The sequence below is a fragment of the Myotis daubentonii genome, chromosome 5, assembly GCF_963259705.1.
Source record: "Myotis daubentonii chromosome 5, mMyoDau2.1, whole genome shotgun sequence".
Classification (NCBI taxonomy): Eukaryota; Metazoa; Chordata; class Mammalia; order Chiroptera; family Vespertilionidae; genus Myotis; species Myotis daubentonii.
The window spans coordinates 42,254,103-42,326,191 of record NC_081844.1 but is presented as its reverse complement, the minus strand read 5'-3'; the positions used below and the strand labels follow the sequence as shown (position 1 = coordinate 42,326,191).

The window sequence follows — 72,089 nt, the reverse complement described above, 5'->3', positions numbered from 1 at the left end:
AGTCATAATGATTATTGGGTTCAGGAGTTTGGAAGTGCATATCCTGACTCATTGGCTGCTCCCTAGTCTTTCTTCTGATTTCCATTCATTTCTACACTATCTCCCACTCCATTGGGACCAATAGGCTTGATAGTTAGGGCCCATGGAAAATTAGGGACAGTCACCGAACCCACCCCAGCCAGACATCTGCTCCTGGCTTCCGGGCTTCACCCCCTCCAGATGGCGGGTTCCTCCTCATTCTGCGTAGGGGCCAGTCCCTCCTTCGTTTTCCTGTTGGGCATTTTCCTTGTTGAGATTGTTTTACTGCCTGTACCTCTTTGGATGCCATCACTCCTGGGCCTATCCTTGCTGTCTGCTCCTCCTCACAGTTCTTGCCGAAACACTTGGACCTGAAAACCTGCTCCCTCTCCGCCTCCACCTCCTACTCTTGGGGCTCCTACATAATCACTGGTTATGTAGTAAGGAAGCTGCTTGTTTTTCCATGTGTTGACCTACAGGGGGATTTTACTTGGTGACTCAGGGCCACGGGGAAAATGAACCAAGAAGGGTGTGAGTGCCTGCCTAGTCTGGTCTACCTTGTCTCCATTTGACACCTAACCTTGATTTACTTTCCTTTGTCATATTGTAGGCAACATGACCACAAAGGCTCATCTCAACCATCTTTGTATCTTTGTTCTCAGTCCTCAATACAATTTTACTTGATAAATGAATAATAGACATATATACCCACGTAATATTTAAAGTTTATTAATTTTTAAAATTCTATCTGAGAATAGTAAATTGAGTGAAAAGAAAAAATACCAGAACAGTCACATCATATATAACCTGCTGAATGGTTATGCTCCTTTGAGTAATAAAAGCAAGATCTCAGATGTGACCTTAAACCCAGTGATTTTCTTCAGCTTCAGAAATCAGGAAGTATTTTTGTGAGCCAGTCTGATGTACTTGTTTTAGCAGCCTGTAACTGCACAAAGCCAGCATGGTATTGCTAATTAAGCACAAAGTCCATTGTTCTCTCTTACTGGGTTTCCTTCCACAGTGTAGTTATAAACTCATAATTATAGGGTTACTTCCTAGAACAGAGTTTACTGTTTGTTGTTGAAAGTATGGCATTTTGGAAGGGCAGATTAACCATTTATGAATGAACATGATTTTTATAGTTCTACCAGCTCCCATTGCCTGCTGAGAGCACCCAGAGATAACTGTGGATGGACGGACTGCCTCCTTTAGGTTAAGGAGAGATGGTGAATTCATTCCAGACCTCCTGAATAGAGTGGGCCAGGGACAGAGTTGGTCCTCATTGTATACTCGAGAAACACAGTTTTACGTCATATGAATAAAAGGAAAACAAACAAACAAAAAAACCTATTAGTCCAAAACTTCAAGTAGCTCCTAATTTGGTTTTCATTGGCAGAAAGATATATATGGGTGGGAAGAATATTGGCCTATTTATTAAACGTGTTATTCATGTTTGTTCTTATTCACGTTAGAGAGTCTGGAGAATATAGACTATATGTAATATGGGGGCTGCTTGTTTTTCCATGTGTTGATCTGCAGGGGGATTTCACTTGGTGACTCATGTAGGCCCAGGGTTATTCTCCAGCATCTCTTTCCTAAGGCAGCCTCCTCTGACAGAGGGCGATGGGGCAGTGAAGGTTCTGACCTTACCTCCTTCCTGGAAAAGGACAGTCACAGATGTGAGACCCTACATTAGACTTTTTCCTGGTTCCTGGGAGACTGAAAGGGCACAATTAGGAAGGAGGATGGGGGAGGAAGGAAAGGAAATGAACACTTCTCTATAATCTCGTGACTTGCTGGAGAGAACAACGCTTCTTAAAAAGTCTGTGTCAGTATTTGGGAAATACTCCCTTCTGTATTGTCGCTTTAAGTTGAGCGTTGATGTTGGTGCTTTGGAGGTGTGTGTGCACGTGTATGGTCTAAACAATGAGCCAGTTGCAAAAATCAGGAGAGCAAATGGTGTGCCTGCAGCTCACTTGGGGCAGGAGTCCCCGCTGGAAGGAGCATGCCCTTCCTGTGCCTCCCTGTGGGACCACTCCAAAGCCCTGCTCTCCTGGACAGTTTCCCAACCTGGGACATTCCTGGGCATTGCAGCCAAGTCTCCTGTGTGTAGGGACTTCCTGAAAGTGGGTGGATATTTGCATAGGAAGGTTGGAAGAGGGACTCTCATTGTGGGAGAGATTGTGAAGACGGGTCTGGAGAGCCGGACTAGGAAAATGGAGTGAGTCCGAGAGGGAGTCTCCTTTGTGTAAATTTGATTTCACAGGGGATTTACCTTGGATTCTGGAAAGGTTTTTTCATGTACATAGCTTAAAGTTTTGTTTTTTTAGTTTATAATTTCCTCAGGAAGGAAGGAAGGAAGGCCAGACATCCACTTCATCACCATAGGATAGAAGAGGCCAAAGTTGGGTGATGCAAGTAATCAAACAGACAAACAAATCACTGGTCAGCAAGTGGGAAAACAGACACCCTAAGAAGCCAACATGATGCCCAGGAACATGGCCCACAAGGATAATCCTTTGCCCCAACACTTGACAGGGAGGCCATAGCACCCACTTTGGAACATGGCTCAGAACTGAGGGCCCCTGGTCTGGCTGGTGTTGAGTGTCGACCTATGAACCAGGAGGTCACGGTTCTATTCCTGGTCAGGGCACATGCCCGGGTTGCGGGCTCAATCCCCAGTAGGGGGTGTGCAGGAGGCAGCCAACCAATGATTCTCTCTCATCAGTGATGTTTCTCTCCCCCTTTCTCTCTGAAATCAATAAAAATAAAAAATAAAAGAACAGGGCCCCCCCGAGTCCAGGTGAGCCTCTGCACCTTCACTGCAACCTTAGCAGGAGTAACCAGAGAAACCTGCATGATGAGAAACGTCCAATGTAAATACGGGATGCAGAATTGGGATTTTCTGTGCTGGTGATTTTCAAGCCTCTCTCTTATGTGAGTAGTTATTGACTAGAATTAAGAGGATAGTAACTTCCATATTTTTTCTTTTTATCCTATGCATACACGTGACACCAAAAGTCTTGGTGTGGACATGGGGGTTCTTGCCAGGTTGGAGGCTGGGAAGAAGCCTTGGTGTGTGGCCAAGGCAGAGAGGTCGGAGGGCCAGCTGGATGCCAGGGGAGCAGGAGCCCTTTTGGGGGTTTAGGAGACTTACAGAGGCAGGAGTGATGAGAATGCCATGCTGGCCTGGCAGTAGGTGGAAGGAGCTGGTTTTCACTTGGTAAGATTTGAAGGACATTAGGAGGCTCAGAAGCGCTGTTGTCTGTGGATGTCCGGCTTCCTCCCTCGGGCCTTCCCCTCTGCTGGCTGAGGTTTGGATAGATCAGGAAGCTGCTGTCCAGAGGCCAGGTCCTGTCCTGAGAGTCCACACAGTGGGGAGCGTGAAGGCCCTGGACATCTACTAGTGAATTGTCACCATGGGAAAGGACTGAAGTGGGGACTAAAATTTACTGTTGCTTCTCCTATAATTGAAACTCTCCTTCCCCATCACAAAAAACATGGACCACAATGTGCTCACCTTCAGTATGATCTCACCTTCCCCGTCTGGCTGTAATTACAGGAACGACTGTGCTTGGTTTGTTCTCCATATGGATGAACAGTTTCTCCTCACTTATGGACCACGTGGTGGTTATAATAGAACTGCAGTTATCCGGCCGAGGGAAATCTGTTCCTTTGTTTGGATCACACCTGCTTCGCAGGCATTTATATGCTCTGCAGCTTCTCTTTAGTAGTCTTTTCAATTTAATACGGTACAGATCCTGGCACATAAAGATGCCAGTAAATTTTGTTGAGTTATGTGCTGGAGATTGGTACTAGAACTACACATTGGCGTACCTCGGAGGCAGGCATTTTAAAATCCAAATACCACTAGTCACTTGGTTTTCTGAAACGCCATTCAAACTCTGGCCCCAGTCTGCATGGTATTGATTCTGCTTTTCTTTCTGAAGAGGGTTTCAGACCTGTTACCAGCGTGTTTCTCCTTGGCTGGGTCAACTGATGAAAAAGGCAAAGCTGATAATAAATGTGGATGAGTCGGCCACATACATGAACACATTTAAAGAGCAAGGTTAAGGAACGGTGTCTATTTTTCAGTATCATGGTTCATGGGTTCTCTATTGTAATACAGCATTTCTGCTATTAATTGCAATGAACCTTCCTCTTTTGCATTAATAGGAATTTTAAAGGTGTTTTGAAATTAACCATCCCTAAAACTTGAGGAATATTTAAGAACTAAGTGGGCCAGTTTTCTTAAGCTGAATAGAAGTTACTGTTTGCTGCTCAAAGTAGGGTAAGGTGTCTCAGAAGAGCAGCTAAGAATTGCTAATAAGCATAATGACATTGGCTGTAGCAATGACAGGGAGAAAACAGAGTGCGGTATAAAAGGACTCTGCAGACCTGCCTTGATGTGATTGATTGCAGTGATTAATAATTCTCTGTGTGTGCTTTGGCCTGTAGTACTAATTACTGGAAATGGATTACACTTGAAAGGGGAATACCCAGCCTGTCTTTAGGAATCTTCTACTGTTACATGAATATTACATTTAATTACATTAAAAGTCCACTATTACCTATTACCCATAAGACACACGGTAGGTAATGAGTTCGCTTAGAGCAGAACTGCCTGTCATCTTCAGGCCTTTACCAACCTGTCATTCACCTAGCACTGGACCCCTGCTCCTGAGGGCACCAGGAATGCAGGAGAACCAAAAACAGTTTGGAAGGTGTTAGTATTCCAGAAGAGCGGCACAGTAATCATCCCTGGGAAAATCATACCCCTTTATCCTGCCTTACTCTAGATTTTCAGCTTGGCATTGTTGGCTTGTTGAAATTCCTGTGCACTTTTTTCAGTACCAGGTGCTTTGGTTCTAAAGGTCTTATTTGGTTTTCTCTCACTGTCTCTTACTTTCACTTGTATTTACTCTCATGCTATTTATTTTTCTTGAGAGTGTTAAATGCTTTCCTTTCATAATGTTAAGGAAGACTCATGAGAAGATCAATGGGGAAATGAGGAACCAAAGTCATTGCTGGAAGGATCCCAGAAGCTTGTCGGAAGCCAGGCTGTAGCCCTCAGCATTCCTGCTGGCCTGGCCTCCAGGACAGTTCTCAAATACCACGTGCTTACATGGTTGAATTGATTCATTTCTTGTAAGATTCTGACTCAGCATAGGTTTCCTTCAAATAGTAGGTATCTAACCTAAGATTTCAAAATGTGATATGACAGGCAAGTCAAAGAAGTTATGTAATTTAAGGATCGCAGGCTTTTTGACACCAGCATTTTGTATGAAAATACACTTTTTTTTTTTTGTATTTGTGAAATCTACTTACTAACGCATTTAAAATATATATGTTCATTGATTTCTGAGAGGAAGGGAGAGGGACAGAGAGATAGAAACATCAGTGATGATAGGGAATCATCAATCAGCTGCCTCCTGCACGCCCTGCTCCTGGGGATCAAGCCTGAAACCCAGGCATGTGCCTTGAACACGAATCAAACCTCCTGGTTCATAGGTTGACACTCAACCACTGAGCCACGCTGGGCTTACTAATGCATTTAATTGTAGAATCTACATTAGCAAATCAGTATTGCTAGTTTCCATGAGGCTGCTGTACTGTCAAATCCCTTCTTAAGCTTTCCTTGCCCAATCTCCCAGCTTTCCCCAATGACACCCCTGCCCCTGGGCCTGCCAGACTCTCACTTCATCTAGCAGAAGGCCATGGTCTAAGTGCACCTCTCTGCAGTCAGTGTCTGGAGGCCAAGAAGCTAAAGACCAAAGGAACAGGGTGCTGGAACCTTCTGCGTGCCCAAGGTCACCCTGGATGAGGAGTGTTCTATCATGCTTCAGGCTCCATCTGTTTCATGGCCCCTGACTATTGTCATCAGGGTTGAGGGTGATGGAAGAATGTAGTGGTCATTTGCCATTGCCCTTAACTTCCCTCCAACCTCCCAACCCTTCATGGTGGCACCAGGTTGAAGCCTGGTATTGGGGCTGAAATGACTCCCCCACTGTCCTCTTACTATCTCTGCTTCACCAAGCACCTGTTACTGACACCTGACCCAGTCATGATAAAGATACTTCGTCTCCTGGGGATCTCCTCAGAGCCCCTCAAAAGCCAGGAGGCCTCTCAGAGTTGTTCAATTTGGAGTTGCAGTTAGAGCCATGAGTTCCTTGAGAGGCTATAGGCGGAACCTCAGAGTGACAGGAAAGAGGAAGTTAAGAAGGGGGTATGTGTATCTTCACTTTCTACTCTTGTCAACTGAGTGCAACTTGAAATGCGATCAATATTTTTAATATCTATAAATGCATATCAATAGTTTTAGAGTGAGAACATTTTTCTTTTGTTGCATTTAACTGTCACCCGGTGTCATGCTAAACATTAAGATGACTGTAGATCACCAGCACTCCTGTGATATAGTAGTAAACTGGGCAATGTTACATGGGCTCCAGTACACTTGGCTCTTAATGTCATCACAAGAAATTAACCATATAATTAATGAGTTTTAGAATGAATTCGTGAAGTATTTTGGACCACTGAAACTAATATTGAAAATAAATGGAAAAATCAACTCTAATGAATACATTTTAATTTATTATAAAATAAATATTCTGGATTTGTGTAACAAATTAGGAACATTGAGTAATTTATTGTGACAGTTCATTTACAAAAGAACTAGAATGCCCTTTGTTTTTAAACGATAAAAGAACATTGGAGAATGGCTATTGTCCCTTGAGTTATTTATGTAGAAGATTAATAAAAACTTCGAGCATGATGAATGCATTTTCAGTGACAAGATTGTAGTAAGAATAAATATCAGCAACAATAAAAATATAAAATGTTACATTTTAAATCAGTCTAAAGAATTTTATGGAACAGCAAATTAAATGATTTTATTTTTATCTGGTACATTAAAATTGTCTTATGCAAAATACCTTTAACATACATTGCCTATAGTCCCAAACTAGTTAAAACCCCTTGAGGATAGAGGCCACATCCAGCCTCTGCATCCAAGGTATTACCTACACATAGTAGGTACTTGCTAAATGTCTGTTGAATAAAATATGAGCTTCATAGTGATTTATACAATTTTAAAATAAACTAGCCTATATTAGGAGAGGAAGTAAATGAAAGAAAGGCAATGACTTTAATTTGAATAGCTGTTTACTAAGTAAGTAAATAAATAAATAAATAAATAAATAAATAAATAAAAGAATGAGGATTTGGCTAGAAGAAAGTTGGTATTTGTGGCTTCTCATATAGGTTTAGGTTCTAAAATTAGTATGTAGTAAAAATTAATCTAGAATATCCCTTACGTTGACCATAAAATTTAACATACTCTTTTGAGTATATAACCTATTTCCAAAGGGAGGGATGAAATGAGAGTCTCTACAAATGTTTGGGCAGTCAGATCCATCTGTTTGAAGACATCTGTCAAGATCCCAAGTGAATGGAGGCTAGGGAGAGACACCCGAAAGTTCCTGTTGCCCACAGAGTTCACTCCATTCTGTCTTAATATTACACCTATAACTTTAATACATGTCACTGTGAGGGTTCAACTGAATAAGGATTTACATGTTCTGTAGGGTCAGATGCTGAAGTCAGAGACTCCACTGCCTCTGTCTTGTAGAGTTTTCTCATGGTGTGAAGGGAAACTGGAAGTCCATGGCAATTCAGTGATTCAGTGAAATGACTTGATAGTTGCTGGCGCTCCATGCTGTACCTATTCTGGAGCAGGGTTGGCACAGAGAGGTCTTGCTCCAGCTGGAACTGCTTGATGAAGGCCTGCTCAGTGGGTCACTACTCTCAGATCCCAACATACAACAGTGGGGCAGTAAAACCGAGACATCATTTATGTTTGGAATTTAATCTCACTTTGTTTTGGTTTTAGGGAGCCTCTGTCTAACCGTTTTTAAGATAGTCTCACATGGGAGATTTCATAAGGCGTAGAGGATTAGTGCAGCTTGTCACCATTATTAGAAAAAATGTAAAATCTGGTGTGCCAACTGAAGCTGATTATCTGTCTGAAGTTCATTATTAATAATGGTTTTGGACAGAAGACGTATTATTTCTGTTCCATTTGTGTGAGTGCACTGTATGCTTCCCAGCCTTTCCTTTAATGACATCCTTACTAATGTAAGTGTTATCCAGGGCTGTTTATAACCTACTTAAGGAACCTGGATGATCAAAACCCTTGCAAGATTTTCTCTGAAACTTCACAGTTTAGATGCCAGGAATTCTGACTTAAGTTTAGGCTCCTAATATCAGTGCCCATGCTGGCTTATTCTAGCAACCAGATTTACTTCGAGCTTCAGCTACAGAATGGTTTTCTGGGGATCACAAGAGCACTGCTACGTGCCATGTTGTTGAGTGAAAACTGAATGATGGGGAGCATGGACTCCCCGAGCTCCATAAGTTTTTGTGCTCTTCTCATTTAATAACATTTAATATCCACAACCTGGAGTGGAATATAATGAACCCCTATCTGACAGGTTTGGCATTCCATGGTGGCAGAGTAGCTGGACCTCCAGCTGCTGAATTACTCATGAGTGAGAGTAATCGTATATAATAAAAGCCTAATATGCAAATTGTCCCCTTGACGGAGAGTTCAACCAGGAGTTTGACCGGGGGTGGGGGTGGGGGGTGGCCCACCAACTGCCTGCAGCCTCTCCCCCTGGCCAGCCCTGCCCCCGATTAGCCTTACCCCCTCATTGGGGGGCAGGGCAGGCCAGCCAACCACGGGAAGGGAGGCCCTGGCCGGTGGCCGTTAGGGACCCAACCCGTGCATGAATTTCATGCACTGGGTTCTAGTTCTCTATATAGAAAAGTACTTATTCACTCAATTATTTTATTTCTCCCATTCTTTACGCTTCTTGTTTTTCTGTTATATATTTGTCCATTATCTTACTGTGAATCCTGCCAGTGCACTCTGACTGGCCTACCATGGATACTTCTCTCCTGCCACCTGCGGGTGCTCACCATTTGACTTGCTCTTCATTTACAAAACAGGCACAGTGGTCCTTTTCTCAAGTGTTTGTGGTTTTGTGTAGGAATGTCCTGACTGTATGGTGTATAAATGTTCATTTTAAAGCTTTTTACACAAATGCATATAGCATACCACCATGTTTGTGTGACACATGTAGTACTATCTTAGCAGAGGTGCAGAGTCAAAACCCATTGGTTTGAGCCCTGCTGGGTTGGTGTGCCAGCTGTGCACACATGAGTAATTTACATGGGAGAGGACCTCGTAGGGAAGGCAAACTGGGTTAGTCCTGTATCTGTGCTATGGCCTGAGCTGTGTCCTCAGAAATCCATATGTTGAAGCTCTAACCCCCAATGTGATGGTATTAGGATGGTATCAGGAGTAGTTAGGTCAGGAGGATGTAGCCCTCATGATGGGATTAATGCCCTTAGAAGAAGAGTTAAGAAAGGATCCTCTCTCTGCAGGTGAGGATCCAGTGAGAAGACAGGAAGAGGGGATCTCACCAGAACCTAACCATGCTGGCACCCTGAGCTTGGACTTTACAGCCTCCAGATCTAAGAGAAAGAAATGTCTGTTGTTTAAGCCACCCAGCCTATGGCATTTTGTTAAAGCAGCCCAAAGTGACTCAGACGGTATGGTTCCAGAAAACATTTGTCTAGTACATAGTGTTATCCTTACTCTGACTCATGTTTCCCAATACAGAGGAATTAGCTTACATCAGGACAACTAAGGAACAATTTAAGGAGGAGCCAACATTTGTGCCATGCTAATGCAGTGTGCTGCTATGACGAAGGACTGAGCTTTCCTTTTGTAAAGATGCAATTTAATGCAGCTTTCAGAATAGAGTGGGCTGTGTTGCCATGGAGTAGTTTGTACGTGGTATATATGGAACTGTGATTAGAATGCAACGGTGGCATATATATGTCTTTTGAATAAATAGTTCTGTTTGTTGTTTGTTTGGGGACACTAGGATGATTCAGAGAATCTACAGAAAAGTACTATGAGTATTTTTTTCTCATCAAAATTCTTGTTTTCCTTTAAAATTTTCTTAAAAAATGAATTTATAAAAAATTTTAAAACTTTGAAGTCACTCCTCACCCCTACCTCTTTTCTTGAATTGCATTTCTCTGTGTAAATATTTGTAAGGAGTTGTAGTGCTTGAATGTTTTTTTCTCTATTAAAAAAAGTACTTATTCCCTCAATTATTTTATTTCTCCTGTTCTTTATATTCCCTGTTTTCCTGTTATATATTTGTCCATTATCTTACTTTTTTCCTATCTCCTATTTTTTAGTTTTATCATATTTAGAGTTAGTACAAGAACGAATTAGAAACAAACAAACAAACAAAAGAAAGCACCATTTCCACAGTGAGTTTTCCTGCTTAGGGAGTTCTGTTGTATCACTGAGCCTGTTAACGGAAAATGTGCTCTGGAGATAGTAAGAATGAGAAATGAGAACATTTCCCCCCACCTTTTCTTTGCCATTTACATTGATCGGTTTACCTCTGATTATCTGCTCTATGTGATAATGTTGGCAGATAAAACCTATTATTTTAGAGTTTGAAAGCACATGTCTTCTAATAGCACAGATAGGCATACATGTTCATTAGGTATCTGAGAAAGTCTTTCAATTCTTCAAACAAAACCCCAAACAAACAGACTTTATGTGTAACTACCCTGCCTATTTCAGACCACACAGTTCATAATGTATGTGTTGGCCAGGTGTTTTTGTTTTTAAGTCACCTCAAGTCCTTCTTGGAAATAGAGAGGTCAGTAAAATAAATCACCAAACAAAGAGATGTGGACAGTGTTTCAGATTAACACAATACTGCCACCGAAGATGGAGAGTCATGGGTCAGGGTGTGGAACACTGATCGTCTTTCAGGTGAGCAGTCGGGGGACAGCCAGTCCTGGACACCTGGTGCTCCGTATGCCAGCTGATGCTCTGTGTGACCAGGAACAAGGAGAGTGACCAAGGAAAGCAGTGACTACTGAGAGTCAAGCTGATGTTTGTCCCAAATATGCTGTTGATTGGTAGAACAGCAGTGCAGCCATCCCTCCACATGATTCGAAACCCTGCAATCTGGTCCCTTTTGCTATGTTACTGGCCTCCATAGGCAGCCGCACTTCATTTTAAATTGGCAAAGGAGGATTTACCCAGCCTTTGAATGCATACAGCCTGTGCGTGAAACAATTTCCCCCTAATTTGCAATTCTAATGTGCTGACTACATTTGACTACTTACGCTGGATTTCACGGGTCTATGTTTATACATAGAAAATATTGAGAGAAAGACAATGAATTTTGGTTGAGGTGTATGATTAGTGTGCTGGGGTTATTGTAGCAGAACCACAAACTGAGTGGCTTAGCCAGAAACTTGCCTCATAGTTCCGGAGGCTAAAAATTCAAGATCAAGGTGTCAGCAGAGCCATCCTCCCTATGAAGGTGTAGGGAAGGATCTGTGCCAGCCTCTCCTGGCATCTGGTAGTTCCTTGACTTGTGGCAGCACAGCTCCAGCCTTCACGTGGCATTCCCTCTGTGGGCGTGTCCGTGTCCAAATTCCCCTTTGTAAGGACATCACTCATGCTGGGTTAGTGGCCCACCCTACCCCACTGTGACTCATCTTAACTAATTATATCTGCAACAACCTTATTTCCAAATAAGGTCACATTCTGAGGTACTTGGAGTGAAGATTTCAACTTATCCATTTGGGGAGGTAGCATAGTTCAACTATGGAAGGTTAGCACCAGTAGGATCCTGGAAGATTATTGGCTGCAACCCTCTTATTTTCCACATGGGATCATTGGGCAATAAAGGGCATATTACATATTTTAAAAATTAAATTAGGTAAAGGGTCCTCAAAATATTCCATAATAAAGTTTTTCTTCTTTTTTTTTCATGTTTCTTTCCCAATGCAAATGTGGTCCTTCTCTTTTTCTTTCTCTTTCTCAGAATCTCCTCACCATCCCTGCTCCAGCTCCCCTTCCTCACTATGGGCAATCTTCCTTAGCTATTCTCACCAGCAGACTGCCCAATGCTGCACTCTGTACCAGCAACCTTCAGCAACGTGGCCCATTCTGTCTCCTGATTTGTATCAACTGACATTTGAGATGTACCTATCACCTTATGTTTTTATCATGCCATGCATTTATAAGACTCCTGGCATTGGTAGATTGAACATTTTCTGGTTCTATTATTAAAAGGAACTCCGATAGGCACAGGAAACTTTTCTGAGATACGTGTTTTAATCACTTGAGTTTTGAGGAGTAGTTGTGTGAATGTATGGGGGTCAGGCTGTGGAGTGAGGTGGTAAGAGTAGCTGAGTTAATGAGTGGCCAGCTGACCATTCCTTACCCCAAAGTCACACTAGCTGCCATTTTCCACTTTGATGATGTAAGCCTTTTGGTGGGAATGTGTGTGTAATCATATTAGAAAGCTCCCAGGGACATCACACTCTATTGGCCTTGTCTCTGTGAGAAGGTTATGTGCTCCTTGACGGGAGGAACCATCTCTTTTCCTTCTAAGTGCCCAGCATGCTGCGGGGGTGGGGCATGATGGTTAACTTATTGTGTTGGATAGTGAAACCAGAGATTGTCTTAATATAGATAAGGTCAGTAGATGAACAATGTGTTATCTCACTGTACTAGATTCAGCAAATATTTTGAGAGTAAACATACATTTACCATGATTATCCAATGAGATTTGCCATTTTAACTTTGAACAGTATGTGAAGTGTACTTTTAAATATTTGTACAAATTGAAAGAACATATTAACCTTTAGGAAAGGTTAAAAATACATTTTAATATTCCTCTAGAATGAATGAAAGCATTTTTTAATGGATTAAATGAAACAGGAGTATGTAATATAAAATTAATACAGATCTCACATAAGGAGACAGAATGTATTAAATATCTTAATAGGAAAATCAATATTTAAACATATGCCTTTCCCCATACTATTAATTGGAATGGCTTAGACATTGTACTTTATAATCTAGTGTACAGAAATGTCTTGATGATTTATATCAATACCCAAATGTATTATCTTGTACTCCTGCAGTTAATTAAATGAACCAATTTAGTCAACATTACTCATGAATCTCCAGGTCATTAAATTATCAAATAACATTGTATTCACAATTTATGTTAAATATAAGATATATTTGGATTTTTGTAATGGTTATCATTCAGAATTAAAAATGTACTATATAATCCTTTCTGCAAGCTTTTAAAGAAGTTGTGGGGTGAGCCTGCCACCTGCTGGTTAAGATTTGTTACTTCATTTTACATTTCAAATAAAGGACATTTTCATCACAGCACAGGAATGTAATACAGTTTGAAGCAATCCTACATACAGACTTTTGAGATTTCCTAGGTTGTTACAAAGTATTGAAGCTCAATGTTCTAATAATTGTCATAACTACAAGCCTTTCATGTTTATCCTTGCCTCTTGACGACCATCAATAACAAATCTATGGCTATATATTTCTGAGTTTCTGCTGTAGAGTCTAAGCTTGATTTAGGCTTTTACTCTCAAGTAATTGTGTGCCAAGAACATATTTGTAGGCGAGAGGTGGCTCAGTGTTGCTAAACCTGAAGAATTGTTCTCCTCGGCCTCTTCTTTTTCTGACCAAACTGCACAAACATACTGGGAATGCTGCTGTGTCCCCATGTAGGACCCCAGCCTGCACTGTCCCCCACTCCTCTGGCTGGCTCCAAGCACAGCCTTGGGGTCACCCATTACTCAGGCCACCCAAGAACCTCAGTTTCCTCGTTTGTAAAATATGGGTAATAATTCTGCTTCCAGTTGTTTTGAGCATTAAATTAGGAAATGCATGAGCAGCACTTAGCTTCATTATTATTATTAGCCTTAGAAGACTTTACTCTTTTTGTCTATCATCAGTAGTTAGAAGATTCACCAAGATATGACTATGACTTTCCGCACCAAGATATGACTATGACTTTCCACCTCATTTATATTACCTAACCCATTAAAAAACATTTTTATTGATTTCAGAGAGGAAGGGAGAGGGAGAGAGAAATGGAAATATCCATGATTGGTTGCCTCCTGCACTCCCCTTACTGGGGATGGAGCCCTCAACCCAGGCATGTGCCCTGACCGGGAATCGAACTCGGGACCTCTTGGTCTATGGGACAATGCTCAATCCACAGAGCCACACCAGCCAGGTGCCTAATCCATTTTTTTATCCTTGTTTTCTTCCCTTTTGAAGATCCCCTTCCTTGCCAGACAGACTTTGAAATCCCAGGGACTAGAAACTTAGCGCATCAACACAGCATGACAGCCTCCAGAAATCATCCGGAGGCTGGAGAGCAATGCCCCCATGGGTCCTCGGAAACTTCTCTAGCTTTACTCGGCTGTAATTAGTGTGCTCTTTAGACCCAACTTTATATTTACCAGAAAGAGGGGATAATCATCATGACTTCAGTAAAGAAGAGCAAGTAAGGTAATTAGTTCAGTAAATATTAATTAAGTGCCAACCATATGCTGTTACTGGGAGAGGTGCTGGGAATACAAGATGAGGAAAAGAGCCCCTCGGTAGAAGCAGTTCTCAAAAATCTCCCAGCTATTTTCATCCCCACAAGGGGACATTCCTGGCTATTATATAATGTCACATTTGGATGTCCCCAAGGTTTTTTTTTATTTTTTTAGGTCTTACAACTTTCAAGTGCCTGAAATTTCTCATATTAGCCCTCTTTTCTCAATGGAGTTAACAGCTGGATAGGTCTCTGGCTCTCCTGAGTAAATGGTGTTCATGGTATAAATTAAGCATTTGACATGCACATTCCTGTGTGTGTGTGTGTGTGTGTGTGTGTGTGTGTTAATTTTCACTCAAGGGTATTTTTCCATTGATTTTTAGAGAGAGTGGAAGGGAGGGAGAGAGACTGAGAGAGAAACATTGATGTGAGAGAGACACATCAATTGGTTGCCTCCCACACAAGCCCCAATCAGGGCTGGGGATGGAGCCTGTAACCGAGATATGTGCCCTTGACCGGAATCCAGTCCCGGACCCTTCAGTTCATGGGCCAGTGTTCTGTTCACTGAGCCAAACCAGCTAGTGCATTCCTCTTTTTAAATGTAGTGTTTAGCAAGTTCTTGCTACATGGAAAGTGGTCCATAAACATTTGTTTTACTTATTAAAAAGAATTTTCAAGTTGTCATTTAATTTCAATATGTTCAATAATTGATGCTCAGTAATTGAAGTTGGGGAACAGCAGCCTAGATGTTCATTTGGGGTTCTTGGGAAGGCGGAACAAGGGAACAGAGACTCACACCTGAGAACTTTCTATTTTTATTTCTTAAGACCTGAACCCTTGGAACTAAAGAATCAGCCTCAGGCCAGCGCAGGCCAGTGGTTGAAGCATTAAGAGAGGGATGTTGCTAATAATTTTTACTTATTATAGAAGGATTGCATGTTCATTTCATATAATCAATAAAAAAAATACAGGAGACAAAACCTTACTTGTAACCTCACAACCCAGAGCTATTGCTTGTTCATGTTTTCATGTATACCACTGCACTTTTGGCAGTGCACACAGCTGGGGGCAATTCTTTTCCTCCCATTCTCTCTCTTTTTTTAAAAAAATGGTTTTTTCATTGATTTTAGAGAGAGAGGAAGGGAGAGAAAGAGAGGAGGGAAACATCAATGTACCCTGACCGGAAATCAAACCTTCAACCTTTTGGTACACAGAAGGACACTCAACCAACTGAGCCACACAGGCCAGGACCATCCCATTGTCTCTTAAGCCCACTCCAACCAGCGTTACAAACCCCCTCCACTTCAAACAACTTCTTTTGTCTAGGTCACCAATGACCTTCACTTTACGTGATCCAATGAGCCAATTCTTGGCCCTTGGCTAATTCACCCACCAGCAGCACTTGGCATAGTTGGTGATTCTCTCCTGAGCACTGCATTGGCCTGGCTTTCTGCCTCATTGGTTCCTCCTCAGCCGACTTGGTCTCTCCTTTCCTGTACTGGACTGTCCGTGTTTGTTTGCTCCAAGGTCAGTTCTTGAACTTCTCTCTACATTTGGTGATCATTCAAGCTCAAGGTTAAAACATCCATATTTGCTGACGACTCCAAATCTCATCTCCAGCCCTGGCCTCTTTCCCAAACTCCCAATGGACATTCCCAACTGCTGACTTCACATCTCCATTTGGATACTTTATAAATTAGGAAATCAGAAGACCCACTATGTATCTGAGTATGAAGGGTTTGGATAAAGGAATCTGGAAGTTAAAACAATGGTGAGAAGGCTGGGGGAGGGGTAGGCAAAAGAATTGTCAAAGATTCATAGACACAGACAACAGTATGGTGATTACCAGAGGGAAAGGGGAGTGGGGGCAGATAGAAGAGGGTAGAGGGGCATAAATGGTGTTGAAAGGAGACTTGACTTGGGGTGGTGAATATACAATGCCATATACAGATGCTGTATTATAGAATTGTACACCTGAAACCTGTATAATTTTATTAACCAATGTCACCCCAATAAATTCAATAAAAATTAACAAGAAAAGAATTGTCACTTCTGCTTCATCCTGCAGTAAGCACTGCAAGACCCCACCCCCCCCCCCCTCCCCCTGCAACTCTCTCAGGCAGCAGCAAAGCTGTGGAGCTGCTGGAATAACATGCACCCACCAACTATCCCTGATGTGGGCAATTTTCAAAGAGCTCATTCAGAAGCCACTTGGAACTCATTCCTGCTTTAACAACTTCCAGAGGATAGGGGCTTCAAATCTCAGGCCTCTCATCGGCTGACTTTGATGGGGAAGGGAGCTCTGGGAAATATAGTCCCATCTCTTATCAGATACATGTGAGCAGGTAAATGAAAGATTAATAAAAACAAGTTTTCCAACCTGCTATTCCAGTTCATGGTTTTGTGTGATTGGAGCCTCTCTGAGCAACTTAGGGTGCAAAGCAGGACCCACGCAGAACACCCTTCCATTGCAGGGTGCACTCCCATCCACACCCATACTCAGATGGTGACAATGAAGACATACCAGTCACTGACATGTGCAACTTGGGGATGTGGAAAGAAACCAGAGACCCTGGAGAAGATCCATGCAGACGAGGGGAGACTGTGCAAACTCCACAGACTGTGGCCTCAGGCCAGCAGGAATCGATTTTTTTTCATCACTGTAATAACAAAATGTGAGTGAACAAACAGCGTTATTTGAGGACCTGCTGTGCTTCAGAAGAGAGTGCTACTGATAATGAGTTGAAAACAAACTGTCACAGATGTCTAGACTTCTCAAAAATAACTCGTCCAAAGCTAAGCTCCAATTCTGCAATCAGCCTCACCCTCTGCCTTCCTCTTGGTTATTGTCAACGCCATTCCCCAGTTGCTTAGCCCAACGCTTTGTTTTTGATTCCTTTTTCTTTCATGTCTCACATTCAATCCATAGGATATCCAGTTGGCTCTATTTTTAAAATTATGGACACTAACCTCTCCTAACCACCCATTCTGCCCTCTCTTTGGTCTGAGCCACGATTCTCTCAGGAGACCTCTCTCTTCGGGTCAAAATCATGATGGCTCCCCACCCCTCAAGGAGTGAAAGCCGTACACTGGCAATAAGACACTCTCCAGCCACCCCACTCTCTTCTAAGGCACTCTCTCTTGCTTGCTCTGCAGCAGCCACACTAACAGGTGAGGCTCAGACCTGCTTTGGGGTTGCTGCTTACACAAATACCTGCTTGACTAGCTCCCTCTCTCGAGTCTTTGCTTACCTTCTCAAAGGATTAGGCTAACTTCCCTACTTAAACCTGCTACCTGCCATGGTGCCTGCCACAAGCCATGTGCAGGCCATGTTATATTGAGGTACTTTTAATACTGTTGATAAATTGACTTCTTGAATGAGGTCCCAAATAGATCTGTTTATATTCCATCTTCTGAGACACAGCTCACCTCGCCTGATGTGTGAAATTTGAAATAAATTAACATTATAAATGTATATAAAAACAACAACAACAAAATCCCCCAGCAGCATGCCTCTCCCTAACACTCCCAAACCCTCTTCTGCCACCCATGGTCCTTTTTACCTTCTCATATACTGTATAATGTATGTACTTAATGTTTTTTACCTGTGGTCAATCTCCCATGCTGGGATGTAAGCTCCATGATAACAAGGATCTTTATTTAATTTTTTTTTTATTGATTTCATAGAGGAAGGGACAGGGAGAGATAGAAACATCAATGATGAGAGAGAATCACTGATTGGCTGCCTCCTGCATGCTCCCTACTGGGGATCAAGCCTGCAACCTGGGCATGTGCCCTGACCAGGAATCAACCAGTGACCTCTTGGTTCCTGGGTCAATGCTCAATCACTGAGCCATACCCGGCCAGGTGATAACAAGGATCTTTATTCATTGATGTATCACAAACACATACCATAAAATTTACCCATTTATTTATTTTTATTTTTAATGTTTGTATTACTTCCCCCGCCCCCTCTAACCATTTAGAGTGAACAATCCAATAGCAACACACATTTTTGGAGAGCCTGCTACCTGCCAAGCACTGTGACAGACTTTGAGGGTATAGCTGTAAAGAAAATGGAGACAATTTATGTCTTCACAAAGATTATGGTCTGGGAGGAGAAGGAAACAGGCAGACATTAACTAATAATTACACAATTAATTACTTGTTATTGTGATAAATGCTACAAAAAGATAGGGGGCTATGTGAGTAGTTCACAGAAGGCCCTTACCTTGTCTTGGGGCCCAGGGCGGGGTTCCTTCAGGAAGTGGAAATTAAACTGAGCCCTATAGGGTGAGTAGGAATTAGCAGGTGAAGGAAGTAGGGCCAGGTAGGGGCACTAGAAGGAAGGTTGATGTGGCTGAACATCAGTTTCATTCTTTCACCAATATACGCTGTGATGGAAGTCCTTAAATTATTTCCTTAAGATAAATTCTTGGAACTAAAGTTGCCAGGTCAAGTGTGTACAGGTCTGCCCTCCCTTCTTCTTTCTTAACTTCCTGCTATGAATTACATTGCTGGAAGGGTGGTAGTTAGGTGTCTATGGAATTATAGGTGCCCTGCTACTCTGTTGCCTTCTTCTTGAGATGGCTCTGGTGGGATTCCAGGAGCCTTGGAAAGAAGACCCTGTGGCAAGTCTTTGGGGGCTGAGGCTGGTGGACAGTTGCCCCGCCACAAGCAGGAGGGTAGCCAGAGGTCTGCACACTCACATCAGGTTCCCATATCCCTGAAGTGTAGGCAAAAATATTCTTCTTTTCTCTTAGTTTTGCTTTACATGTGACAGTCAGAGCTCTGTTAGGTTCTAATTTCTATTGCTTTTCCAAGGACTCCAATGAACACACTATTATAGTGTCTGGGCAAAGGCACTATTGAAATATGAAGTGTTGCTGAAATTATGACCATATTTCAGGTTAGTATTTACATTTCTCAATTTCAATTGTAAATTACAAGTTAAAAAAAGAAACTGTTTACAAAAAGTACATGATATAAAATGGGGATTAAACAATTTGAAGGCAGAAATAGGAAAGAAAAGCAATTTAGCCAGAGAAGGAAGTTCTTGACCTCAGGAAAAGTAAACTCTTCATAAATACATATCACTAGTTAAAATGAAAGGTTCAGCCAATATTTGATTTTCATGGAGATTTTTAGATTCTCTAAAATTTTTAATTGCACTCACTTTTGATAAAGTTAATAATGGCTACCCACTGAAGATTTAGTTAGCATTTAAAAAGGAACTTGAAGATGCACTCTGCTGTAAAAGTATTCTAGGGAAACATTAAAGACTTTCTTACTTAGAGGGGAGGAAATTCCCAAAGTCCACAAATAAATACTCAAATTCAAATCAAAAGAGAGCCATGCTAAGTGATAACTGTTCCGTTTTAGGCCAACTTGAAATAGCCATCTGCTTCTAGCTGCTTCAGTTAACTGGGGACCATGAATGGTGACCCATGGCTGCCATAAAGAAGCTACATAGACTAACCATAGGAAATGAAACCTATGCAATTTTTGACCAGATTCAAATTGGTGATGGTTGTTGTGTGGTTATGACTTCCAATTTGATTTTCCATTATGTGGCAGTTACCCCCTAGTCCTGACAGATATATTTTTTACTATTGCCTTTAAGAATCTCTATTTATCCAAATGAAACAAGTGTGACTAGTTTGCTTAAGCATTAAAAAATTAATCTTAGCCTGGCCATAGTGGCTCAGTGGTTGAGCATTGACCTATGAACCAGAAGGTCACGGTTCGATTCCTGGTCAGGGGCATATTTCCGGGATGCAGGCTCGGTCCCCAATAGTGAAGTAGGCAGCCGATCAATGATTCTCTCTCATCATTGATGTTTCTTCCTCTCTCTCCCTCTCCCTTCCTCTCTGAAATCAACAAAGTTATATTAAAAACATTAATCTAAGTGATAAAACTAAAGGGCCATGTTAGAGAATTTTAAGTTATAATTACTACCTTTGTGGTTTTTAGTTTCTTCCATATTTTGGGTCATTCTTTATTATAAATGTCTAGACATAGGATTTCTGGTGGGTGGGAAAGGATAACTCAGCAGCTCTGGGTTATCCAAACAGTAAACATTCCCTAGAAAGGCTGTTTCCTGACTAACCCTTGTTTGGTTCCTGGGAACTGAGTTCTTGGAATATTCTGACTGATAAGAGTGTTTTGCATGCGTGGGGTCATGAGCCATGCTATAATAGCTTTTCCAGGTGGTTTATACTAACGAAGTGGTTCATGTTGAACACCTGCTTGCCCTCTGTGGGCTTGGAGCTCAGTAACTGAGGTTAGTCATATAGGGTTATACATATGCGACTGACCCCCAATGCTCTGGACAACCAGGCTCAACTGAGCTTCCCTTGTTGACAAGACTGTGCACATGTTGTCACACATCATTGCTGAAGGACGCACACACATCCTGTGTGACTCTATCGGGAGGGTCCCCTTGGAAGCTTGTGTCCGGTTTCCTGCAGACTTTGCTGCATGCACCTTTCCCCTTTGAGATCTTAATATATCCTTTTGCTGTAATAAATTGTACCTCAAAAACAACAACTTCTGCATCCTATGGGTCCTTTTAGGGAAACACCAAGCTTGAGGATGGTCTTGGAGACTCCTGACACACTGGCCCAATGGCCTTCAGTTGCCATTAAGGAGAACTAGTCTAGCCAGTTTAGGCAAAAAGTGCATATCATCATGTATTCTGTGGTTTCCAACATTGTTGGAATGGCTGAAAAAGTAGATGGAGATTCCAGGAACAATTTCTAGCCCCAGAATTTCATTCTTGCAGAAGCAGAAGCCACCAAGAAGCGGCTAGCTATGAACTCATGCTGCCTCAACTATGCCAGCAAGAGGATGCTTGCATCCTGCCTGGACCCCCTTTTAACTCAGTTCTGAATCCAGGCACTTGAATGAAGGAATTTCAGTCATACCTGGAACTTCAAGGGAGTCTGCAAAGGTAGTATTTCACGTTTACAGTGCTCAAAGACACAAGAAGGAAATCAGAATTTATGCCGAGTCAATCCATAATATCTCATACATTGTGTAAAAGAACATACACATTTTAATGTTCCTTGATATTGCCCAATTGCTTTTTTTAAAGTTTGGAAACATTTGCAATGGCCATGACAAGTGAGGCTCTAGTTTTCTAGTTCTTAGTATCAGGGGAAGGTAAAGTCAATGGACAAACATAAATATTAAGGGACAGTCTCGTTGTCACCTGTGTTCTCTGCCTTTCTCTCACTCTGTTTTTCTTGGAAGAAACAGATTCCTATAGATTGTGGTTAATACTGGGGATTACAAGTCAACTTATAAATCAATTACTCCATGTTGGTGACTAATAATGCACTCATTTATATAATACAGGCTAAGCAATTTTGGTTATTGTTAAAAACTGAATAAAGTAAGTGGAAGGCTAGTTTTTAAAAATATATATATTTTTTATTGATTTTTTTTACAGAGAGGAAGGGAGAGGGATAGAGAGCTAGAAACATCGATGAGAGAGAAACATCAATCAGCTGCCTCCTGCATACCCCCTACTGGGGATGTGCCCGCAACCAAGGTACATGCCCTTGACCGGAATCGAACCTGGGACCCTTGAGTCCGCAGGCCGGCGCTCGCTCTATCCACTGAGCCAAACCGGTCAGAGCTGGAAGGCTAGTTTTACTTTTATTAACTCTCTAAGTTACACTTTCTTCTTAGGTTCTCCATCTCAATCCTCCTCCAGCCTCTGTGTCTTTACAATATTCTAAATAACTACCATTGGTTGTCTTAGAAAAAGGGATTTGAGCCAGCTGATTTGAGCTCTGAGGTGAGATTTTTGCTCAAGAGCTTTAACTGTAGGAAGATGTAACATCTCAACTGGATGCCAGGAAAAAAAATTATAATACTGAAGTTTATACACACAAAGGATGACATAAATTTACTAATTCCTTAAGAAACGTATAACTTTACAATTACTGGATCTTGAAACAATGTGATAATTTATTACATGGCATTAAAAAATACAGGGTATTTATGATACACTACCATAACGAGATCCTATTCTTATATATGTTACATGAATATGTATAAAAAATATCCAAAAGGACCAATGATAAATGCTGACAGCAATTGTCTTTGGGGGGTGAGAAAATAAGTGGCTGCTTTTCCTTTATTCCTTGTATTTCCTGGCTTGTTTTGAAATTTTTAAATAAGCATATATTACTTTAGTAATCTGATGGGAAAAATAAACCTTTTAAAAGGTGAGAAAGAAAATAATCAAATTAATATGTCGTAAATATCTCAAGGGGTTGTAATGATTCAAATTACATAATAAGAATATGTTTTTATAAATTGTGCAGTATTATGAAAAAGCAATGTAGTACATTTTTCTAAGTCCTGATTTCTCCTCCTTACTTGGAATTAATAAGTCTGATGCCTTCAGGTATGTTTAGTTTCAGAATTTTATTTTAAAGGGATTTTTATGGCACAACATAATATCTGTGGTATTCTTACTGAAATCATTTATAATGGTCAAATTCTAACAATTTTTGCAACAAGATTTTATTTTCCTAAAACATAGAAAAAGTTTACATTATATACCATTTTGAACTTATATTTTTACATTTTCAAAATAATTTACTACAAATGTTAGTTTCAAAGAAAATTTAAGAGAAATTATAAAACAGTTACAAAGTTCTTTACAATAAAATTCATGACAAAAATAATTTTTTTCAAGTTGAAAATTTATCAAAAGGTATACATGGATTATAAATATATTTTGGCAATATGGTGGATATAAGGGCACTTTAAAAGTTATCTAGTTAATGACTACAGATATGACATGTTTGATGAAACACAATCTGTAAGTCTTAATCAATGATCATTTCTTGCTGCTAAAATATTGAAGTAATTTATTTAAAAAGTCCATGAGTACTATGAAGAGTTTGATGTCTTCACAAAGATTCTTTTATAAGTTCAGCTAATCTCTGGAAGGCCTAAAATAGAAAATAGATAAGAATTAATGAAAGTAGGGTACTATTTAGGAAAAGTTTGTCAGAATGTTAAAAATTCAAACAAAGAATATCCATCTAAGGGTGAGATAAAGCAGTGAAAACCAAGTTTACTAGTAGCATCAGTTTTATCATGGTCGGATGCTGTCAGTGTCATAATATATGTAGATATAAGCATATCAGATTCCCAGGATTTTTATTTTGTTGTTCGTGTGGCCCTCAAGGTCACCACTTTCGATTTTCTCTACACTACATATTATTTTTTTATGTAATCTCTCACCTACATATACATTATATATAGTTGAAATTGCCCAAATCTATTATATAAAAAAAATATAAACCCTTGCCGAGTGGCTCAATTATTTGGAGCATCACCCTGTAAATGTGGGTTCGATTCTCGGTCAGGGCACATACCTAAGTTGTGTGTTCGATCTCTGGTTGGGGTGCCTACAGAGGCAGCCAATTGATGTTGTTCTCACATCAATGTTTCTCTTTCTTTATCTCTCCCTTCTTCTCTCTCTAAAAATCAATAAAAACATATCCTTGGGTGAAAATGAAACAAAACAAAAAAATAAAACTTATGAAAAGCATATTTAATGACATGAGAAAGCAAATAAAGAACCAATCCATCTACAAAGATAGGTACCAACTCATTTTAAGGTTAATGGCACCATTCAATTTATGGGTCTTCTGCTTGGATTCCCAGACATACAGTTCTGAGGAACTTGTTTCTTTGCTTCTTATTATTTTGGTTAAAGCTAGATTTGTGATTAATTTGAGAGTATTATTCCCTTTGATTTGTTGATATTTTTTTTCCTCAATGAGGGAGACTGGCCTCAATTTGCACTTTGGGCTCATGTTAATTCTATGGAGGAAGGGAAGATATTTTCTTCATAATATATTGGTGGTCAATGAACATTGTTTAGTAGGTCTGAAAACTATTCTTGAAAACAAAAAAATTAAAGTCAGCATCTTCATTTGTCTATAGAAGTCTAGCAACAAAGTGAATGTGTCTTTTCATGGCAGTTCATGACTTTTCAACGAATACTTTCCCCGCCCCCCAGAACCCCAAGACCTAAAAGCAAATGTAACTCACAAAATGAACACATGCACCAAAACCAGAATTGAGCCCTGGCCAGTGTTGCTAAATGGTTAGAGTGTTGGCCCATGCACTGAAGGGTCGTGGGTTCAATTCCTGGTCAAGGGCACGTACCTGGGTTGCAGGTTCGATCCCTGGCCCCATCAGGGCATGTGCGGGAGACAACAAATAGATGTATCTCTCTCATATCAATGTTTTCCTTTCCCTCCCTTTCTACTCTCTCTAAAAAATCAATGGAAAAAATATCCTCAAGTGAGGATTAACAACAACAACAAATTAGAACTGATATCTAGTGTTATGCTGAAGAGAATACTGTACTTACTATATCCATTTGTTCTGGAGAAGCCAACGAGAAGGATGCTCTAAAGTAAGAGCTAGGAGCTGAGCTGTCAATGTAGAAAGCATTTCCAGGAACCATTAATATCTAAGAGAGTTTATGGAAAATAAGCGACATACCATTAAAGAAAAACTGAAAGAAAATATAGGTAAATCAAATCTCAGAATGGGGAAGGACTTTTTAAAATTAAAGGCAATTAAACAAATCACAAGGAAAAAATAATTTTATGTAAAAATCCTGTATATCATACAATAAACAAAAATAAACACAGAGAAACTGGAAAAATGTTTACAATAAATATGGCAAATACGACATCTTCACATATAAAGAATGCAGAATGGCTGGGTGGGGGTTGTCAATTGCGGAAACAGGAGAAATATGTAAAACTTTAGACAAAAAAAAAAAAAAAAAAGAAAGAAAGAAAAAAGAAAAAGCCCTGGCCAGTTTGGCTCAGTATTAGAGTGTTGGCCTGTGGACCAAAGGGTCATGGGTTCTATTCCCAGTCAAGGGCACATCATACCTCAGTTGCAGGCTGGGTCCCTGGCCCTGGTCAGGGTGCATGAGGGAGGCAACCAATTAATGTGTCTCTCTCATGTCGATGTTTCTCTCTCTCCCTCACTTCTTCCCTCCCCTCCACTCTGTCTGAAAATCAATGGAAAAAATATCCTCGGTTGAGGATTAAAAAAAAAAAAAGAATGCATAGAAATAGAAGAAAAACACCAGAATTCTAGCTTTTATAGGTAAAGGGCAGCTTACAAAAATAGAAACAGTAACAACCATGAATAAATGTTTAATCTAACTAGAAAACTAAGTTCAAACAATGAGATCCATTTTTAAGTTATCAAATTTGGAAGTGACTTTTAAGCTGAAATCTGAAAGGTGTTGGCCAAGCAAAAAGTAGGGGAAGAATATTTTAGGGAGATGATACAGAGTGTAAAGGCCCAGAGATGGGAAGAAAAGAACTGAAAGAAGGTAACAAATTTAATATATAAAGCAAAGGATTAACAATGTTGAGCAAGTGTGCCAAGATGCAGTGGTGAAAACCACTGTGATTCTTGAGGACCACTGTGGCAGATAGCTCACTGTGGCAAAGCACATTTCCTTTAAATAAGGAATAAAGGAAAAGCAGCCACTTATTTTCTCACCCCCCAAAGACAATTGCTGTCAGCATTTATCATTGGTCCTTTTGGATTTTTTTAATACATATTCATGTAACATATATATGTGGCAAAGCACAAATATATTCTATTCCCCAGCCTCTTTCTAATTATATGTGGACACACGATTGAATCCTAGTCAATGGATGTGAAGTGATGTGTGCTACTTCTAGGCCTGATCCATAAAATTCTTCCCCTGTGTGATCCACCATGCTCTTTCCATTTTGTAGCCATGTGGACTCTCTGTGTTGAAGACTGAAGAGCAAGGAGATGGAAGGAACCAGGGTCTCTGAATCACTGCTTGGAGTACAGTTGCCTAAAGATCAGTTACTTGAAATTTTATGTGAGTCAGAAATCAACGTCAATTATGTTAAATCTTTGAGATTGTTAATGTAGTACAATCATGATATTCAAAAGTATTAGTAACTGCTTGTTGTTACATGGTACAAATCTGGGCACTGTCTGCTAAGGTAAGAGGAGTAGGGAATGGAATGATTTGGGGGCACTCTGGGGAAGAGATTTCAATGGAGAAGATAGGTTTTTGTGTCCTTAATAACAATAAAATGAAAATCATTTTTCCCAATTTAGCCGAAAAGTTTTGGGATGTGCTAGGAACAAATTGCTGTACGAGAAGGAGGGAGTGGTAAAAATCTCTGTAAGATGACCGAAGTCTGAGCTAAGGCAGTGGTGATAAAATTGGAGATTATTTAGAAAAAGTAAAGGTACAGGCAACAGGATATCTGGAATAAATGAAAAGGACTGAAAAAAGAAGTGCAATAAAATATGAAGTCTATATCCTTAGCATGTAGCTCAGAGATACATACAAATAGCCACTTAAAAACTGTTCTTAAAGATAATGGCATTGATAGAAAACTAAAGAAAATATAAAATTGATTTGTTATACTAAAATATATTTCTTTGAAATAAACCAGTTACATATTTAGTAAGTACCTACTGTGTGTTGTTGCTAGGATTAGAACAATGCACAAAGGATGAGTCTTTCCCTCCAGTAAGATGGTTAGAGAGGATGAATGAGTTTCCCAAGGGAGTGAGGCTAGCCCAGAAATCCAGCCAGTTGCTAGGTCTAACCTTTAGACTGCTTCATCTCATAGGTACTAGTAGGGCACTTGCCACCATCAACACAATCTGTTCTTTTTTTTTGTTTTTTACAATCTTCTTTGGTATCATTTATTCTATTGCTTCATGGCAAAAATTGATACTATGAAATGATACTAGAAATAGATCTTAGTGTTTACAAAAGACTGATAAACATGGTAAGAGAATTAATTAATGGAGAAAGGATAATTTATTTGGTAAATTAGAAAGCTATACAGAAAAATACTTGGATTTCTGAGATTACTCAATGCCCCTGAATGAAATCTAAATAGACTTATGATTCAAGTACAAAGGGAGAATTAAAAAACATAGAAGAAATCATCATGGGCTAATTTGAAGTAAAAACAGCAGGATAGAAACTTTTCTGGGTAATTTTAACCATGTGAAATAATTGTGTAGCCAAAATATCAGCGATACACAAGCTCTTCAAGGAAATACACCACAAATGGTCATAAAATCTGGGTGGTGAAATTGAGCTATTTAAAAATTTTTCATTATATTTTTCTAAGTTTGCTACCATGAATATGGTTTACTTTCATAATGGGGGGGGGAGGGTAGGGGGCTCTATTTTAAATACTAAAGGCTAATGCCTACTGAGCATTTACTAGTCTATGTGCTTTATATATATTTACTAAATTATCATAACAACATTATGAGGGAGAAAGTCTCATTATTACTAAAACGCAGGGAGGGTAACTTGCCCAAAGCCACACATCCAGTAAAGGGTGGAAATGGGATTCAAACCTAAGGAGTGTGGCTCCAGGGACTGTGCTCTTACCATTAAACCAACCAGCAGCTGAGATCAACGACTATATTTCCATTAATTTAGACCAGAATAATAACTATGTAACCCAAAAATCTATTATGATTTTAATAATGAGATAACATATCTGATATTAAAACATGATGAGTTGGGGTGGTAGGCGATGATAAACATCACTCTCCATTTTTATTTAAGTAAGAAATTACATTAAAGTAACAGTATAATTATTTCTGCCTTTTTACCTCTTTCTTAATGGCTTTTTCTTCAATCAGTTTTTTTACATCAGAAATGCCCTTAATTTTAATCCATACAAACATCCCAGCAGTAGGAGCATGCCACTCTGCCAAACCTACAAATAGAAGAAGGGAATAAATATCTGCTGAAGCTATATTTGATAGCACATATCATTTAGACGAGATCGGGTGCGTTCAGGGTGGTATGGCCGTAGACAGCACATATCATTTAATGACATAATTGCAATGACTATAAACTAGTATTTCCATAAAAGTTCCTTCAGTGATAGCATTTAAAAATATATAGTTTTATGAGTCCTGAAAATTGATGGTCTGAGTTTTATTTTTTTTAAAAAGTGAGTAAGCCCTGGGCAGGTAGCTCAGTTGGTTAGAGCGTCGTCCAGATGCTCCGGGGTTGCAGGTTTGAGCCCTGGTCAGGGCACAACCAATACTCACCCAGTGAGTGCATAAGTAAAAGGAGACAAATTGATGTCTCTCGCTCTCTCAATAAAATAAAATAAAATGTGAATGAGAAAGGGGGTGAAGGCAGGGAGGGAGACTCGTGTGTGCCTATTTACAATTTTAGTCAGACTTAGGGTGGCACCAGAAGTCTAGTGTCTGTCTACTTCCTTTAGTTAGACCCATACCTGAGCCAAATTTGACTCTTTCAATCTTAGAAGAGGATTCTTCAACTCTTTCTAGATTCTTCCAGTGTTTCAATCAATGCTATCATTTATGTAATAGTTTAGAAGTCCCATGGATTAAAGTTTTTATCAGAATGTAATTAATTATGAAAAGAAGTACTTAAAATCAGGAATTCCAGTTGCATTTGTAGGCTTTATGTTTCATTGAGTATTAGGATAGAGTAACCAAGAAGGAAGGATAATTATTTTCACTTTAATTATCTTTTTGTTGCTGTTGATTAAAACCTTTTCTTCAGCTCCACTGTACAAAATGGTAGAATAGTACTCTTTATCAAAAAATAATTATATTTTTATCAATACTTCACAGGAAATAAGCTATGACAGTATTAAGGGATAGATATATTTTGCTTACTGTTATTCATACCAAAGGTATTTTTCATGATATAATTAAAGCCATGTAATTCATTTTACTTTCTTATTATTAAAAGAAAATTAAACCCACCCTGCAATTAAATTAGCAATAGAGAGTATTAGACAGATAAATGAGGTTAGTGATTAATAGGCAAGTCATTTGTAATGAGAAATCCTCTGTAGATTGTATTAGTATTCTGTCTTTAGATAATCCAGCTAGAAAAAGAATATGTTGTTTGTTTCACAATTCCTCTTCTATTTAGAGGAAAATTTTGAAATAACTCTAAAAAGTTTTGAGTATAGATGTTATTTAGCTTGAACTAACTTATTGCTGGTTGATTATTAGACTGATTGGTCTTTTGTTTTTTTTAAGGGACAAATTCTTCACAGCAGCTAGGTAGAAATGGGTCAGGGTTTACAGACTGTTCCTTCTGAGATTATTTATAGGGTAATATTTTCTTGGCAAGAATACTCCTGGACTCTTGTTTCTTTTCCCCAGGATTATTAACAATACTAAGCAGTGTTTATCACCCACTTACTTAGGTACTGCTGTTTATCGAAGGACAGGGGTATATGTTCTACTCACCACTTAACCACTTGTCTGCAGCTTTCAGTAATGCATCCTTCTGCTTCCTATAGTAATCAATAACCCTAGATGAAGAAAACAGTGAAAAAGATGTGTTCAGTACACTGACTGCCGAAACTAAGAGGCTCTATAAGAATCCATTTTCTATCTTGATGAAAATGAATGCCATATAAGGAAATAGAGCATGTTTATTTGACTTGTCTGGTGGTAAGTTTTTTACCACTATGTTTTTTCCTTTATTGTGGAATAATTAAAAGTCGAAAATTATAAGGCAGAGTCCATTTCTATGTGGAAAATGGGACCTGAAATGCCTTACCTCTCTATGTGGGCCAGGAAGCCCTCCTGTCCCCACTGGTGAAGAAGCTGCGACACCAAGAGCTGAAAGAGGTGAGACAATAACAGGGGTCATGCTTCATCCTCTACCAGGTGTTTTCTGCCAGTCACTCTTGAGTCTATGTAAAGCACCATAAGAAAACAGAACAAGCTGACCCTACCAAGCTTTAGTCAGTCAGTGATTTAGAATAAATGTTAATAACAAAGACAATGCTAATAAAGTGACAAATATTTATAGAGTACTTGCTGTGCCAGAAACTATGGTAATGCATTAAAATAGTTTAGCTAATTTAACTTTGTAATGACCCTATTAGGCAGGTTATTATTTCTATTTCACTGATGAGCAAATGAGGCACGAGGGTTGTTAACCTTCCTGAGGTCACACAGCTCGTCACAGAGCCTGGGTGCGAGTCAGAGGGCCCAGCTGCAGATCCATGCCATTAATTACCACACTGCACTTCCTCTCTAAATATAAAAAACACATAGTAGGTGTAATATATAAAATTACATAATATATCTGGAGATTTTCTATCTAAAATGGAAGTTCTAAATGTCATGAATGGATAATGAAGTCTTGTTAGTAACAGAGAGAGAGAGAGAGAGAGAGAGAGAGAGAGAGAGAGAGGTTCCCAAACATGATAAAGTACATTATGGAATGTAAAATATCAAACAAACATCCTATTCTACATAAATTCTTCTATGCAGTTAGGTAGCAATTCTATCCTTAACATCTAATTCTATGGTTGCATTAGGGATAGAGCCAATAACTTCTCAAAGCTTGTGAGGAAATTTACACATTCTCTAAAATTAACTTTTTAAAAATTAAAGTACATACCAACCAGTGTCTTTAGGACAGGTTAGCACATGTGCAGTGAAGTCAATGAATCACTATTCAGGTTTGCAATTCTTGTTCTCATTACAAACTTTAAGACAAAGAAGCCCAAATTATATTACTGCATCAAGCCCAGTTCCGTTATGTGAAGTTCAACAGTTTTTATGGAGTTCCTGGGCTGGATGTGAGGGACAGCAGAGGAATAAGATAGCCAACTCTCATGGAGTTTAGTCTCTGCCACAAAATAACACCAGATTAATTTGATTCTCATCTATAATAATAAAAGCATAATAAGCTAATTAGACGGGACGTCCTTCCGGGTGTCCTTCTGGACAAAGCCGGGGCTGCGAGGGAAGCCTGGGATCCGGATGCCTGCTGGCAGCTGGAGGGAAGCCCGGGTTCCGGGTGCCAGAGGGAAGCCAGTGCCAGCAGCGGGGGGAAGGAAGGCCTACTCTTGCACAAATTTTGTGCATCGGGCCTCTAGTTTGTCTATAAGAGTAAACGCCTGCAGTGCCAGGTTTGCTGACTCACTACATACTGGAACTAGTATCCGTGATTTCCCTCCCTGGCACCTTAACTCAATCTTACTTGTCAAGATCTATTTTCTATTCTTATCTAATTAAAATTTTTTTTCTACTTCTAAATTGTCCTTACCTGTGTAAAAGTACTGGGGTGCAATGTTGAGACTTGTGTGTGTAAAACAACTCTCTCTATCAAGGGTTTTGGTCCTGTTATAAACCCTATTCTCAACCTGCACACACATAAAAAAAGAGAGAGTGAGAAAAGGTACAATACTACTGTATTAACAATGAATCCATGTCATTTTCCTGATTTCATTAGGAAGAGAGCTGTGGCCTGGGGGCAAATGAACCTAGACAATGAAAGCATCCTGATAAAATTAACCACTACTTACTTAAAATTCAAGTGTACATTTAAAACATAATGCAAGTCTGACTAAGCATTTCTAAATGTGCTCCTTCATATATGAAACTCCAAACCTGACCAGTTCCTCCACAACTTTCGATGAATGCCCAGGTTCCTTTGACGATGGAGATGGACAGAGAGAGAGAAAAGGCCTATATTCATATTGATAATTTAACTGGTGTTTTAAGGCAAGTAGAATACAGGCATCTTAAATGAGAATTGCTTGGACAGAAAGCTACTGAGGCACAGTTTCTATCTCGGTTAGATCCAGCCTGAAGTTAGAGACACAGCGCCTTACCCAGAGGACAGAACTTTGGAGAAAGAGTCCGCTCTGATGACACGCCCGTCAACGTCCATGGAAAGAAACGTTGGTACCCAGGGCTTGACATGGAAAAGATAAACACTGTTGGTCTGAGAACTCTGTTAGTGACTATGTAATTCCTTCATGTAGAGACTGGAAAGGATATGGATTCAAATAACAGTAGCACAACCATCATTTCCATTACCTTTATCCAAACCCTTTCAAATGGAATAAAAACAGATGCGTGTTCTTTTATTAGTATCTGCCTGTCTTCATGACTTTTCTGCCAAAAATGCACACAAGGGTTTACTCATTTGCTCAAGATCCATTATGAATTTGCCCCAGGGGCTAGAGGAAGAAAAAAAAATATGGGCCTTGCGAGAACCAAGGTTCTGAAATCCTGTAAGGTCCCCATGATGCCTGGCTGGCCTGATTGTTGAAATAAAATGCATCTCAATAAAAAAAGAAAAACTAGTTTGGATAAGATATAAGCAGAGGGGACCAGCAGCATTCAGGATTGTTTACAGAAAGAATTCTGCCTCTTAGAACTAGAAAGATACAAAGATGAGACCAAGGGTGAGAAATGTAGTCAACATGAAATACTGACTTCAGTTTTTACCTAAGAAGTAGATGCACACAAGAAAAGGGGGCATGATCATGTTGAGAGTGGGATACAGGTTGGCAGACATGATATTCATTCAGGTAATACATGTAGGAAAATAAAGAGTTTTTCTTTTCTGTAGATTTAAAGAAGGAACCAAGTCCAGGTATATGTTCTCTGCAGCCCTGAGAGGAACTAAAGATAGTGTTTGATTTTGAAAAATCAGGCATTGGGATCATGTGTCACTACTACTGTCCATGAGGAAAAAATGATCATAGAAAGTGGCATACATATAGAGTGGGAAGGAAACTTAAAAACCCATTCTTCTGCAGATACTATCCAGGACTTTCATGACAGGACTGGCAAAAGTGTTCTGCTGCCAGTAACGCCTTATCTATGTCCATAATGGACATCACTCATTGAGCACAGCCCTTCTCTTTCAGCTTGAACACAGCTTCCAAATCCTTCTCAGACATCATGCCAGTCAACTACTATCAAGAGACTGGAGTTGAGGCCTGGCTGGTGTGTTCAGTGGTTAGAGCATTGGTCCTAACTGAAGGGTCATGGGTTTGATTCCCAGTCAAGGGCACATATTGGGTTGCAGGCTCTATCCTTGGCCTCGGTGGGGGCATGTGTGGAAAGCAACCAATCAATGCATCTTTTACATCGATATTCCTCTCTCTCTTCCCCTTCCTCCCTGCCACCACTCCCTCTAGAAATCAATGAAGAAAATACCCTCAGATGAGGATTTACAAAAGATGAGAGAAAGAGAGAGAGAGAGAGAGAGCGAGAGAGACTGAGACTGTAGTTGACACCCAAGAGGAAACCCACTTTAGATCCCTGGTACGATGATTAAGGAGCTATGCACTAGGATCTGGAGTTCAAGACCATTAGCCCTGACTTTCTCTCTCCAAATGTATGGTAGAGAGAACCACATACTATTTTTAAGCTAAGTAATTTCTGGAAAGAGGTGTAATATAAGAAATGAAAAGTACTAATTCCATAATAAAACTAAAGACTAAAAATGTTGAAGTGGTAGCAAATTAAGAATCATTTTTAAAATTCCAATGTAAAAGTGGATTAGCAGACAGGTTAAACTCAAAGGCAGGGCAATAACTTACAATAATTTATCTTTTAATTGTGAAACAACTTCACATCGTTACTTACCTTGTTGAACTGGAGAAAATAGTAAGGATCATCTTCTATTATGAGAAAATCATATTTTCTTGCAAGCTAAGAAAAGGTTAAAGTAATACAATTATTTCTTAAGAGCTATCTAAAATTAAAAGTATTTGGAATCAAAATTCTTTGTATTCATTCATTCAAGAAGCTATTGAGTGCCTATTGCCTATAATGAAGATAAACAGATAAGGCTCCAAAAGCTCTTGTTCTCCTGGAACTTACATTCCAGTGGGAAAGACAGAATATACATAAGCCAATGGATCATGAACAGAAGAAATATTGGGTGGAGGACTTCAAGGCTAGGCGGACATTAAACGGGGTGATGTTTGAGAGAGAGAGAGAAAAAAAAAAACAGAGTAGCTATTTCAGGTTGAATCATGGGGAAACCCTTCCTGACAAGATAACACAAGATCTCAGAATGACAGCAGGGAGCCAGTTGTGCAAATATCACGGAAGAAGCTTATAGACTAACAGATGAGCAAGAACAGGGACCCTTGGGTGAGACAACAATTTGGCATATTAGAGAGAAGGCCAGTGGGCTGCAACAATGATGGTAAGAGACTGAGAATAGCTGACCAGGTCACCTAGCTTTTGGATTTTATTTTCAATGCAAGGGGAAGCCACTGGAGGCCTGTAAAGAGGACCATAGACTGGCTTTACATTTACATTTCAGCAGGGGAAGGACATGAATGGCTGCTGTGTGGTTAGAGGTCAAGAGTGGAGGGCAGTGGGGTCCGGTGAGGAAATGTCCCAGTAGACCAGCAAGGGAAGAAGTTGGTGTGTGAGAAGATAGTGAGAGGAGTGGTAGTGGAGGGAAATGAATGGATTTGGATAAATATGTTGTCAGGAGAGTCCACAGAATGGATTAGATGTAGTGGGTGCGGGGAGGAGACGGGGAAAGAGAGGAATAGAAGGTAATGAATCATGCTGGCACAGTGTATGGAGATGGAGAATGGGAGGGGTTGTGAATGAGAGCTTTGGGGTGTGGCTGGCCAAAATCAAGAGCTCTGTGTGGCTATGTTAGGTTTGAATTGCCCATTAGACATTTACATGGGATGCTGTATACAGAAGTTGGATAGAGAAGTCTGGAGTTCAGGCATCTCCATCATAGAACGCAATTTACAGGCACAGAACTGGATGAGCGATGGAGCCAGGAGTGTGAACAATAAGAATACGGCAGTACACACACACTCAGTAAAAGGAATTTTTTGAAATATCTCTTATGATTCCATTATATGATTAATTTCTATATTACTTTAACATAGGCTTGGTACTTATGTTGAAAAACTATTCATGTGCAAGGGCCGGGATCATAGTCAGTGCTTATGCTCTCTCTCTCAAACATCACCTCGTTTAATGTCCACCTAGCCATTGTCTAGGCCAGCGGTTCTCAACCTGTGGGTCACGACCCTTTTGGGGGGTTGAACGACCCTTTCACAGGGGTCACCTAAGACCATCGGAAAACAAATATATAATTACATATTGTTTTTGTGACTAATCACTATGCTTTAATTATGTTCAATTTGTAACAATGAAAATACATTCTGCATATCTGATATTTACATTACTATTATTAACAGTAGCCAAATTACAGTTATGAAGTAGCAACGAAAATAATTTTATGGTTGGGGGTCACCACAACATGAGGAAGTGTATTAAAGGGTCGCGGCATTAGGAAGGTTGAGAACCACTGGTCTAGGCAATAGGCATAAAAAAGACTTTACAGAAAAGCTTGTTTCTCTTATTTTTCAAAGATTCCTGCATAGCTGCATATTTGCTTGATACTTCAAAAAAATGTTTATGGTGAAGAACTTAGGCATTGTTGTCAGGTCCCTAAAATAGACTTTACAAAAGGCACATGCCTCTTATTTTTCAAAGAATTTCGTTGTAAATTGAAGTGACAATGAGCAAGAAAGAAAAGAGACAAGTTGGAAATACAAATATATAAAATAATGAAAATCAAATTTTGGAGTCAAATACCAAATGACCTCATAGAATTTAACATCAGACCAAGAATGCTATTTCTTTTTATGAAAATATCAAAAGGAAAGAAAAATCTTAGCGTTAACAAAGGCTGTAGTAAATTCTTGTGTTTAAATTTATTAGGATTCTTGGCATAGATGACTCCCTCTTATTAAAAATTATCTCCCTTGAAAGCAAGAGGCTAATAAGAAAGGAAACTTGCATAGCGCTCTTCTAAAAGGTCAAAAAGAAACAGGAACATAGCCACATAACACATTCTTTTAAAATACCTCATAGATTTCCTTTTTGCGGTTACTTGTTAATGACTTTCCAGTAGGGTTGTCGCCATTTGGGACAGTATAAAGAAATTTGGGGGTGTTTTTCTCGGGGTTCTTTGAATCTTCTGGTTTCCATTTGGAAAGTATTTCTTTGAGGGAGTCTGGAATAATCCCATATTCATCACTGGCAATGTTAATCATGTTGCAGCCCAGTGGTTGCAGCTGTTGAGCACATAGAAAAAAAGAAAGTCCAAGATTCAGACCTGATTACAAAATGTGTCATTGATTCTTCTTATAATAACTAAGAATGTTACCCTTTATGCCCTTGAACATATAACCTGCAGTCAGCTCTACCGCCCGAGGGTTTAGATTGTACATTCTAATTCTATTGTTGCCCTGGGCCAGATTCCGTTATTGTTCAACAATAGCCCCTGTCAATTTCCAGAGTAAGGATCCCACTTCCTTGCTCAGGCTTGGCCGTGTGTCTTGCTCTGGCCAATAAATTGTGGGTAGAAGTGATGTGTGTTCCTCCCAAGCAGAAGCTTCAAAATCCAGCTTGTGGTTCTCTGAAAAATTGTTTTACACAGTGGCTGCACCATTTTACATTTTCACTAACAATGTACAAGGATTTCAATTTCTCCACATAGTTACCAATACTTACTATGTTCCACTCAAAAAGAAAAGCCATCCTGGTGTGCAATAGTATCTTTTTGTGGTTTTGATTTTCATTTCTCTAATGACTAATGATATTGAATATTTTTTCATGTGCTTCCTGGCCATTGGTATATATTCTTTGGAAAAATGTCTATTCAAGTCTTTTGTCTATTTTTAAATTCATTTGTCTTTTGTTGTTGAGTTATAGGAGGTCTTTACTAGTATATATTCTGCATAGTAAGCCCTTATCGGATATATGATTTGCAAATATTTTCTCCCATTCTTTAGGCTGTCTTTTTGCTTTATTCATAATGTCCTTTGATGCTTCAAAGTCTTAATTTTTTTATGAAGCCCAATTATCTATTTATTTTTATTGTTGCTTGTGTTTTTATTGTCATATCTAAGAATTTAGTGCCAAATTCAAGGTCAAGATTTGCCCTTATGTTTTCTTCTAAGAGTTCATAGTTTTAGCTCTTACATTTAGGCCTTTGATCCATTTTGAGTTAAAATTTTATGTGGTGTGAGGTAAGGGTCCAATTTCTTTCTTTTGCATGTGGAAATCCAGTTGTCCCATTACAATTTGTTGGAGACTTCTTTTCTTATTTAATGGACTTGGTACCTTTGTCAAAATCAATTGGCCATAGATGTATGGGTTTACTTATGGATTCTCAATTTCTACTCCATTGAAATATTTGTCTATCCTTACGCCAGTACCATACTGTTTTGATTATTGTAGCTTTGCAGTCGGTTTTGAAATGGGGAAGGGTGAAGCCTCCAACTATGTTTTCCTTTTTCAGGATTCTTATGGCCTCTTCCAATCCCATGTGAATTTGAGGATTGGCTTTCCTATATCTACAAAAAGGCTATTAGCATTTTGATAGGGATTGCATTGAATCTGTAGATCACTTTGGCAGTTTTGGCATCTTAACAATATTAAGTCTTCCAACCCATAAATAGGTGATGTATTATATTCTTTTGGATGTTATTATAAACGTAAAATGTATTTAAATTTTCTTTTCAGATTGTTCACTGGAAAAAGAAATTTTTATAAAATCAATTATTATTTGTTAATCCTCACCTGAGGATATTTTTCCATTGATTTTTTAGAGGGATGGAAAAGGAGGGGAAGAGACAGAGAGTAACGCTTATATGACAGAGTTTGCCTCCCACATGCACCCTGGCTGGGGATCAAGCCTACAACTGAGATATGTGCTCTTGACCAGAATCCAACCCGTGACCCTTCAGTTCACAGGCTGACGCTCTACCCACCGAGCCAAACCAGCTAGGGCTATAATATCAATTTGATTTCTACTTAGGAATGTTGAGAAAATATGCCTTTCATTAAGACTAGCTAACTGCTTTACATATTTTTGTAAAGATAATATTAAATTTGATTAAAAGAGAGAACCAATGAAATATGAATCAATAGAGCATAAAAGTCATCTCCTTCAACTCCCCTATTTTAGGCTAGAATTACTTTTGCAACATTTGTGTTCAGTGGCAATCAAGGGTAACTGAGCACCTGCAGTGATGGGCAGTCAGGTAAGGCTGTTAGGGAAGGCTCAGGGAGTCAGGGAAGGCTGATGGTTAGAAAGTTGCTATACTGAGTTGAAATTGTTTCCCTGTAGTTTCCAGCCTTTCCCAACTTAAGGACATGCACAAGCAAATCTAATTCTTCTGTCACATGGCTAACTTTTATGTATTTGAGGATAATTCTCATGTTTGTTGAGTCTTCTGTTTTGGGGGAAAACAGCCACAGTTCCTAAAACCATTCATCATACAGTATAGTTTCCAGTTCCCTATTCACTCTGACTACTCTTCTCTGACTGCTCTAGTTTGTGTACATATCTATCCTAGGGTATTGTGCCCCAAACGAACCTAATTCTCAGCAGTGTGTTCTGACCTGTGCACAGCAGAGCCAGATGGTCAGTTCCTCTTTCTGGTTATTACAATCCCATTAATTTATCACTGGAGTGGAAAGTCTTAATTATACTATATTAGTTTACAGTTATAGTAAACTGACATATAACATGATTATACTTTGGCATATGGCAATTCAAGATGGTAATGAAAAAATAAATATTTGTAAATTAAACCACATTTCAAGTGAAATATTAAGAAAACTGGACATGATTTGTACAACCTAATTTAAGCATGTATTCATTTAGATTTGGTAAAAAGAAATGTATAAAGTGGAGGGTATATTTAAATAGTTAATATAGCTTGCATATGTCATGTACAATTCTCCTGTTTACAGGTGAAAGACATTATTTTATTTTTCAGTGGCCAGGTCATTCTAATGATGCAATGTTTTTTTTCCTATTTAGTATAAGAAAGAGAGCTGCCTTTTGTAGAAATGTATACTCACAGCTTGAAGTGTTCCTGAATAAACAGGTTCATTTAGGAGGATATTATCTCCACGATTAACGATCATTTCAAACACCTAACAAAAGAAGAATAGGTTGGCTTGCATAGTATTATTTCCATTCTTAGAGCCCCTTCCCTCCACCACCCCCCATTTTAGTTTTAACTCATTAGGAATATAGAGTAGGAGTTGGCAAATATTCTGGAAAGTGTCAGAGAGTACATATTTTGTGGGCCATAGTGTCCCTGTGGTAACTACTTATCTCTGTCTCCGTAGTGAGAAAGAGCTACAGACAATATGTAAACCAGTGAGTGTGGCTACATTGCAATAAAACCCTATTAACAAAATCAGATGAAGGCTGGATTTGCCTCTTAAGCCATAGTAGCCAACCTCTGTTCTAGGTTTAGATGAAAAATAACAACTGGTTTGGCTCCCAAAATTCATTTTATCCTTTTATTCCTTCTTTGAAAATGTATTAATATTTACCATAAGCCAGTCCTGTATAAGGTATGATGATAGAATGATGAACATAATGACATAGTTTTTACCGTCATAGAGGTACTAGTCCAGGAAAGCTAGGCACTAGTTAAGTAATTACTCAAATAAATGCATATTTAAAAGTGATGAATGCTATTAAGTACAGGTGTGCAATGTTATAAAAGCTCATCGTAGGAGCTCTTGGGCATTGAGGAAACTCAGGATGTTCAGAAACGGTTTCCCTGAGGAAGTGATGAGTTGGGGGTAGGGGTAACAATAAGTACATTTTGAGAAACTGAAAGAATTCTGTGGCATGAAGCAGAGTGTAAAGAGAATGGAATGAGATGAGACAAAAGTGGGCAGAACCCATACCATGCAGGCGCTAGGCCAAGTGAGGCCAGTAAGAATTTTAAGTAGAGTGTGGAAAGGGGGAATCACATGGTCAGATCTGCTTTTTGAGAAGATCATTCTGGCTGTAATATAAGAGGATAAAAGAGGAATGGAATACATGTAGAGAGTTTGGGAGGGTTTTATGATTATTTGGGACAGAGAAGAGTAGTCTGAACTAGGGTAACGGCAGGGGATTTGGAGAGGAGAACTGAGAGGTTATTTTGGAAGTCAAAACCAACAGAACATAATTATGGACTACAGAGACACAAGGAAGAGGAGGTGTCAAGAATGACTCCTAGATTTTTGGCAATGGAACTAGATAGATGGTGGGGGTGGTGCCATTCACTGAAAAGCAGACCCAAAAAGTTGTCCATGTCTGAGGAGTGTGTTTTGGTTTGAGGTGTCTTCAAAACATCTCGTAATGATGTCAGATGGACAGATACACAAATGGACTTGAAAGGAGCTTGGAAGTTACTAGCATCTGATTGATCACATGGGTGTGAATGGAAGCACCAAGAGATGGTGAACAGATGAAGGGGAGCAGAGGTTCCAGGGCTGAGCCTTGAGGAACTCCAATAAATAATGGCTGTGTAGAGACCACTGCCACGGAGGCAGGCAGGTGGGCCGGCAGAGAGCTGTTCCATGTGGTGCTGAGAGCACTAGAGGAGGAGAGCGGTTCAAAAGGATGGGAGGTCAACAGTGTTCAAGGATATTTAGAGGTCAAGTAAGACAAAGGTTGAGAAATCGTAGGAGGTTTTGCAGTCAGTATGATGCATACTGACATCAATAGAGCCAGACAATAGATCTTTCCAGCTTAACCAAAGGGGTCTATTATGACTAAATCTTACATAAATCATGGAATAATCCTTTCTTGCCTTGTATTGTTCACAATTCCCGGTTCAAGCCTCTCCTTTCTATCATGTTAACAACTTACATCTCTCTCTTTTTTTTTTTTTAAATAACTTTTTTATTGATTTCAAAGAGGAAGGGAGAGGGAGAAAGAGATAGAAACATCAAGGATGAGAGAGAATTATTGATCGGTTGCCTCCTGCATGCCCCACACTGGAGATTGAGCCTGCAACCCAAAGCATGTGCCTTGACTGGGAATTGAACTGTGACCTTCTGGTTCATAGGTCAATGCTGAACCACTGAGCCATGCAGGCTGGGTGATAAACACTGCCTTTATAATTATTCAAGGTGTGTGTACACATTTTTTGGGGGACACCATATAGAGCTAGAGAAGCACAGCCAGGAGGAAGACAAGATACAAGCAGTGGTGAGCACAGATAATTTATGTAAGCAGACATGTAAAGGCATCACATTTCACCTGAGGAGTATCAGGATATCCCCTCTAAAGAATTTAAAAATTATATTGAAATCTCCTAACTAAAATAACATAGAACAAAATGTAACCCAAATCTTTGAGCCAGGTAAAATTAAGCAATGATCACTAATGGTTTTGGTAGGAATTGAGTACTCCTTTAGGTGGGAACCTGTTTGAATGACTCATAGCTCTCAGTCAGTGACCACATGTTCTAGGTGTAAGAAAAATCAGGTTGGTGGATGTCTTTAAGTTCCCTGTTTATAATTCTAAGTAAAGACAAGAAGACTACCAGAAATTCACAAAACATGATCCTCTTGCTTGCCAGTGAGAGATGATTGTATTTATGGAAATACTTGATTTTTAATGTGTGGTACCTTTTAGTCTTACCTTACAAAGACCTTCTTGGCTGCCAGTTGTGACACATATATCCATTTGTCCTTGACTGGATGGATAATGGAGGGTGGGAGGATTATGCAATTTTACTTGTAACTGTTTTAGCCAGGACAACAGCTCTGGGATTCTAAAGCATAAAATGTATTTTCAAATTTATAGAGGTAAATGTCATAATATTAGTAGAGAGGAATTAAGTGGTAGCCATATACTAGGTACTTTATACATTCAATTTCAAAATCCTCAAACACTTTTTGCCAATATTAATATTCCCTATTTCCAAGATAAGGCAACAGATGTAGAGATTAAAAAATTCACATAAAGTCAGTCAGCTAATATTTGAATCTACATCTTTCTTAGTCTAAAAAACCTATAGTTTTTATTTTACAATAGAGCAAACACAATAATTGATTCTTTGTTCTACTCAGGAAAATTTCCATAAGCTACCTAGAAATTCAGGTCCCCAAAGTTCTTTGTATCATGGAAGGGAAGGCCTATGTATATAATACATATCTAACTTATATAATAAAAGGCCAGTATGCAAATAAACCAAATAGAGGAATGACCGGTTGCTATGACGTGTACTGACCACCAGGGGGCAGACACTCAACACAGGAGCTGTCCCCTGGTGGTCAGTGCACTCCCACAGGGGGAGCATCACTCAGCCAGGAGCCCTGAGTGGGCTCACAGCTGGCGAACGCAGCAGCAGTGGCGGAAGCCTCTCCCGCCTCTGTGGCAGCGCTAAGGAAATCCGACTGTCGGAAATCCGACTGTTGTGAGCCTAAGTTGTCAGTCAGACATCCCCTGAGGGCTCCCAGACTGAGAGTGCGCAGGCCAGGCTAAGGGACCACCCTCTGAGTGCATGAAATTTGTGCACTCAGGGCCTCTAGTCTATCTATATAAAAGCCTAAGCAACTGAATGACCGAATGACTGGTCACTATGATGCGCACTGACCACCAGGGGACAGATGCTTAACACACAGGATCGGGCTCCCTTTTGTCTGGATCGGGCCGGAGGGGATCGGGCCGAAACCTGCTATCCGACATCCCCCGAGGGGTCCCAGATTGCAAGAGGGTACATGCCAGGCCGAGGGATCCCTAGTAATTCATATATATAGGGCATCCCCCAAAATGCATACACACACTTTGAATAATTAGAAAGGCAGTGTTCATTAAAATACACTGCATTTTCAAAATTGAACTATCAGATTGTTAAAGTATGTATACATTTTGGGGGGATACTCTGTATAAAACCTATATTACATCTCAATATAGTTTTCCATCACAGTAACTCTATAAATTATCATTATAGGATCAGCTAAGGAAAATCTTAAGGAATGTGTTGTAGCTTGCCTTTAGGAATAAAAGACATTTGAACTGAGGGCAATGTGTTTGCATAGCTGGGAAGGGAACAAACGTCTTAGAAAATTGCCCAGCATTTAAAATTGCTGCTTCCTGGAGCATCCTTTTCCTCCCTTCTTCTAACTTGCTTCTTCACCCATCTCTCTCTCTCTCTCTCTCTCTCTCTGGTGAGAAGTCACCAAGGAGCATTCAATATCCTGTTGCTTTTCATTCTTCTTTGAAAACTCTTCCCCAAACCTTCCTAACTGTTGAATACTCCAGTTAAGAAAAAAGACACGTCACTTTATCAGTGGCCTTTAGAATATTGCTCATGAAAATGAGCCAGCAGAATTGTATTATCTATAGTTACCCAGCACTTTCAGAATACTGAAGGGCTCTCTTCATGATCTGTTCATCAAACTGGATGGTCTTCCCATTGTCTATGGTGATAGCAGCAGTCTTAAAAGGGAACGTGTTTGGATTTGGTGATCCAGTAGCCAAGGAGATGACAGATTTCGGTGCCCTGCTCTGTAGCTCAGCTACAATGAACATGGAAGAGAAAACTTTCACGGAAAACATTCCTAGTTCTGTATGTTGCATTACACTCAATAACACTGTCAAGTTAAACAATTTCTAGTGATAGGATGCTAATCTAACATAGACATAAAATAACTTTGTCGGGACCTACTTCACCGGTGGCGGAGCTGAGGAGTGGAGGTGTCCAACTAAGAAGGCAGAGTGATCAGCATTATCTAGTTAAGCAAAGAGCCACAATGCCAGAAAACCCTGCTCCATTTAGCCCCCACCTGTCTGTCTAGCTTCGTGGCTTCCCCTTTTCTCTCCAATTTACCAGGCCTTCCTCACTCTGCACGCGGCTGCACACTGTGTCTAATCCCTCTTTAGGTCCCGGGAAGAGCCTTTTTAGACAGCACATCCTCTCTCTTACAAGGCCAAGTCCCACAACAGCCAGTTCTCCCTGCTGCTGCTCCCTCGCTGCCTTCAGTTCTAACTCCAGTGCATGTCTGCACTCAGAGCCTGGCTCACAGTGAGCTTTCCCTGTTGAATGAATGCAACCAAGTGGTGACTGTAGGCACCACCCGCACCCCGGGGGGAGGGACGCTGCCCCAGCACTCACTAAGGACGCGGATGGGAGAAGGCCGTCTGGCTGCGCTCCTCGCGGTGATGAACCGTGCGTAATTCATGTCTCCGATCCCCAAGCACCAGGCGCCTTCTTCAGTGGCTGCAGACTACAACCGAACAGCCGCCTCAAGGGCTGCCTCTTCAATCTTGAAAAGACACCGTGGCTGACCGCCAGGCTCAGCCCGGGTCCTCGAGCGCAGTGCCGGCAGAGCGCCTCCGAAACTCCGGGCTGGATCCAGGCGGCACCGCGAGCCTGGGCTCTGCTCGGGCCTGGGGCGCGAGACAAGATTAGGAAAGTCCACCCGCGGAGGATCGGTCCACTGGCTCTCGCGATCCCGCACCCCACGTGCTGCGGCCGCAGCATTGGCCGAGGCCGCGCCCCCTCCCGCCCCGCGCCGCAGCCTATAGCTGGCGGGCCGCGTGCACCGCCCGCCTGGGTCATGGCCCTCGGTGCACGGGCCTTGGGGGCGAGGGCGCGCTGCGAGGCACCTGCAGACCTGGGCCGGTGCCTGAATCGATTCAAAGCGAGTACGACTCTTGACCTTGCGGCTGGGAATCGCTGCAAAGGAAGCGTCCCAGCAGGCAAACGCAACCGGCTGGCCTCCGGCGGGAGGGCTCCCCGGAGCGGGGCCGGAAGTCCCCCACGATCCTGATCGTGAGTACCACCTGGCGGCTGCTGTGGTCCATTGCAGCTGCTCCCTGAACTGCTTTCAGCCTGGCGCTTGCTGCGCGCAGCTTTTCTGGCTGGTCTCTGGCCACGCAGACAATGCATTTTACCCTCAGACCACTGTTGTGTAAAATACTGTCCTTTTAAAACAAAAACAAAAACAAAACAAAACACAACTATAGGCACTATTCTGGGAAGGCAACGGGGAGATGATTGCCCGTGTCACTTTCTCCAAGAGCTGAGCATTTTAGGGAGAGGGTGGAATGTTGACAAAAATGTTGGAAGAATCACTCGGAGGGTCTCCTCAAGTTTTAGAGTGTCTCTCCCCCTTGGGTTTTTTGACCATTCATATGGCCTTAGGTTAGATGCGTATGTCCAAAGAGATTCATCTAGTTGAGTCAAGCACCTCACCCTCTTTTCTTACAGAATAATCCTCCCTGTCTTCCACCTCTCTCCTCGCCACCCGGTTTTCTCCGTGATTTCTCCTTCCCGAACCACCGACATGGAATGCACAGGGTTTCCATGTGAGTACATGTGAAATGATTTTGGGACAATCTCTCGTATTCTTCAATGGGTATAAAAAAGTCATTTACTTTTTAAAAAAAAAACCAAAAACACACAAATTCAAAACTGGATTCATTCATTCAGTAAACTTTGATTGAGTACTTCCTGGATGAGCAATGACACTGCCACAGGGCTCCCTTCTAGAGGAAAATAGACTGGTCCAGAGAAGACCTAGCTAACTGTACTTATCTAGGTCATTGCAACAGAAGGATGAGGTAACCGGCGAAATCTTCATGCCAGCAGCTGGGTAACAAGGGAATATCTTCCGTAAAGCTGCTAGAAACCCAAGAGGCAGTAGGGTTCTGGATTCAGAGATTTGAAGTAGTTTAAATCCCACTTGATGGCTTACCAGCTGGACGTCTTTGGCCAACTTACTTAATCTTTCTGTGCATCAGTTTTCTCACAGGGCTATTAGCAGGATTAAATGAGATAATCCATATTAAACTGATTAGCATGGTGGCTGACACACTGTAAAAGCACTCTGTGAGTATTAGCTGTTATGAGGAGTAGTAACAATGCTTTTAGCAGAACTTAAGGACTCAGCCTCTGCATGTTATTGGCTAGAGAAACTATGTGACAGTTTTTAAGGCAGATCGTGTCTTTAGTTATGTCACATATACCAAACACCACAGGCTGAGTGACAAACAACATAAATTAATTTTCTCACAGTTCTGGAGGCTGGAAGTCCAAGATCACGATGTTGGCAGGTCTGTTTTCTTCTGAGGCCTCTCTCCTTGGCTTGCAGCTGGCCACCTTTTCACTGTGTCCTCAGTGGCCTTTTCTCTGTGTGAGCACGTATCCCTGCTATCTTTCTCTTTTTTATAATGATACCAGCCATGTTGGATTAGCCCCCATCTAACAGCCTCATTTAACCATAATTACCTTCTTCAAAGCTCTATTTCCAAATATAGTCACTGTGGAGTTAGGACTTCGGCATATGAATTTTGGGGGACACATTAAGTCCTTAACAGAAGTTAAAACATCAAACATTAACCTCACAGTTTTCATGGGTTGGAAATTCAGGAGCAGCTTGGAGGGTGGTTTTGGCTCAGGGTGTCCCAAGAAGTGGCAGTCAAGATAATGGTCAAGGCTGCAGTCATCGGAAAGCCTGGTTGGGATTGGATGATCTATCTGCTTTTAAAGTGGTTCATTCACACAATGTATTCATTTTGTAGGGCTGGTGTAACAAAGTACCCCCCCCCCCAAAAAAGAAAAGAAATTTATTGTCTCACAGTTCTGGAGGCTAGAAATACAAGATCAAGGTCTCACAGGGTGGCTCTTTCAGAGAACTGCAAGGGAGAATCTGTAATGTGCCTCCCTTCTAGATTTTGGTGTTTTGCTGGCAAATTTTGATGTTCCTTGGCTTATAGTTGTGGCACCCCAATCTTTGCCATCATTACCACATCATTCTCCCTCTGTGCATGTCTGTGTCCAAATTTCCCTTTTCTTTTTTAAATTTATCTTTATTGTTTAAAGTATTACAAATTTTTTTTCTCTACTGACCCCCTCTATCCTGCACCCACCCTGGCCCTCCCAGGCCTTCACCACTCTATTGTGTCCATGAGCTATGCGTATATGCATACAAGTTTCCTTGTTAATCACTCCCCTCCCGGACCCATACCCCCACCTTCCCTCCGAGATTCTGCACTCTGTTCCATGTTTCTGTGTCCCTGGATCTATTTTGTTCATCAGTTTATTTTGTTCATTAGATTCTACATATGAGTGAGATCATGTGATACTTATCTTTCTCTGACTGGTTTATTTCACTTAGTATATAATAAATGAAATAAGACAGGTCCATCCATGCTGTTGTAAGTGGTAAAAGTTCTTTTTTATTACAGCTGAGTAGTATTCCATTGTGTAAATGTACCACAGCTTTTTTATCCACTCATCTGCTGATAGGCACTTGGGCTGTTTCTAAATCTTATCTATTGTAAATTGTGCTGCTATGAACATAGGAGTGCATATATCCTTTCTGATTGGTGTTTCTGATTTCATGGGATTTATTCCTAGAAGTGGGATCGCTGGGTCAAATGACAGTTCCATATTTAATTTTTTTGAGGAAACTCCATACTGTTCTGCACAGTGGCTGCACCAGTCTGCATAACCACCACCAGTGCACGAGGGTTCCCTTTTCTCCACATTCTTCTGGGGCATAAAGTTCTACCTTATTCTTTTTAAAAAATTCAGATGATGTACTTTTCAGTTCTATAATTTCCATTTAGTCCTTTATAAAGTTTCTATTTTTCTGTTGAGATTAACTCTCTTTTCATTCATGGAAGCATGTTTTCCTAGAACATTCTGGGCCAAGGAAAACACTAATAGTTGGCTTAGCATAGTTATAAGAGTTCCTTTCAAATCATTGTCTGCTAATTCAAACCTCTGGGTCATCTCAGATGTTACTTTCCTTTGTCCTCCCCCTCCCTCTCCCCCCCCCCCCCCCCCCGCCACTAAGTAATACTTTTCTGGTCCTTTACATGTTGAGGAATTTTGAATTTACCTCAGCATTGTGAATGTAATTCTGTAGAGGCTCTGAATTCTGTTATCTTCCTCCAAAGAGTGTTGAGGTTTTTGTTTTAGCTGGTAATTACCTTGGTTGGAATCAAAGTGTAATTCCTATCTCTTGGGTAGCAGTTCAAATCTCAGTTCAGCTGTTTTACCTTTAGCTCAGCTGCTTTGAGTCTTCGCTGTGCATACATGGCTCAAGGATTAGCCAGGGACTTGGGCAGAGTTTATGTAGAGAAATTGGGATGCCCCCTCTCAGCCTCTCTCCTTGATGGGGTTTTGCCCTTCATTGTCCAGCATCTGTAGTTGCCCTGAACTTTCTATCCGTTTGTTTTTTAGACCAGAGAGACTGGAGGTTTTCCATTGGAGTTAGCTGCCTTGTGAAGGGTTGATTTTAGTCTGTTCTTTGCTGGAAGTTGTAAAAATGAAGATCTCTTCTCCCAAGTGTAGATTCCCGCAGGATTTTTCAGGCTTTTGTTTACTTTCCAGAAACTTCAGGGTCCTCCCCCTCTTCTTTTTGTTCCCTCTCCCCTCCCCTCCCCTCCCCTCCCCTCCCCTCCCCTCCCCTCCCTCCCTCCCTCCCTCCCTCCCTCCATCCCTCCCTCCCTCCCTCCCTTCTTTCCTTCCTTCTTTCCTTCCTTCTTTCCTTCCTTTTTGTATTTTGCACAGAACTTATACTTGTTAGCTGCAGGAGGTTTGGGTCCAGCAGGAACATGTTTGATTATATCCAAAGTGTAAAACTATGGCTGTGGATTTTTTTTAAAGGGATGGGAGACCGTATAGTGTAGTTAGTGATTATGGCTTTGGAATTAGACTGCCCTGTTTCAAATCTTAGGCTTACCACTCTGTGTGTCCTTGGGCAAATTACTTAACCTCTTTATGTCTAAGTCACCTAACCTGTAAAATAAGATAAAATTGTTACCTATTTCATAGGATTATTATGAGTATCAAGTGCATATAATTTGCCTTGCAGGTCTGATATATAATAAGTGCCTAATAAATGTCAGCTATTTTCATTCTTATTATTGGCAATAGTAATAATGATAAAAGGGTAACTCAGAATATTCTGAGAAATACTACTTAAGAAAGATTTATCTCAAGGATTTATTAAAGCTTAAGGAGAGTAAATCAGTTATACTAAAAAGAAGTATTAAATGCTTACCAAATACAAACTGTGGACTGAGTTTACTAAGACAAATAACATAGAGTCACTATTTTTGATGAGCAAGTATACATGTAGGTATATTCATTGGGTGCTAAAAGTCAACAAATAATGATAGAATAATGTGAAAAATACAATTTTCTGATCAGAGTACATATATAAAACACAGAGATAGGAGTGATTAATTTTAAAGGAGATACTTATTTCTCATTCAACACATTTATCACAGAATCTATCCATAATCTGAGAGAGATTTAAGTTTTAGACAACCAAGTTTATTGTGAGCATTCTGGCCTAAAATCTGTAGCAAAGAGAGATGTGCAATATTATCTCATAACAGTATGGACATTAATTTAGAACAGAAATAGGGATTTGGGGGCTGTTGACTTTTTACTTAGCAAAAAGAAGTATGCAGGTGACAGCTGAAGCAAGGTTTAAGGTGGGCAGCAAGATATTGTTCTTTTTGTCAAGTCAAAGGCCCCAGGACAAGGACTGATTTGAAAAATAATTGTTTGACATTTCCTATGTCCAGTGCTTTAATAGGCACTGGTAAGGGCTGAGAAGAAAGGCACACAGTGCTATATATATATAACTAGAGGCCTGGTGCATGAAATTCATGCACGGGGTAGGGTAGGGTCCCTAGGCCTGGCCGGTGATCAGGGTCAATCTGTGGGGCAACCAGCAGGGCGATCAGGGGGCCCCTGCTGGCACCCACCTTGGTCAGCCTGGGGCCTGCAGGCTGGGGGCAGCTCCTGCATTAAGCATCTGCCCCCTGGTGGTCAGTGCATGTCATAACAACCCGTCATTCCACCGGTCATTGTGCCCTTTGGTCAATTTGCATATTAGCTTTTATTATATAGGATGGCATAGTGATGTAGTCCTAGGGTTTGAAGGGAGATAGTCCTTCAAAAAGGTGATGTTTCCACTGAGATCTAAAGGTTGAGTAGAAGTAGGCAAAAATAGAGTGGGTGAGAGTGCACTTTATTTATTTATTTATTTGAAAGGCTAAAATATATATTTAAAATATTTAAAAAATGGTTGAGAAAGCACCTGTGCAAAGGTGAGGGGAAGTCAGTTTTAGTCACGAGGAAAGCCACTACCCTGTGTATTTTTGTAATTTTTGCTTCTATCTCTATAAGTAATAACTCCACATTGCCATCACATGCAACTAAGGTCAAATGAGGTAAACTGCTCTGCAGTGAGTTCATCTACTTAGAAAGCAGTAGGTGATTGCCCTGGCCAATTTTGCTCAGTGGTTAGAGCGTCAGCCTGCAAACTGAAGGGTCCTGGGTCGATTCCAGCCAAGGGCACATGCCCAGGTTGTGGGCTCGATCACCAGTGTGGGGCCTTCAGGAGGCAGCCAATCAATGATTCTCTCTCATCATTGATGTTTCTATTTCTCTCTCCCTCTCCCTTCCTCTCTGACATCAATAAAAATATATTTTAAAAAAAAGAAAGCAGTAGGTTGATCATGCTGGAAGTCACATGATCAAGGCTGCATCTCCCATCATCTCTCCAGATAGTGATATGGGAAAGTCGGTCTCTGAGGAGTTTTAAGCCTGAGTGGGGGTGGACAACATATGATTCATTCATGGCTACCTGTGGTCAGCTTCAGGTAATTGGACAGGAAGAGCCCTACTTGTCTGTTGACTTCTTTCCACCAGTTGGGGTCCTCCTTGTTGAGGATGTTGATGACCTGGCCGTTACTGAAGGCCAGCTCGTCGTCGCTCTGAGCGGTGTAGTGGTACATCCTGATCACCTGGCACACTGCCGGGAATGCTGGGGGCTTAGGCGGCTCCGTTGGCGTAACTTTGCTTGTCCCTGGCAGAAAGAGAATGTGCAAGTACTTCCTGGGTGAGTGAAATATAGTTTATTCAAGAAGTGAAAGGAAGCTAGAAATTAAAGAGTTGATGGTAAGAGTTGAGACAAGAGAGATAGCCAGAAGTCAAATCTCACTGGTCCTTGTAGGCTCTAGTGAAAATTTTAGTTCTTATCCCAAGAGTAAGGGAACATATTGAAGAGTTCAAGCTGGAGGATGGAAGAGATATTGTGGGAGATATAGAAGGATTGGAGGGGGAAGATGATAAGTACATTTTGCTTTCAACATGCAGAATGGGTTAGACAGGAAGCAAAGGTAGATGAAGAAGGGTCAGTTAAGAGATTACTCTCATAATCCAGATGAGAGTTTATTTTGGCTGAAAATTGGTTTTGATGGTGTAAATTGAGAGGAGCAGACAGACTAGGAAGTAAAGTGGGTAGTACTTGATGGATTAGAAATGGATTCAAGGGAGAAGGAAGTGACAAAATGATTTTGAGGTTTCTGGTTGGCAGAGCTAGGTGGACAGTGGTACTATTAACTGAGTTAGGGATCATGGGGAGAGGTTAGATTTGGGTGGTACTGTTGCGAGTATGACAGTGCTTCTACTACTTTTACATATTAGGATATCAGGGCAAAGGATGGTGGACATTGTAATCACAAATGTATTGAATGGATTAGGTGAGAACAGGATTTGCGTTGTTTTTTCTTCCTGGTTTGGGCAAGTAATAGAAAGATGCAGTAAAGGAGAAGAGAAAAAAAAGGACCGTATTTATTTGCAGAGATCGCTTTGAAGCTACCAGCTGATATTAGTGTTTGTGTGGAGTATTTGAATGAATGGGAGGAAGGAAGGAAGGAAGGGAAAGATGGAATAATGTGCTTCCCCTGTCAGGCTGAGAAATATTGATGTCCATTGTCCTTCTGCCTGGTCTTTAAACTCTCTACGGTAGTGGTACCCTATGTCAGGATGGGTTAAGACCTATGGTTCTACCTGGCACCCCCAAAGCATGCGTGTGTACATGTTTAGCTTGAAGATTTGGCTTGAATGATAAGGCAAGGTGGTAATGATTAATGAGCATGCTTTAAGTAGAGAGAGTTCCTGATTTTCAAACAGATGGTGGGCCAAAGTTAGTTCTCTGGCTGCTTGAATGAAACTTAATATTGTTATTCCCCTAGAAACAATGTTATAAATGGTGATTTAATTTTTCAAACATTATTTCTGTTAACATTTATTCTGAGTTGAAACTTGGATTTATGGGAAAAATACCTCTGATCAGGTTTGGTCTAGTGTAACTTGAGGAAATGTGATTGCCTTCTGTGGCATTATTTCAAAAAGTGCTTAGTGAGCAGTTTATTCAGGTAAATGTTAGGCACTGGGGATATCCTAGCAAATATGACAGATGCAGCCTATGCAATTGTGGAATTTATACATTACACACATAACTAAACGTGTGTTGAGCAATAGAAGGTGGGTAAGAAGAGGCGAGAAAGCATGGCCAGTCTGAGGAGCCAGAAGAAGCCCAGTATAACCGGAGTTGAAAGAGTAGTGAAGAGGGTTGACTTTGGGGTGGTAGGCAGGCTAGATTCCAAAAGGGTTTGTTATCTGTATTGAAGATATTAGTGTTTATCCTATTTGCAAAGGGTGTGTTTTATTCAAGAGAGCGGCATTTGTGTTCAGATTTGTGTTTGTGTGTGTTTTTTAATTAAAATTTTTTTTTCTTTATTGAGGTATTACATATGTGTCCTTATCCCCCCATTGCACCCCGCCCCCCACTCATGCCCTCACCTCCCTGATGTCTGTATCCATTGGTTAGGCTTATATGCTTGCATACAGGTCCTTTGGTTGATCTCTCCCCCTTACCCCACCCTTCCCTACCTGTCTCTGAGGTTTGATGGTCTGATCGATGCTTCTCTGTCTCTGGATCTGTTTTTGCGTTTTAAAGGTCCCTCTGGCTACAGCGTAGGACATTGATGGTTGCTTGTAATCCTTGGCATTCCTTGGTGTGTAGCTGTAGCAGTCCAATTTCTGCCTCTGTCTTCACATGGCCTTGAATCCTATGTGTGTCTCCTTATATGGACACTGGTCATTGGATTTAGAGCCAACCTAATTCAGGATGACCTCATCTAAACTTCATTACTTCTGCAAAGACCCTCTTTATAAATATGGTCAGATTCACAGCTTCTGTGCAGAGATGTGTTTTGGGGGGAGGGGTCACTATTTAACCTACTTTAGCCAGCAACTAGAGGAACCTAAAATAAAACAATCTGGGAGCTAAGAGGACAACCAGAAGCTTACAGTGTGAAAGGCAGCAAAGCTTCCTTTGCTTTGAGGACTGAATGGTGCTGAGACGATAAACTTTTCTCTCTAACCTCAGAACCCAGGGTCACTCATCTCCCCCAGATGCTTTAAAAAATACTTTTATTGATTTCAGAGAGGAAGGGAGAGGGAGAGAGAGATAAAAACATCAATGATGAGAGAGAATCGTTGATCAGCTGCCTCCCCTATGCCCCCCACTGGGGATTGGGCTGCAACCTATGCATGTGCCCTGACTGGGAATAGAACTGTGACCTCCTTGTTCATAGGTCGATGCTCACTCACTGAGCCATGCTGGCCGGCTCACCTTGCCAAAGTTTCAAAAACCTGAGGACTTTAAGTGAGGACTTAATGTAACGATGTATTTTGGGCTTGGTTGTGTGACTTTAGCTGGTGTAAGTTAATTAAGTTTTCTTTTGGAAAATTAGAGAGCTTTAATTGAGAAGAAATATTAAATATTTCATTTGAAAATGAATATAGAAGTAAGTGCTAATAAAATTATAGGAGTTGTTAAAATGATGTTTGGTTTATACTGATTTGAAGGTTAAGAAATAAGTGGAAAGACCCTGAGAGAGACACCTCTATCTAGAAAAGAGATCATAAAATGTCCATGATGAGATGTTTCCTTTAGACCAGTTTTCCTACACTGCACAAAGTCCAGAGAGGAAGTGGGGCATATGGGAGGCACCTGAATTTTGGGATACAGACCTTGGTTTAAATCTGCAACTTAGATATGTGTCTGGGTAGATTACACTCTCCAAGTTGCAGTTTCCACACATAGAATTTCTGTAGGATAATGTCTGCTTTGCAGGGCTGCTGTAAGGATTTGAGATAATACTGATCAGGTCTTCAGTACAGTGAACAGCACATACAGCACTCAATATGGAATCAGCAGATATTGTTATTAATAACTATTAATAATAGTTAAGCAATATGTCTGCGTTAGAGCCTTTTCCTTCAGAAACCTCTTTTTCACTGCACTCATATTAGCATTGCTGTGGAGGGAGCCATTAACTAGCCCCAGTTTATGAGGGTGGCCGTGAAAGTACAGGGCTAACTTTCCCAGAAACATGTTTAGTATGGTGTCACTTACATGTGGGATCTAAACACACACACACACACACACACACACACACACACACACCCCACAAGATAAATAAGCAGAACAGAAACAGACTCATGGATACAGAGAGCATTTTGAAGGTTGCCAGCTGGGAAGGGGGTAGGGAATGGGTGAAAAAGGTGAAGGGATTGAGAAGTACAGATTGGAAATTACAAAATAGTCATGGGGATGTAGAGTACAGCATAGGGAATATAGTCAATAAGATTGTAATAACTATATATGGTGTCAGATAGGCTCTAGATTTATTGGGTGATCACCTTGTAAGTTATATGAATGTCTAATCAGGGGGTTGTACATCTGAAATTAATGTAATGCTGTATGTCAACTATAATTGAACACTGAAATATAAAAAACAAAAATAAATAGCAATTCTGGGTTTAATATCTTCTCAAGGTGAGCTCAAGAGAGGAAATCAGAATTTATTTTACACAAATATATTTCATCAGCCGTTTACTGCTTTTATTAGTTTCCATAGCAGACTACTTTGAAAAGACTACTTGGGTGTTGGAGGTGGCCAAGTAAGGGACAAAGCTTAGGGAGAGCGAGGGAAGACGGTCTGGGTTCTGGTCCGGCGGGTTTCGCGTCTCGCTTCTATATAGCAAGCTGTTTTCTCTTTTGAATTGTTCTCCCCTATCTAAAGGGAGTGGATGGGCTATGAAATGCCACGGGTTAAAGACACCGCTGACGCTTTAATCTCTGACGCATCCATTTGTGTATTTTGTGCGCTGGTGCGGAGCGGGGATGTGGGAAGGAAGCGGTCAGACGAATTGCGTTTACGCGTTGGAACACTAGGTGTCTCTCCGCACTTGCGTTTGCCCACACTGTTCAGCTCGGCTGGTTTAGATTCTTCCGCACTTTCCCCTGCACTGAGACATTCTTCTCTGAGGTTTGTGCCAGTCTCCTGCTGACCCCTCATTCTTCCCCTGCAGCTCCCTGGTCGATTGATGTAGAGAATGCCTTGATTCTCCCCATTTCACTGCTTCCTAGCCTGACATTTTTTGCTCTTCTTTTCTCAGAAATCTCTTTTCATGTAACATGCCTAGACTTCTATCCACAGTTCTTTCATCTCAGTAGGTCCACGGTATCTTATATACAGTATATTGTGTCATCAATTCAGTCACAGAGCATTTACTGAGTTTGCATTTTGTGTGCATCATAGGCTCAGTCTGGGCACGTGCAGGAGGCAACCAATTGATGTGTCTCTCTTACATCAACATTTCTCTCTCTATGTCTCTTCCCTTCCCTTCCACTCTCTGAAAATCAATAGAAAAATATCTCTGGTGAGGATTAACAATAACAACAACAACAAATATAAATGGAGGCATTATGCTACTTCATTCAAAGTCCCCTACAGCTAATATCAACAACTAAGATGTTAATTGGACAGTGGTAGCAACTTATCCCTGACTACATACAGATATTTTTAGCAAATTATCTCATATCTGTTAAGTGGGGAATCAGTGTTATGCCCCATACCTTGAGCATGACACATGCTTTGGCATCCTATACATGTGATCCTTGCTGCAATGATTCCTGGACTTCCAGTGAGATGGGCAGTGACAGGAGCTTCTGTTTGGGCCGGAGCATCATGTATGAAGCGGTGTGCTAGGCATTGTGGAATAAATGGAAATGAATAAGACTTGGTCCTTCTGTCTGATTCATATTTATGGGGCAGAAGAAATACTGTGCGTCTACGGTGAAATGTCAGGTCAGAAAGTGAATGTATTGGTGAAATATTTGCTTATTTGAGACAGGTCTCTTCACTTCTCAGGTAGGCCTCCGCTGTGTTTTAATACATTTTTGACCCAAGTTCATTGGTATATGCGTGAAACAAAAAGGTCACTTTCTAAATTTCTTTAAAAAGTCAAATAGTCTCTGTAAAGTCTGTTGTTGATGTGTGACATTACACAGAGGAAGAATTATAGTCTGAATCATAATGCTGCTAGCTTGATGAGTTTCTGGTTGAATACCTGCATCCAGGAGGTGTCAAATCTGATGACAGCTTTCTGCAGGTGTCATGGCTTATCTTGGCCCATATTCGGTCTGATACATTCATCAGGGATTTAAATAAACGTGTTGAGGACACACTCATCAAATCTGTGAGTGATGCAGAGTTAAGAGGATTAATAAAAAAAACAAAATGACAGAATCAGGTGGAAGAGGCCTTCACTTGGTAGAGAGATGAACCAAACTTTAAAAATAGTTTGATAGGAGTAAATAGCAAGCACTATATAATTGTGTGGATTTTTTTTTTTGCTTTAGTTATTGAGTCTCATCATTAAAAGCATAACAAAAAGAAACACAAGCAAAGCATATCAGAGTATATTAGTTCAAAACATATATATATATACTTATATAGATATAGATATAATTATATGGTTAAAACTCATATTCTATTATTATACTAGTATAATAGTTCAAAACACAGCATTTTACAGTGGGACATGGCTAAGTAGATCAGACACAGATTCACCTTGATCACAGCAAGATCATTAAAAGAGCAACAGCCTGAATCTTGGATGACTGTCTCATGTTGTCCTCTTTGGCAACTACATTTTTGACAATGACAGCCTCAGAGTCGACTTATATACTCTGAAGACAGCTGGGGAGAGAAGATTCCATGAGTAAGAATAGCTTCAATTTCACTGTTCCAATCAAGGGTAGCTTATCTACATTGTGCATGTTGGCTGAAAACATCCAGCTAGTCATTCACAAGGGTAGTCATACATTTTTTGACATAACAGACAAAACCACCCCATCTATCTCGTTGACTTTCTTTCTCTCTGTGAATCACAGTACATTCCACATTCAATCTGTTTATTTGCAATTAGGTAGCACTTTTGGAACCACTTGCATGAAGAGAAGTAATGATACTTTGCAACATTTTCTTGAATCCACTGCAGACTGTAGATTCTGCATATAAACTATCTGCAGGAATATTATAATAAAAAGAAACCCCAAAACTCTGCCTGAGAAGTGTGCCTTCTCCCTCCTTACTGAAGTAGAATTGGTTACAAGTTTTGCAGAAATTGAAGCATAGCTCATAGTTTTTTTTGTTTTGTTTTTTATCTTGTTGGGTTGATGGAACCATCCTTTTGGATGATGATACAGTTTTGCAAGTGTTAGTTATGACGAAAGGTTCCACTGAGTTATCCTAATTTATTCGCAGTCACGCCCTATGATATAGACAGCTTTCTCTCTTACACTGTCACTACTCTGTACTTGGGTGTCCTGATGGCCGAACTTGGTGATCACCTTGCTCAGACCCAGGCCCACCTCTTCCCCAGTTTCTGGGACAGGTCTGGGGTTAAGCTGCTGCTGAACGCTCAATGTTGGGCATGGTGGAGGCTTGGGTGAGTTGGTGGGAGTGCAAGCCAGCTAATGGAAGTCACTTATTTTGAGAATAAACATTTTATGATTTTCCAAAAGCCCCCCACAAGACCCCAAAAAACAACTAATGCTCAAGAACAAGATGAAGGAAATTCAGCAGTAATATTTCTGAAAATGTGTTAGAGGCTATAATTAAGACCATTCTCAAAATGAATTAACTGTGAAAAGTGGCTGCAAAAGCATCAGCATATTATACATATTCGTAGAAATGGGTTAGAGTAGGGGGTGATAATCTACTTCCATCTTTCAGTTTTTGTTTTTAGCAATACAGTTTTCTTTTAAAAAGAATATTATTTGTTTTTATTACAAAGTAATGTGTTTTCACCGCAGAAAATCTGAAACATACCAAAAATACATCAAGTTAAGATCATCTATAATCCAATTGATTCAAGAGAATTATTGTCAACATTTTGTTGTATATTATTTCAGGTTATGCACACACAGAGATACATACATAAACATACGTGATCTTACACATTTTTTGTAATCTTTTCCTCCTACTTGACAACATATAGTAAACATTTCAATGCCATTCAATTACTTCTTCAACATACTTTTTAATTTTATCACCTATGTATATTATACCATGCTATTACTTTAAAATACTGTAAGTAATGAATGCTGTGATGAACATTATGATATGTAAATATTTGCTCATATTCCTGATTAATTCCTTAAAGAAGGTTCTTAGAATTGTAAATTTCCTGGAGAAAGTTCTTAGAAGTGTAAATTCTGGATAAAAAGGGGATTGATATCATTCTTGAAGAGGTACATGGACACATGAAGTATGTTCAGAAGAGAGTATCTTTATTTTATTTTATCAAGGGACTAGAAACCCTTTCATTGGAGAAACTTGCAAGAGAATAATTGAAAATAAAAAGAGAAAAATGGGGATTCAAACTTCTGCACATATTTCAAGGCCTGTCATAAAGAGAAGAGGAATTATGTGCCTCTACAGTATAATATTTAGTAGCAGTGGTTTGAAATTATAGGGTGACAGTGTGATGCAGAAGCACTTGTCATTGCCAGGGCCATTACAACTTGGATGAGAGTGACTCCAGGGCAAGAGTGGCCTGAACTTGGCCGCACAAGCACAAGCAGATGGTCACTAACAAGGAATGTGGTTGGGAGGTGTTCAGGGCTGAAAGTGGATTGGACTCTTTTAACCTTCAGAGTCAGTGATTTGTCCTAAGCAGAAAGTTTTGGTAAGAAATGAATACCTGACTAGATAATTTTTGTTGTTTGTTTTTTATGTTTTTAGAAAATAATTTACATGGGGTTTTGGAAAAATACAAATTTTAGGGCATTTTTCATTTCTGTGAAATTGCTATTGTAATTTTGATAGGGATTCATTGAATCTGAAGATGGCTTTGGGGAGTATGGACATTTTAACAATATTTATTCTGCTGATGCATGAACACAGGCTATCTTTCCATTTTTTTGAGATTTCTTCAATCACATTTGTTTCAAGAATTTTTAAACTAATGGAGAACTCAATGTTTCTTTGACAATTACTGTCTGCTACCTAAAGTTTTTTTTGTGTGTGCATTTCAAATTGATTTTCCATTTTACGTAGAGACACCTAGAAACAGTACCGTGTCCCTCTGCAGATAATATATAATATACTTCCATTTTTCATGACTTTGGCCAGTCATTTATTTCTTTTTATAGTTCTTATTTTTCTAATTATTCCAATGTCCACCTGTGCAAACAAGGGCAAACAGAGCATGTGGGTTGAGGACATTTGATGAGACCTGTATAAAAAGAAGACATCAAATGGAAATTCTCAGTGCTGAATTGTGCTTGGAGTGATATCAATGACTTCTAAGGATACATTAATTTGTAAGCTAAGAGAAAAATTAGGAGATCTATGATGGGAAACATGACCTCCATACTGGTAGACTTCATTGCACTCAGAATCCAGATACTGAAATCCTTTGTAAAGGAGCGGGACTTGAGCATAGAGAAAGCATTTGGAAAGGCACAAGAGAGTGGCGTTTCAGATTTCTGGATTCTCATTTTCATTACTTCAGATTAGGCTTTCAATGTATCTCATCTGGGCCCTGTAGTAGCCTCTAATGCTTTTCTTGTTTTCAGCTCTCCTCATACGATTCATTTCTTCTAAGCTGTTTTCAGATTGGTTATTTCTAAAACACAGTTATGTACATTGTCAAATGTGTCTGCCTCCTTAGTTTTAGAATCCTGTGGACTACATCTGACGATAAAATTTGTGAGCCAATCAATCCTGATATTTTATGTGGAAACATGTCCACAGATTGATGGTTGGCTATACATCATCTTCTCCCTAGGATTTACAGCTCACATGAAATCTTGGGGTCAAGACCACCTAGTTATTACTTGGAATGACAGTTTATTGCTTTGACAGAGATTTTAACAACTATTTTGTGCTGTAAATCTTTGGTAAGAATGTCCCACCTGTCTTACTACCTGAACATGGTTCAGAAATTGCAGAGAGTAAAATATAGTATTTGTCAACAATTTAGTGTTCTGTTTTTAACCATCTAATACTTTTTGTGTTTAGAGCAATATTAGGAATTTAAGGAATTATGGGAAAATTAGATATAATATTGACTTTATTCTTGTTGTAAGTGCAAAGGAAACCTATAATGAAATAAAATAAAATATCATAGTTTAATAATAACATAAAATAATGTAAATGGGAGAAATATCAGAAATCATTATAATAATAGCAACACAGAAATCTTACTGTAGGTCACAAACTGTCCTAAACTCTTTACATTAATTACTTTAGCTCTCAATTTCATTTTAAAACTACCCTATGAAGTAGACAATTAAAAGCCAAATGTGAACTATAGAATCAGATGTGCTCCAACACTAATTCTATTAGGCCCACAGAAGGAAGAAATCATTTCCAGAATCGTTTTAGAAGACTATTAAGATGAGATAGAATTTGAAACTATATTTGAAGGCTGGATAGGAAGTGGGTAGACAAATGAAAGTAGGAAGCAGTCTAGATGAGAGATGTCATGGGCAAATTCCCAGAGGTAAGGATCTAAATGCATGTTAGTAGGAGAGTGCTGCAGATCATAGAGGATTTGCACAGGATGATAAAAGAAAATAAATAAAGCTAACTAGGCTGGAAATGAAATATATACGTTTACAACTATGACTCCCAGGCAGTGGATTCTTACTTTTCCCCATGAGTTTGGAAAAAACAAAGAGTTGGGTTCCTGAGCTTTTCCAGTTCTACCCTTGGCCTTAGGGTGTCTACTGTCTCATGGAATCACCCCTCGGCAGCAGTGAGTGGGAAACCGCTTTGCTGTGCAGTCTCTGTTGACATCAGAGGAGACATTTTCAACCTTGAGATGGTGCTCAGACATTCTTGAGGGCTGTTCTGTGAAAACTCTCCAGATTTTGGAATCAGGGTTTATGTTTCTTTAACACCTTCCTCAAGCTGTGGCAGTTCATCATGGGTTCAGCTACTTTATGTTCCCAGAGCCAGATAAGTACGCTGTGCTGCACCATGCATGGGGCATAGGCTCTGAAGCTCCCTAGGGGAAACCCACACCTAGGGGTGTCCCCTGACCAGGAATTGAACCAGCAACCTTTTGGTGTACCGGACAATGCGCCAGCCAACTGAGCCACCGGCCAGGGCTCTTTCTAATTTTTAAAGAATGCTATCTTAGCCAGCTTGGGCTGCAGTAACAAAACACCATAGACTGGATTGCTTAAATAATAAAAAATTTTTTTCTCTCAGTTCTAGTGTCTAAAAGTCCAATTTAAGCCCTGGCCAGTGTGCTCAGTGCTGGAGAGTTTTGATTTTGATTCTCAGTTAAGGGCACATACCTGGGTTGCAGGTTGGATTCCTGGCCCCTGGTCAGGGCATGTGCAGGAGGCAACCAACCGATGAGTCTCTCTCTCACATCTCTCTCTCTCTCTCTCTCTCTCTCTCTCTCTCTCTCTCTCTCTTCCTCTCTCTCTCTCTTCCCCTCTCTCCCTCTCTCTTTTGCTCTCTCCCTCTCTCCCCATTTACTGCCTCCCTTGTCCCCCCTTCTCTTTTCCCCTCCCTCTCTTCCCCTTTACTCTCTCCTTCCACTCTATCTACAAATCAATGGGAAAAGTACCATCGGGTGAGGATTAATACCCACAACAAATAATTAACCCTTTGCGGTCGTTTGTCTACTCTCAGCCACCAAAGCTTTTTTACCGTTCCGGTCGAATGTCTGCTCTCAGCCACCACAGCAAGGAACCGTACGAATCTTAACTCTGTTCATTCATGTATCAGTTCATGATTTCTCTGAAAGCTCTTAAGTGTCTAAGCGACCTTGTCACGAACCAAAACATTGCCCCAACAAATTGGAGATATCGAAACCCAATATAAACAAACGCGGTCGTTCCACACTCGCCATGCAAAACACCGTGGCGAGTCAGTCGCCTTTTGAGAGTGAAGAAATCGACAAGCTTCAGAGATACTTCACAGAATTTCAAATAAAGCTTTACAAATTACGTTTAACTGTAATTAGGCATTCTCGCTTGTTAAGATATTTCAAAATAATACTTCAAAATGGCAAAAAGAAAGTTACCGAAAGAAGTGTACTGCGAATCTGAAAGTAACGATGAAGAGTTTTATTTTGGCACCTTGAATACTGACTCTGACGTAGAAAGTGATAACGTTTGTAGTGATTCTACTAGTAGTGATGTAGTTCCAAAAAAGAATTAATAAATCTTGTTTATCCTTCATAATCTTGCATGTTATGTATCACTGCTCTTTCAATGGAAATTAATTCCGACCAGTACGACACCCATGTCCAAATTTAATACGACCGCAAAGGGTTAAAAGTCCAATTCACGGTGCCAGCATGGTTGGTTTCTGGTGAGAGCTCTCTCTGGCTTATAGACAGTGGCCTTCTCCTTACGTCCTCATGTGGTGGGGGAGAGAGAGAGAGCAAGCTCTCTGGCATTTCTTCTTGTAAGGACACTAATATCATCATGAGGATCCCACTGTCATGACCCCATCTAACTCTAATTACCTCCCAAAGGCCCCTCCTCCAAATACCATCACATTGGAGGTGAGGGCTACAGCATATGAATTTCAGGGAGACACAATTTAGTCCACAGACTCACTTATCTCTAAACAGGAAGTGTAAGAAACATTCCGCATCAGCTGGGAGAATAATTGAACTTGCTCTTCTGGCTGTGCCTGAATGTGCATCTCTGTTGTACTGAGCCCTCTGCTCATTGTATTTGGTTTGCTCTTCTGTCTCTGCCCTAGACTGTGAAATCCTTGAGGACAGAGAGTCTGACTTATTTGTGGTTTCTAGCAGTTACCCGGAAATTCGTAGTGTGGTTTAATGGAAGAATACATCAGTAGGTCTCAGTCTTAAACATCCCTTCAATGTTTTCACCATGGTTTTATCAATGTCCATTTTCTTGGTTGAATTTTAATTCTTCTTGGCTTTCTCATCCTCATTTCCATGTTGCTGACTTCTTTCTTGTTCTTTTGTTGTTGTTGTTGATCCTCATTCAAGGATATTTTTTCCATTGATTTTTAGAGAGTGGAATGGAGAGGGAGAGACACAGAGGAAGAAACATCAATATGAGAGAGAGACAGCAATTAGTTGCCTTCCGCGTGCACCCCGATTGGAGCCTGGGATTGAGCCTGCAACCGAGGTACATGCCCTTGACCAGAATCAAACCTTGGACCCTTCAGTCTGAGGGCCGACATTCTAACAACTGAGCAAAACAGGATAGGGTCTTTCTTGTTCTTTATGTGACAAGCCACCCAGGGAATCAGGCCTTTTACACGGCTTAGCATAGTTCTTTCCCTAGCTGCTCTGGTAGATTAGCAGTTATGGGTTATTAGCACTTTATTCTTTTGTATTTCTTTTTTGTTATCTATGACTGTGTGCATTTTTGCCACATAAAGGAATGGAAGAAGGACCAAGCTCATTCTTGTCATGTATAGTCACTGAAGTGCCATTTGATTACTTTTTTCCAAATATAAGGATAATGAGTTTCTTTCAATTCAGAAGTAACAGGATCTTTAATAGTTAATCTGAGAGGTTTAAAATATTTTCCATAAACATAATTCTATAGAAATCATTTATTCAGAAGCCCCACAAATTCCAAAATTGTCAAAACAGTACCCACAGAACTAAAACATAATACCTACACACAGCCAATAAATGAAGTTGGCATTAATTTTATGCTTTGATGTATTTGGAATTGTCATAGTTGGTAAATTTTTGAGGTTAAAAAGATAGAAATCCTGATATTGAATCAAGACCAGGGGAAATAAAATAGAAAGCAAAGTGATGAATTATGTTAAAATCGAAAGGGCTGTGAATCCAGACATCAAATATGACCAAGCGCGAGCTATTTTATTTCCTCGAGTGTTGCAGATACATGAAGCATCTCTGATGTCTCAGGATTCAATATGAAAAGTCAGTCAAGTAGCTGGAGTTCCATTTCTTTGATGGGAAATTAGGAGAGGCTGAGAGCCCAGTGGAGCGGTTTTTGCATATTTTTGAGGTAACAATGGAAAGGGCAGGCATGTCTCTCATAATGGTCCTCACAAGCAGCTCAATAAGCCGGTGGTATGACAGACAAGATGAAGCACTGGGCAGACTTAAGGCTCGAGCATTGCGGCACCTGGACTGGGAAGGCACAGAGGGAGTTCCAGACCCACCTCCCTTTCTACAGCTGGCATCTCTGAGTGCCTATTGATTTCCTCCCCTCCCCTCCCCTCCCCTCCCCCTCCCCTCCCCTCCCCTCCCCTCCCCTCCCCTCCCCTCCCCTCCCCTCCCCTCCCCTCCCCTCCCCTCCCCTCCCCTCCCCTCCCCTCCCCTCCCCTCCCCTCCCCTTCTCTTCTCTTCTCTTCTCTTCTCTTCTCTTCTCTTCTCTTCTCTTCTCTTCTCTTCTCTTCTCTTCTCTTCTTTTCTGTCAAACAATGTGATTGCTGAATTTCATGTTTTTACTGCTACAATGATCTTAACCAGATATAAAATAATAGCATGTTTTCAGTGACTAAATTTCATTGCTTTTTCTTATGTTCAACTCAGCTTTCCTTTTACATTTTCATCTTATCAGTGTACATGTCTAATAAAATGTTAGTGATAACAAGGTCTGGGGACACATATAATTTTGTGAGAAAGCACACTGATAAGTAGTGTGGATGAAAGGAAAAGTATAGAAAGCAAGTGAGAAGCATCCATGTGTCACGGGCAGTCAGAACGTGTTACAGAGAAATAATGAGACTTCACCTATTTAAGCAAGTACGTAAAGTAGAAGGCACTGAAGAGATCTCATGTTGTATGTGGAATGAAAACAGTATTTAATCATTTACCTTTAAGGCATATAATATCCATCTAAGCTGTACAAGGGCTCAAATGTAGATTAATTCATACTGACAAATATTGCACAGCAATTTCCTCAAAAGTTTGGTTTTATTTTGTATCAGAGGTTTGTCTTCCCTTAATGGAACAGTCCTGTCTTCTTGCATTTAATGCACACTAATGTTTCAGCTGATTTCCTCATTTTTTAAAAAAATTTATTTGTATGGGGCATGATTCAAAATCTTCCATCAAAGACAGCTGAAGCCAAATTTGTTTTTACAATCCTGTTTTGTGAGGCACACTTGATTTTTTTTCATACTTCAACAGATCTAAGCATGATCGTTCCGAGGGCAGTGATAACCTGTGGACCCACGCAGATCTGTCACGGTATCGAGAGGAAGCAATCGCTTCTTTGGAGAGAGTGATGACAATTGACTGTGCCCTAAAGTCAATGAGCAGCATTCTAATGGCAACTTGACATTTATCAGAAGATTTCAGCTTTGTATCTGGCTTTGTTTGTGCTCAGCCATCTTAAAAGTCAGGCATTTACAAAACAGCAGTACTTCTAACAAATGGCGATATTAACTCTTTAACCTGACAGACTCACGGCTACTGACTGGATGACACACCACAAACAACACTTTACACTTTGTATAAACTAATGGCAGTTAGTTTTCTTAGGTGCAGAGGAGACAGCTCTTGGATTCTTGCAGGATTCTCATCAGACACGAGAAACCTGGAGGTTATCATTTCAATACCATGTCAAAATGCCCAGATGAAGAGGGGAAAAGTGGTTTGTTCGTCGGTGCACAGCATCAGATGCTTCTTCGTGTTGCCTAATGTTTTTTTCTGGTTTTAGGAAAGAATTTCCAAGGAAAAGCCAGTAATTTATGCTTTTCAGCTGACTTTAACACATCCCTGCATGCTTATAAAACATAAAATTACTTTAGGGAGAGGTTGGGGGCTTATCTCAGGCAATAGGCTAGATATTTGGGGATTCCAAATAAATGAGATGAGAATGGACTCTGGGAGGAACTCACATTCTAAGTGGGAAACACATGAAAAATACATGGAACATATATATGGGAGATGGAGGAACCGCCACGTGACTGAGGAAGGGAAGGAAGTGCTCACAGAGGCAGTAACCTCATAACTTCAAAGGCAAGTAAGCAATTGTCTGGCCAATGTAGGTGCCAAGATGGTAGAGCACACAGCCTTCTGGGACAGTTTATAATAAAGGCCATCTTCCTAAAGTGGAAATAGCTTAAAACGTCTCAACCACTTTTTCTTCAGTTACCTTTGATAGTTATAAGATACATAATGCACACAGATAACTTGTTTTTAACCAAGCAGCCTATTAAGAGCATTTGTGTGAGAGAGATTAGTAAGATGTGCTTGCCATGAAGGCAAAGTGGATATGATGAGAGCTGTAGAGGGGTTCTAGAGAATCCTAAGTGGCAATGTGAAGGATACACTTGGATAGGGGTTGCAAGGGTCTGGAATCTCAAGTAATGTAGATAAAGAGGGTAAGTGTAAGAATTACGGTACTGCCAAAGGAAAGAGAATGAAATTTTGTTATATTTCAGATGGAAGTAACCAAATACTTATTCATTTATTATCTAAATAGTCAATCTATTCATTTAATATTTCCTTAACACACTCTATTATTAAAGCCTTGTTCTTTGAGGAATATAAAAGTGATTGCTTTTGAGGAGTTGACAGCCCAGTAGAGAAATCAGACATCATACTGTATAGTCAGGGTTCTCCAGAGAAATAGAAACAATAGGATATATACACTGAGTGGCCAGATTATTATAACCACCTGATGTTTGTAGGCAAATTAGCTATAATTTTGCGCTGAAGTTGCTAGGGGCCAGACCATTATAAATAGGGAAGCAGGTTGTTTACCATGACAGTAGAAGTGACTTTTTTTCTGAAGATATGGGTAAACAACGTGATTTAACAGCCTTTGAACATGGGATATATTTGAACGTGAGTGGCCAGATTATTATGACCCCTTGACGTTTGTAGGCAAATTAGCCGTACACTGCATCTTATGGGATATGGAAGCCAAAGGCCTGTTCGAACACCTTTGCTGTCTGCAGTTACCAAGATAAAACATCTCCAATTCACACAGGAACACAAGGATTGGACAGTCGAGCATTGGAAAAAAGTCATGTGGTCTGATGAATCACGTTCCCAATTGCATTATGCAGATAGCAGAGTGAGAATTTGGCAGAAACAGCATGAAAGCATGCACCCGACATGCATGAGTACAATCCTTCAAGCTGGTGGGGACAGTGTTATGGTTTGGGGCATGTTTTCCTGGCATGATTTGGGCCCTTTAATTCGTGTGGAACAACGTCTGAATAGCACAACATACCTAAGTATCATTGCTAATCAAGCTCATCCTATCATGTTGATGGCATATCCCAATGGAGATGGCTTCTTCCAACAAGACAATGCGCCATGCCATGGTGCTTGTATTGTGCAGGAGTGGTTTCAAGAACATGAGGGAGACTTTACCTTGCTTAGGTGGCCCCCACAATCACCAGATCTCAATCCAATTGAGCATTTGTGGGACAAAGTTAAAAGAGCCATCAGGCAGCTGGTTCCACAACCATCAAATCTCACAGAACTAGACAGTGCTATTCATCAGGCATGGTGCCAGATTCCTCGCATCACCTTTCAACATCTCATGGAGTCAATGCCAAGAAGAATCGCCGCAGTATTGAAGGCGAAAAGTGGCCCAATGAAGTACTGATGGGGTGGTCATAATAATCTGGCCACTCACGTTCAAATATATCTCACATTCAAAGGCTGTTAAATCGCATTGTTTACCCATATCTTCAGGAAAAAGTCACTTCTACTGTCATGGTAAACAACCTGCTTCCCTATTTATAATGGTCTGGCCCTCTAGCAACTTCAGCGCAAAATTATAGCTAATTTGCCTACAAATGTCAGGTGGTCATAATAATCTGGCCATATATTTCCTACACACACACACACACACACACACACACACACACTCTTATTGGTGTGTATATATAAATCTCTTTATCATTCAATCTATCTATGTTCATGGTCTATTTCTGGGTATTTATTGAGAGATAGACATTTATTGTAAGGAATTGTCTCACATTATTGTGAGGGCTGGCAAGTCTGAAATCTGCAGGGCATGCCAACAGTCTGGAGATTTAGGAAGGACTTGATGTTGCACACTCCAATCAGGAGACCTCAATCTTTTCTTTTAAGGCCTTCAACTGATTGGACGAGGTCCACCCAAATTATGGAGAGTAATCTGCTTTACTCAAAGTCTACTGATTTAAATGTTAATTTCATCTAAAAAAATACCTTCACAGCAACATCTAGATTTGTGTTTGACCTAAAACCAGGTATTTCAACCTCACCAAGTTGACATATAAAATTAACCACACATACAAATAGCTAGAGAAATGTGTGTATGTGCAAGAAATTGTACTCAAGCTGAATTGTCAAGAAAGAGTTAAGGAAGAATATTTGAAATGGAAGGCGCAGCATGAAAATAAGGATGGAAGTGAGAAAAAAAACAGGGTATGTATGAAAAATTATAGTATTTCCTTGGCTGAAAGAGAACAAGAAAGGGAGTGATGGGAATTAAACTTGAAAGAGGAATCATGGGATTCCATGGGTAGTTTGACTTCATTCTGCCGAAAGTGGGGATCCAGTGGGGTTTTTGCTCAAAGGATTGATATTCTATGAGCTCCTATTGAGTTGAATCTGACAGCAAGCCCAAACCAGGGCCATAGTGGAGTTGTTTGGCTTCTGTAGGACAGTTGTTCCTTCTTGTATAACTACGAAGACTAATTTACTTGGAAGATATTTGTGAACAAGATCAAAACCTTAATTTAGGTTTTCAAGATCATTCAAGATGATTATTGTTGGAAAATTGCTTGCAATTATCTTACATAAAGATATTATGGTTATAAGAAGAGGGCATACATGAAAAAACAATCTAAGGGTAAGATGTAACTCTTTTAAAATGATTAAATTGGGAAATAAATTCCACTATCCTGCCTGAGTTCTTTCTTTAAACCCTTGGAGAATCCTATATAATAAAACCTTAATATGCAAATCGACTGAACAGTGGAATGACTGGTTGCTATGAACTGACCACCAGGGGGCAGACGCTCAACATAGGAGCTGCCCCCTGGTGGTCAGTGCACTACCACAAGGGGAGCACCGCTCAGCCAGAAGCTGGTTCATGCTAACAAGTGCAGCAGAGGTGGCGGGATCCTTTGCGGCAGCACTGAGGAGCAGCAAGCTGAGAGGTAGGGAGCAGCAAGCAGGTGGGTGGTAAGGAGCGAGGGGTCCCAGACTGCGAGAGGGCACAGGCTGGATTGAGGCCCCCCTCCCTGACCCCCCAGTGCACGAATTTTGTGCACCAGGCCTCTAGTGTGTTGATAAAAATTTATATAACACTGGCTAAGTGCCTGACTAAAAAAGGACAGATATATCACTCTTTGATACCAATGATCTTTATTTTTAAAATTTTTATTGTTGCTGATTAATCAGTTTGGGTTAAGGCCTTTGGTTAATTGTAACCTTCAGTTGAAGCATTTCTTGTATTGCTTAAACTATAAGTAGAGCGTTCCTCTTTTTGTGATTTGTTTAATTTCTTTTGTTTTAAGGACATTGAATTGTGGGACTTTTTCTATTATGCTGAGTCATGGATTAACTTAAAGGAGCACAGAAGTTTGACTATGCTTCTGAAGAGCAAAATACTCACAGGCTTTGGGAGAAATTTGTGGGTTATTAAGGTTTTAATGGTAAAGCATTTTCCTCCACTCATGTTCTTTCTATTAAAAAGATGCTCATCTAGCTAACTTGCATTTCTTTCTTTCTTTCTTTCTTTCTTTCTTTCTTTCTTTCTTTCTTTCTTTCTTTCTTTCTTTCTTTCTTTCTTTCTTTCTTTCTTTCTTTCTTTCTTTCTTTCTTCCTTCCTTCCTTCCTTCCTTCCTTCCTTCCTTCCTTCCTTTCTGTTAATTTTATCTAAAAAATACCTTTACAGCAAGGTATTTTTCCTTCCCTTCTCTTCCCTTCCCTTCCTTTCTGTATTTATTTGTAATACTAAGTTGTTCTAATCTGGTTCCTAAAAAACTAAGATATTAGATCCCCATCCCCTCAGCAGTCTGCCTGGGAGAATACTGTTAAGAGTGTGAACTTTGGAGCCAGACTGCCTGACTACCAGTTGTGCATCTTTTAGTTAGCTACTTAACCATATGGTCTCAGGTTCTACATCTGCAAAATGAGAATAGTAGTAATAACCTATTTATTGATGTGCCTGTGAACATTGGATTACTTCATGATGTAAAAAATGTTTAAAACAATGTTTGACACATGATACACAACCCATGAGTGTTAGCTCTGATTGTTTTAGCTGAAAAATAGTTAGGATATCAGTTATTCTGAAGAACCTAATACAATTAACAGATATTGAGTGACTTCTGCTGCTTGTATGGACTTTTACTTCTCTGGAAAAAACAAACACTGCTCCTAAGCAAAGTTGCTAGTGGATCAAGCTGCAATTTTTTCTTTCCTAAGTGCCCTCACATTTTAGATATGTGGTTATTGTCCAATATGGGAGGGTGTCAATAAGAAAAGCAATGCATAGTTAGTTTTAAATGATGGGAGAGGTTAGCATTTCACAGAGTCTTCCAGATATAACTTGTAAAATGACTTGTAGGTAGGTAGGGGTATTTATGAAGAGTTAAGATTTTCACCAGGCTAGAATGGAGATTTTTTTTTCTGTGTACATAAATACCCCTAAGAACATAAATATCCCTTTAAAAGCGGATGCAATGATAATGAATTCTTTTTAAAAATTTTGTCTTTATTGTTGAAAGTATTAAAGATGCCCCCTTTCCCCCCCATTGACCCCTTCTAGCCTGTACTCCCCGCCCGCCAGGCCTTCACCACACTATTGTCTGTGTCCGTGGGTTATGCATATATGCGTATAAGTTCTTTGGTTAATCACCCACCCTCCCCTTCCCTCCGAGATTCTTGATAAGTAAAATCACTTTTGCAAACATCAGCTGACTTTTATGGCCAGACTAATAAGGGATGTTGAACAGCATGGACTATACAAGTTTGGGAGGTCCATTAATGTAACTTATGTATGACAATTTACTTTATTTTCATGATGCTACTCTAGAAAACCATATATACAATGATAGCCAGAACAAGCAGTAGTTGTGTTTCATGGGAAAAATTCAAGTTAGAAAAGTGGCTAATAAAAATTTAATTCTTATTTAGCATAACTCAATTCTCCTATGTTTTCTAGAACTAGAAATGCAAAGAGAAGGAGACAAATTTGTAATCATATTCCTTAGAATCAGGATGGATACAGAAAAACAAAGGAGAAATTTCTATTGAATTGGATTCTTTTTATATACCTTTAGGTATTTCACAAATCCTATTTTATTTTTATTGGCATCTTAGTTACTCTGTTCATGTGTCCCACAGCTAGTGATTTTTTTTTTCACATTCTCAATAACTCTGGATCAATTTCTTTTCCTCATGATAAAGCCCTTATATAACTTCTGGGTCCTATTCTCTTCCCATGTTTATCCCCCAGATGATCCTTTAGTTTAATATCCTCTTCTGATCAAAGCTCCTTTGCCTGGATGACTCCAAATTAGTCATATGTAATCTTGATGATTGATTCCCTGAATGACATTTCCACTAACTTTTCAGCCTTTAGTACTCTTGTGATTAAAAAAAAAAAGTGAGGCCAGTTTTGACAGGAAGCATAAACATAAATATTCTTCCTTGGACAATGCTCAGCAGTGTATAAATTTGACCAATGAACCATGGTGTGAATTACAGAAGTTAACAATAAGTAATAAAACCTCATAATAAAGCATCTTGTCAT

At 40.1% G+C, this 72,089-nt stretch overlaps 1 protein-coding gene across 4 annotated transcripts; it reads right to left on the bottom strand.

The window, feature by feature from the left end:
- Positions 1-23,012: 23,012 nt before the first annotated feature.
- On the bottom strand, positions 23,013-44,688 carry AADAT (aminoadipate aminotransferase). Of its 4 annotated transcripts, XM_059697642.1 has the most exons (13): positions 44,315-44,679; positions 43,550-43,718; positions 41,836-41,968; positions 39,261-39,335; positions 36,251-36,460; positions 33,984-34,049; positions 32,213-32,295; positions 31,645-31,741; positions 30,142-30,203; positions 29,826-29,890; positions 28,194-28,300; positions 24,901-25,002; positions 23,013-23,464 (listed from the first exon to the last, which is right to left on the bottom strand). In XM_059697642.1, exons 1-13 carry the CDS (start codon positions 44,379-44,381, stop codon positions 23,423-23,425), a joined length of 1,278 nt encoding a protein of 425 aa, XP_059553625.1. In that variant the 5' UTR covers positions 44,382-44,679; the 3' UTR covers positions 23,013-23,422. The 4 variants fall into 4 exon arrangements, 3 of the variants coding, with proteins under 3 accessions (XP_059553625.1, XP_059553626.1, XP_059553627.1); XR_009453010.1 differs by lacking the exon at positions 28,194-28,300 and having other exon boundaries at positions 44,315-44,688; XM_059697643.1 differs by lacking the exon at positions 39,261-39,335 and having other exon boundaries at positions 44,315-44,688.
- Positions 44,689-72,089: the final 27,401 nt, after the last annotated feature.

Excerpts from the sequence above, each read along its gene's own strand:
- AADAT (XM_059697642.1), bottom strand. The coding sequence starts at position 44,381 with ATGAATTACGCACGGTTCATCACCGCGAGGAGCGCAGCCAGACGGCCT. Across the intron at positions 43,719-44,314 it reads TTCTCCCATCCGCGTCCTTA|CTGAGCTACAGAGCAGGGCA; the intron begins GTGAGTGCTGGG and ends TGTTCATTGTAG. Across the intron at positions 23,465-24,900 it reads CTCCAGAACAAATGGATATA|GCCTTCCAGAGATTAGCTGA; the intron begins GTAAGTACAGTA and ends TTTCTATTTTAG.